Source organism: Watersipora subatra, unplaced genomic scaffold (assembly GCF_963576615.1).
Source record: "Watersipora subatra unplaced genomic scaffold, tzWatSuba1.1 SCAFFOLD_26, whole genome shotgun sequence".
Lineage (NCBI taxonomy): Eukaryota > Metazoa > Bryozoa > Gymnolaemata > Cheilostomatida > Watersiporidae > Watersipora > Watersipora subatra.
The window spans coordinates 327,320-399,408 of NW_027045215.1; positions in this window are offsets into that span (position 1 = coordinate 327,320).

The following is a 72,089-nucleotide window of genomic DNA, read 5'->3' on the forward strand; positions in this document are numbered from 1 at the left end:
ATTGGAAATTTACATTTTTCACTTTTGTCAAACAATTGCAATATTCTCACAATAAGCTAATTAGCTCAATTGGAGCATTTCTAGCATGTTTGGTTAAAATTCAAAATTTAAATTTTCAGTTTTGTCAGACGTTTGTAAAATTCTTACAGTAGGCTTATTTGCGCAATTGGAGCATTTCTAGCATGTTTGATTAAAATTGGAATTTTAAATTTTTCACTTTTGTCAGACGTTTGTAATATTCTCACAATAAGCTAATTAGCTCAATTGGAGCATTTCTAGCATGTTTGGTTGAAATTGGAAATTTACATTTTTCACTTTTGTCAGACAATTGCAAAATTCTCACAATAAGCTAATTAGCTCAATTGGAGCATTTCTAGCATGTTTGGTTGAAATTGGAAATTTACATTTTTCAGTTTTGTCAGACGTTTGTAATATTCTCACAATAAGCTAATTAGCTCAATTGGAGCATTTCTAGCATGTTTGGTTGAAATTGGAAATTTAAGTTTTTCAGTTTTGTCAGACGTTTGTAAAATTCTTACAAAAGGCTTATATGCGCAATTTGTGCATTTCTAGCATGTTTGGTTGAAATTGGAAATTTACATTTTTCAGTTTTGTCAGACGTTTGTAAAATCCTTACAGTAGGCTTATATGCGCAATTTGAGCATTTTTAGCATGTTTGGTTGAAATTGGAAATTTACATTTTTCACTTTTGTCAAACAATTGCAATATTCTCACAATAAGCTAATTAGCTCAATTGGAGCATTTCTAGCATGTTTGGTTAAAATTCAAAATTTAAATTTTCAGTTTTGTCAGACGTTTGTAAAATTCTTACAGTAGGCTTATTTGCGCAATTTGAGCATTTCTAGCATGTTTGATTGAAATTGGAATTTTAAATTCTTCACTTTTGTCAGTTGTTTGTAATATTCTCACAATAAGCTAATTAGCTCAATTGGAGCATTTCTAGCATGTTTGGTTGAAATTGGAAATTTACATTTTTCAGTTTTGTCAGACGTTTGTAATATTCTCACAAAAAGCTAATTAGCTCAAATGGAGCATTTCTAGCATGTTTGGTTGAAATTGGAAATTTACATTTTTCAGTTTTGTCAGACGTTTGTAATATTCTCACAATAAGCTAATTAGCTCAATTGGAACATTTCTAGCATGTTTGGTTGAAATTGGAAATTTACATTTTTCACTTTTGTCAGACAATTGCAATATTCTCACAATAAGCTAATTAGCTCAATTGGAGCATTTCTAGCATGTTTGGTTGAACTTGGAAATTTACATTTTTCAGTTTTGTCAGACGTTTGTAATATTCTCACAATAAGCTAATTAGCTCAATTGGAGCATTTCTAGCATGTTTGGTTGAAATTGGAAATTTACATTTTTCACTTTTGTCAGACAATTGCAATATTCTCACAATAAGCTAATTAGCTCAATTGGAGCATTTCTAGCATGTTTGGTTGAAATTGGAAATTTACATTTTTCACTTTTGTCAGACAATTGCAATATTCTCACAATAAGCTAATTAGCTCAATTGGAACATTTCTAGCATGTTTGGTTGAAATTGGAAATTTACATTTTTCACTTTTGTCAGTTGTTTGTAATATTCTCACAATAAGCTAATTAGCTCAATTGGAGCATTTCTAGCATGTTTGGTTGAAATTGGAAATTTACATTTTTCAGTTTTGTCAGACGTTTGTAATATTCTCAAAATAAGCTAATTAGCTCAATTGGAGCATTTCTAGCATGTTTGGTTGAAATTGGAAATTTACATTTTTCACTTTTGTCAGACAATTGCAAAATTCTCACAATAAGCTAATTAGCTCAATTGGAGCATTTCTAGCATGTTTGGTTGAAATTGGAAATTTACATTTTTCAGTTTTGTCAGACGTTTGTAATATTCTCACAATAAGCTAATTAGCTCAATTGGAGCATTTCTAGCATGTTTGGTTGAAATTGGAAATTTAAGTTATTCAGTTTTGTCAGACGTTTGTAAAATTCTTACAAAAGGCTTATATGCGCAATTTGTGCATTTCTAGCATGTTTGGTTGAAATTGGAAATTTACATTTTTCAGTTTTGTCAGACGTTTGTAAAATCCTTACAGTAGGCTTATATGCGCAATTTGAGCATTTTTAGCATGTTTGGTTGAAATTGGAAATTTACATTTTTCACTTTTGTCAAACAATTGCAATATTCTCACAATAAGCTAATTAGCTCAATTGGAGCATTTCTAGCATGTTTGGTTAAAATTCAAAATTTAAATTTTCAGTTTTGTCAGACGTTTGTAAAATTCTTACAGTAGGCTTATTTGCGCAATTGGAGCATTTCTAGCATGTTTGATTAAAATTGGAATTTTAAATTTTTCACTTTTGTCAGACGTTTGTAATATTCTCACAATAAGCTAATTAGCTCAATTGGAGCATTTCTAGCATGTTTGGTTGAAATTGGAAATTTACATTTTTCACTTTTGTCAAACAATTGCAATATTCTCACAATAAGCTAATTAGCTCAATTGGAGCATTTCTAGCATGTTTGGTTGAAATTGGAAATTTACATTTTTCACTTTTGTCAAACAATTGCAATATTCTCACAATAAGCTAATTAGCTCAATTGGAGCATTTCTAGCATGTTTGGTTGAAATTGAAAATTTAAATTTTCAGTTTTGTCAGACGTTTGTAAAATTCTTACAGTAGGCTTATTTGCGCAATTTGAGCATTTCTAGCATGTTTGATTGAAATTGGAATTTTAAATTCTTCACTTTTGTCAGTTGTTTGTAATATTCTCACAATAAGCTAATTAGCTCAATTGGAGCATTTCTAGCATGTTTGGTTGAAATTGGAAATTTACATTTTTCAGTTTTGTCAGACGTTTGTAATATTCTCACAATAAGCTAATTAGCTCAATTGGAGCATTTCTAGCATGTTTGGTTGAAATTGGAAATTTACATTTTTCACTTTTGTCAGACGTTTGTAATATTCTCACAAAAAGCTAATTAGCTCAAATGGAGCATTTCTAGCATGTTTGGTTGAAATTGGAAATTTACATTTTTCAGTTTTGTCAGACGTTTGTAATATTCTCACAATAAGCTAATTAGCTCAATTGGAACATTTCTAGCATGTTTGGTTGAAATTGGAAATTTACATTTTTCACTTTTGTCAGACAATTGCAATATTCTCACAATAAGCTAATTAGCTCAATTGGAGCATTTCTAGCATGTTTGGTTGAACTTGGAAATTTACATTTTTCACTTTTGTCAGACGTTTGTAATATTCTCACAATAAGCTAATTAGCTCAATTGGAGCATTTCTAGCATGTTTGGTTGAAATTGGAAATTTACATTTTTCACTTTTGTCAGACAATTGCAATATTCTCACAATAAGCTAATTAGCTCAATTGGAGCATTTCTAGCATGTTTGGTTGAAATTGGAAATTTACATTTTTCACTTTTGTCAGACAATTGCAATATTCTCACAATAAGCTAATTAGCTCAATTGGAACATTTCTAGCATGTTTGGTTGAAATTGGAAATTTACATTTTTCACTTTTGTCAGTTGTTTGTAATATTCTCACAATAAGCTAATTAGCTCAATTGGAGCATTTCTAGCATGTTTGGTTGAAATTGGAAATTTACATTTTTCAGTTTTGTCAGACGTTTGTAATATTCTCACAATAAGCTAATTAGCTCAATTGGAGCATTTCTAGCATGTTTGGTTGAAATTGGAAATTTACATTTTTCACTTTTGTCAGACAATTGCAAAATTCTCACAATAAGCTAATTAGCTCAATTGGAGCATTTCTAGCATGTTTGGTTGAAATTGGAAATTTACATTTTTCAGTTTTGTCAGACGTTTGTAATATTCTCACAATAAGCTAATTAGCTCAATTGGAGCATTTCTAGCATGTTTGGTTGAAATTGGAAATTTACATTTTTCACTTTTGTCAGACGTTTGTAATATTCTCACAAAAAGCTAATTAGCTCAAATGGAGCATTTCTAGCATGTTTGGTTGAAATTGGAAATTTACATTTTTCAGTTTTGTCAGACGTTTGTAATATTCTCACAATAAGCTAATTAGCTCAATTGGAACATTTCTAGCATGTTTGGTTGAAATTGGAAATTTACATTTTTCACTTTTGTCAGACAATTGCAATATTCTCACAATAAGCTAATTAGCTCAATTGGAGCATTTCTAGCATGTTTGGTTGAACTTGGAAATTTACATTTTTCACTTTTGTCAGACGTTTGTAATATTCTCACAATAAGCTAATTAGCTCAATTGGAGCATTTCTAGCATGTTTGGTTGAAATTGGAAATTTACATTTTTCACTTTTGTCAGACAATTGCAATATTCTCACAATAAGCTAATTAGCTCAATTGGAACATTTCTAGCATGTTTGGTTGAAATTGGAAATTTACATTTTTCACTTTTGTCAGTTGTTTGTAATATTCTCACAATAAGCTAATTAGCTCAATTGGAGCATTTCTAGCATGTTTGGTTGAAATTGGAAATTTACATTTTTCAGTTTTGTCAGACGTTTGTAATATTCTCACAATAAGCTAATTAGCTCAATTGGAGCATTTCTAGCATGTTTGGTTGAAATTGGAAATTTACATTTTTCACTTTTGTCAGACAATTGCAAAATTCTCACAATAAGCTAATTAGCTCAATTGGAGCATTTCTAGCATGTTTGGTTGAAATTGGAAATTTACATTTTTCAGTTTTGTCAGACGTTTGTAATATTCTCACAATAAGCTAATTAGCTCAATTGGAGCATTTCTAGCATGTTTGGTTGAAATTGGAAATTTAAGTTTTTCAGTTTTGTCAGACGTTTGTAAAATTCTTACAAAAGGCTTATATGCGCAATTTGTGCATTTCTAGCATGTTTGGTTGAAATTGGAAATTTACATTTTTCAGTTTTGTCAGACGTTTGTAAAATCCTTACAGTAGGCTTATATGCGCAATTTGAGCATTTTTAGCATGTTTGGTTGAAATTGGAAATTTACATTTTTCACTTTTGTCAAACAATTGCAATATTCTCACAATAAGCTAATTAGCTCAATTGGAGCATTTCTAGCATGTTTGGTTAAAATTCAAAATTTAAATTTTCAGTTTTGTCAGACGTTTGTAAAATTCTTACAGTAGGCTTATTTGCGCAATTTGAGCATTTCTAGCATGTTTGATTGAAATTGGAATTTTAAATTCTTCACTTTTGTCAGTTGTTTGTAATATTCTCACAATAAGCTAATTAGCTCAATTGGAGCATTTCTAGCATGTTTGGTTGAAATTGGAAATTTACATTTTTCAGTTTTGTCAGACGTTTGTAATATTCTCACAATAAGCTAATTAGCTCAATTGGAGCATTTCTAGCATGTTTGGTTGAAATTGGAGATTTACATTTTTCACTTTTGTCAGACGTTTGTAATATTCTCACAAAAAGCTAATTAGCTCAAATGGAGCATTTCTAGCATGTTTGGTTGAAATTGGAAATTTACATTTTTCAGTTTTGTCAGACGTTTGTAATATTCTCACAATAAGCTAATTAGCTCAATTGGAACATTTCTAGCATGTTTGGTTGAAATTGGAAATTTACATTTTTCACTTTTGTCAGACAATTGCAATATTCTCACAATAAGCTAATTAGCTCAATTGGAGCATTTCTAGCATGTTTGGTTGAACTTGGAAATTTACATTTTTCAGTTTTGTCAGACGTTTGTAATATTCTCACAATAAGCTAATTAGCTCAATTGGAGCATTTCTAGCATGTTTGGTTGAAATTGGAAATTTACATTTTTCACTTTTGTCAGACAATTGCAATATTCTCACAATAAGCTAATTAGCTCAATTGGAGCATTTCTAGCATGTTTGGTTGAAATTGGAAATTTACATTTTTCACTTTTGTCAGACAATTGCAATATTCTCACAATAAGCTAATTAGCTCAATTGGAACATTTCTAGCATGTTTGGTTGAAATTGGAAATTTACATTTTTCACTTTTGTCAGTTGTTTGTAATATTCTCACAATAAGCTAATTAGCTCAATTGGAGCATTTCTAGCATGTTTGGTTGAAATTGGAAATTTACATTTTTCAGTTTTGTCAGACGTTTGTAATATTCTCACAATAAGCTAATTAGCTCAATTGGAGCATTTCTAGCATGTTTGGTTGAAATTGGAAATTTACATTTTTCACTTTTGTCAGACAATTGCAAAATTCTCACAATAAGCTAATTAGCTCAATTGGAGCATTTCTAGCATGTTTGGTTGAAATTGGAAATTTACATTTTTCAGTTTTGTCAGACGTTTGTAATATTCTCACAATAAGCTAATTAGCTCAATTGGAGCATTTCTAGCATGTTTGGTTGAAATTGGAAAATTAAGTTATTCAGTTTTGTCAGACGTTTGTAAAATTCTTACAAAAGGCTTATATGCGCAATTTGTGCATTTCTAGCATGTTTGGTTGAAATTGGAAATTTACATTTTTCAGTTTTGTCAGACGTTTGTAAAATCCTTACAGTAGGCTTATATGCGCAATTTGAGCATTTTTAGCATGTTTGGTTGAAATTAGAAATTTACATTTTTCACTTTTGTCAAACAATTGCAATATTCTCACAATAAGCTAATTAGCTCAATTGGAGCATTTCTAGCATGTTTGGTTAAAATTCAAAATTTAAATTTTCAGTTTTGTCAGACGTTTGTAAAATTCTTACAGTAGGCTTATTTGCGCAATTGGAGCATTTCTAGCATGTTTGACTAAAATTGGAATTTTAAATTTTTCACTTTTGTCAGACGTTTGTAATATTCTCACAATAAGCTAATTAGCTCAATTGGAGCATTTCTAGCATGTTTGGTTGAAATTGGAAATTTACATTTTTCACTTTTGTCAGACAATTGCAAAATTCTCACAATAAGCTAATTAGCTCAATTGGAGCATTTCTAGCATGTTTGGTTGAAATTGGAAATTTACATTTTTCAGTTTTGTCAGACGTTTGTAATATTCTCACAATAAGCTAATTAGCTCAATTGGAGCATTTCTAGCATGTTTGGTTGAAATTGGAAATTTAAGTTTTTCAGTTTTGTCAGACGTTTGTAAAATTCTTACAAAAGGCTTATATGCGCAATTTGTGCATTTCTAGCATGTTTGGTTGAAATTGGAAATTTACATTTTTCAGTTTTGTCAGACGTTTGTAAAATCCTTACAGTAGGCTTATATGCGCAATTTGAGCATTTTTAGCATGTTTGGTTGAAATTGGAAATTTACATTTTTCACTTTTGTCAAACAATTGCAATATTCTCACAATAAGCTAATTAGCTCAATTGGAGCATTTCTAGCATGTTTGGTTAAAATTCAAAATTTGAATTTTCAGTTTTGTCAGACGTTTGTAAAATTCTTACAGTAGGCTTATTTGCGCAATTTGAGCATTTCTAGCATGTTTGATTGAAATTGGAATTTTAAATTCTTCACTTTTGTCAGTTGTTTGTAATATTCTCACAATAAGCTAATTAGCTCAATTGGAGCATTTCTAGCATGTTTGGTTGAAATTGGAAATTTACATTTTTCAGTTTTGTCAGACGTTTGTAATATTCTCACAAAAAGCTAATTAGCTCAAATGGAGCATTTCTAGCATGTTTGGTTGAAATTGGAAATTTACATTTTTCAGTTTTGTCAGACGTTTGTAATATTCTCACAATAAGCTAATTAGCTCAATTGGAACATTTCTAGCATGTTTGGTTGAAATTGGAAATTTACATTTTTCACTTTTGTCAGACAATTGCAATATTCTCACAATAAGCTAATTAGCTCAATTGGAGCATTTCTAGCATGTTTGGTTGAACTTGGAAATTTACATTTTTCAGTTTTGTCAGACGTTTGTAATATTCTCACAATAAGCTAATTAGCTCAATTGGAGCATTTCTAGCATGTTTGGTTGAAATTGGAAATTTACATTTTTCACTTTTGTCAGACAATTGCAATATTCTCACAATAAGCTAATTAGCTCAATTGGAGCATTTCTAGCATGTTTGGTTGAAATTGGAAATTTACATTTTTCACTTTTGTCAGACAATTGCAATATTCTCACAATAAGCTAATTAGCTCAATTGGAACATTTCTAGCATGTTTGGTTGAAATTGGAAATTTACATTTTTCACTTTTGTCAGTTGTTTGTAATATTCTCACAATAAGCTAATTAGCTCAATTGGAGCATTTCTAGCATGTTTGGTTGAAATTGGAAATTTACATTTTTCAGTTTTGTCAGACGTTTGTAATATTCTCAAAATAAGCTAATTAGCTCAATTGGAGCATTTCTAGCATGTTTGGTTGAAATTGGAAATTTACATTTTTCACTTTTGTCAGACAATTGCAAAATTCTCACAATAAGCTAATTAGCTCAATTGGAGCATTTCTAGCATGTTTGGTTGAAATTGGAAATTTACATTTTTCAGTTTTGTCAGACGTTTGTAATATTCTCACAATAAGCTAATTAGCTCAATTGGAGCATTTCTAGCATGTTTGGTTGAAATTGGAAATTTAAGTTATTCAGTTTTGTCAGACGTTTGTAAAATTCTTACAAAAGGCTTATATGCGCAATTTGTGCATTTCTAGCATGTTTGGTTGAAATTGGAAATTTACATTTTTCAGTTTTGTCAGACGTTTGTAAAATCCTTACAGTAGGCTTATATGCGCAATTTGAGCATTTTTAGCATGTTTGGTTGAAATTGGAAATTTACATTTTTCACTTTTGTCAAACAATTGCAATATTCTCACAATAAGCTAATTAGCTCAATTGGAGCATTTCTAGCATGTTTGGTTAAAATTCAAAATTTAAATTTTCAGTTTTGTCAGACGTTTGTAAAATTCTTACAGTAGGCTTATTTGCGCAATTGGAGCATTTCTAGCATGTTTGATTAAAATTGGAATTTTAAATTTTTCACTTTTGTCAGACGTTTGTAATATTCTCACAATAAGCTAATTAGCTCAATTGGAGCATTTCTAGCATGTTTGGTTGAAATTGGAAATTTACATTTTTCACTTTTGTCAGACAATTGCAATATTCTCACAATAAGCTAATTAGCTCAATTGGAACATTTCTAGCATGTTTGGTTGAAATTGGAAATTTACATTTTTCACTTTTGTCAAACAATTGCAATATTCTCACAATAAGCTAATTAGCTCAATTGGAGCATTTCTAGCATGTTTGGTTGAAATTGGAAATTTACATTTTTCACTTTTGTCAAACAATTGCAATATTCTCACAATAAGCTAATTAGCTCAATTGGAGCATTTCTAGCATGTTTGGTTGAAATTGGAAATTTACATTTTTCAGTTTTGTCAGACGTTTGTACACTTCTTACAGTAAGCTTATTCTCGCATTTGGAGCATTTCTAGCATGTTTGGTTGAAATTGGAAATTTACATTTTTCACTTTTGTCAAACAATTGCAATATTCTCACAATAAGCTAATTAGCTCAATTGGAGCATTTCTAGCATGTTTGATTGAAATTGGAATTTTAAATTTTTCACTTTTGTCAGTTGTTTGTAATATTCTCACAATAAGCTAATTAGCTCAATTGGAGCCTTTCTAGCATGTTTGGTTGAAATTGGAAATTTCCTTTTTTCAGTTTTGTCAGACGTTTGTAATATTCTCCCAATAAGCTAATTAGCTCAATTGGAGCATTTCTAGCATGTTTGGTTGAAATTGGAAATTTACATTTTTCACTTTTGTCAGACATTTGCAATATTCTCACAATAAGCTAATTAGCTCAATTGGAACATTTCTAGCATGTTTGGTTGAAATTGGAAATTTACATTTTTCACTTTTGTCAAACAATTGCAATATTCTCACAATAAGCTAATTAGCTCAATTGGAGCATTTCTAGCATGTTTGGTTGAAATTGGAAATTTACATTTTTCACTTTTGTCAAACAATTGCAATATTCTCACAATAAGCTAATTAGCTCAATTGGAGCATTTCTAGCATGTTTGGTTGAAATTGAAAATTTAAATTTTTAGTTTTGTCAGACGTTTGTAAAATTCTTACAGTAGGCTTATTTGCGCAATTGGAGCATTTCTAGCATGTTTGATTGAAATTGGAATTTTAAATTTTTCACTTTTGTCAGTTGTTTGTAATATTCTCACAATAAGCTAATTAGCTCAATTGGAGCATTTCTAGCATGTTTGGTTGAAATTGGAAATTTACATTTTCAGTTTTGTCAGACGTTTGTAATATTCTCACAATAAGCTAATTAGCTCAATTAGAGCATTTCTAGCATGTTTGGTTGAAATCAGAAATTTACAATTTTTACTTTTGTCAGACGTTTGTAATATTCTCACAATAAGCTAATTAGCTCAATTGGAGCATTTCTAGCATGTTTGGTTGAAATTGGAAATTTACATTTTTCACTTTTGTCAGACAATTGCAATATTCTCACAATAAGCTAATTAGCTCAATTGGAACATTTCTAGCATGTTTGGTTGAAATTGGAAATTTACATTTTTCACTTTTGTCAAACAATTGCAATATTCTCACAATAAGCTAATTAGCTCAATTGGAGCATTTCTAGCATGTTTGGTTGAAATTGGAAATTTACATTTTTCACTTTTGTCAAACAATTGCAATATTCTCACAATAAGCTAATTAGCTCAATTGGAGCATTTCTAGCATGTTTGGTTGAAATTGGAAATTTACATTTTTCAGTTTTGTCAGACGTTTGTACACTTCTTACAGTAAGCTTATTCTCGCATTTGGAGCATTTCTAGCATGTTTGGTTGAAATTGGAAATTTACATTTTTCACTTTTGTCAAACAATTGCAATATTCTCACAATAAGCTAATTAGCTCAATTGGAGCATTTCTAGCATGTTTGATTGAAATTGGAATTTTAAATTTTTCACTTTTGTCAGTTGTTTGCAATATTCTCACAATAAGCTAATTAGCTCAATTGGAGCCTTTCTAGCATGTTTGGTTGAAATTGGAAATTTCCTTTTTTCAGTTTTGTCAGACGTTTGTAATATTCTCCCAATAAGCTAATTAGCTCAATTGGAGCATTTCTAGCATGTTTGGTTGAAATTGGAAATTTACATTTTTCACTTTTGTCAGACATTTGCAATATTCTCACAATAAGCTAATTAGCTCAATTGGAACATTTCTAGCATGTTTGGTTGAAATTGGAAATTTACATTTTTCACTTTTGTCAAACAATTGCAATATTCTCACAATAAGCTAATTAGCTCAATTGGAGCATTTCTAGCATGTTTGGTTGAAATTGGAAATTTACATTTTTCACTTTTGTCAAACAATTGCAATATTCTCACAATAAGCTAATTAGCTCAATTGGAGCATTTCTAGCATGTTTGGTTGAAATTGAAAATTTAAATTTTTAGTTTTGTCAGACGTTTGTAAAATTCTTACGGTAGGCTTATTTGCGCAATTGGAGCATTTCTAGCATGTTTGATTGAAATTGGAATTTTAAATTTTTCACTTTTGTCAGTTGTTTGTAATATTCTCACAATAAGCTAATTAGCTCAATTGGAGCATTTCTAGCATGTTTGGTTGAAATTGGAAATTTACATTTTCAGTTTTGTCAGACGTTTGTAATATTCTCACAATAAGCTAATTAGCTCAATTAGAGCATTTCTAGCATGTTTGGTTGAAATCAGAAATTTACAATTTTTACTTTTGTCAGACGTTTGTAATATTCTCACAATAAGCAAATTAGCTCAATTGGAGCATTTCTAGCATGTTTGGTTGAAATTGGAAATTTACATTTTTCGCTTTTGTCAGACAATTGCAATATTCTCACAATAAGCTAATTAGCTCAATTGGAGCATTTCTAGCATGTTTGGTTTAAATTGGCAATTTACATTTTTCAGTTTTGTCAGACGTTTGTAATATTCTCACAATAAGCTAATTAGCTCAATTGGAGCATTTGTAGCATGTTTGGTTGAAATTGGAAATTTACATTTTTCACTTTTGTCAGACAATTGCAATATTCTCACAATAAGCTAATTAGCTCAATTGGAGCATTTCTAGCATGTTTGGTTGAACTTGGAAATTTACATTTTTCAGTTTTGTCAGACGTTTGTAATATTCTCACAATAAGCTAATTAGCTCAATTGGAGCATTTCTAGCATGTTTGGTTGAAATTGGAAATTTACATTTTTCACTTTTGTCAGACAATTGCAATATTCTCACAATAAGCTAATTAGCTCAATTGGAGCATTTCTAGCATGTTTGGTTGAAATTGGAAATTTACATTTTTCACTTTTGTCAGACAATTGCAATATTCTCACAATAAGCTAATTAGCTCAATTGGAACATTTCTAGCATGTTTGGTTGAAATTGGAAATTTACATTTTTCACTTTTGTCAGTTGTTTGTAATATTCTCACAATAAGCTAATTAGCTCAATTGGAGCATTTCTAGCATGTTTGGTTGAAATTGGAAATTTACATTTTTCAGTTTTGTCAGACGTTTGTAATATTCTCAAAATAAGCTAATTAGCTCAATTGGAGCATTTCTAGCATGTTTGGTTGAAATTGGAAATTTACATTTTTCACTTTTGTCAGACAATTGCAAAATTCTCACAATAAGCTAATTAGCTCAATTGGAGCATTTCTAGCATGTTTGGTTGAAATTGGAAATTTACATTTTTCAGTTTTGTCAGACGTTTGTAATATTCTCACAATAAGCTAATTAGCTCAATTGGAGCATTTCTAGCATGTTTGGTTGAAATTGGAAATTTAAGTTATTCAGTTTTGTCAGACGTTTGTAAAATTCTTACAAAAGGCTTATATGCGCAATTTGTGCATTTCTAGCATGTTTGGTTGAAATTGGAAATTTACATTTTCCAGTTTTGTCAGACGTTTGTAAAATCCTTACAGTAGGCTTATATGCGCAATTTGAGCATTTTTAGCATGTTTGGTTGAAATTGGAAATTTACATTTTTCACTTTTGTCAAACAATTGCAATATTCTCACAATAAGCTAATTAGCTCAATTGGAGCATTTCTAGCATGTTTGGTTAAAATTCAAAATTTAAATTTTCAGTTTTGTCAGACGTTTGTAAAATTCTTACAGTAGGCTTATTTGCGCAATTGGAGCATTTCTAGCATGTTTGATTAAAATTGGAATTTTAAATTTTTCACTTTTGTCAGACGTTTGTAATATTCTCTCAATAAGCTAATTAGCTCAATTGGAGCATTTCTAGCATGTTTGGTTGAAATTGGAAATTCACATTTTTCAGTTTTGTCAGACGTTTGTAATATTCTCTCAATAAGCTAATTAGCTCAATTGGAGCATTTCTAGCATGTTTGGTTGAAATTGGAAATTTACATTTTTCACTTTTGTCAGACAATTGCAATATTCTCACAATAAGCTAATTAGCTCAATTGGAGCATTTCTAGCATGTTTGGTTGAAATTGGAAATTTACATTTTTCACTTTTGTCAAACAATTGCAATATTCTCACAATAAGCTAATTAGCTCAATTGGAGCATTTCTAGCATGTTTGGTTGAAATTGAAAATTTAAATTTTTAGTTTTGTCAGACGTTTGTAAAATTCTTACAGTAGGCTTATTTGCGCAATTGGAGCATTTCTAGCATGTTTGATTGAAATTGGAATTTTAAATTTTTCACTTTTGTCAGTTGTTTGTAATATTCTCACAATAAGCTAATTAGCTCAATTGGAGCATTTCTAGCATGTTTGGTTGAAATTGGAAATTTACATTTTCAGTTTTGTCAGACGTTTGTAATATTCTCACAATAAGCTAATTAGCTCAATTAGAGCATTTCTAGCATGTTTGGTTGAAATCAGAAATTTACAATTTTTACTTTTGTCAGACGTTTGTAATATTCTCACAATAAGCTAATTAGCTCAATTGGAGCATTTCTAGCATGTTTGGTTGAAATTGGAAATTTACATTTTTCACTTTTGTCAGACAATTGCAATATTCTCACAATAAGCTAATTAGCTCAATTGGAACATTTCTAGCATGTTTGGTTGAAATTGGAAATTTACATTTTTCACTTTTGTCAAACAATTGCAATATTCTCACAATAAGCTAATTAGCTCAATTGGAGCATTTCTAGCATGTTTGGTTGAAATTGGAAATTTACATTTTTCACTTTTGTCAAACAATTGCAATATTCTCACAATAAGCTAATTAGCTCAATTGGAGCATTTCTAGCATGTTTGGTTGAAATTGGAAATTTACATTTTTCAGTTTTGTCAGACGTTTGTACACTTCTTACAGTAAGCTTATTCTCGCATTTGGAGCATTTCTAGCATATTTGGTTGAAATTGGAAATTTACATTTTTCACTTTTGTCAAACAATTGCAATATTCTCACAATAAGCTAATTAGCTCAATTGGAGCATTTCTAGCATGTTTGATTGAAATTGGAATTTTAAATTTTTCACTTTTGTCAGTTGTTTGCAATATTCTCACAATAAGCTAATTAGCTCAATTGGAGCCTTTCTAGCATGTTTGGTTGAAATTGGAAATTTCCTTTTTTCAGTTTTGTCAGACGTTTGTAATATTCTCCCAATAAGCTAATTAGCTCAATTGGAGCATTTCTAGCATGTTTGGTTGAAATTGGAAATTTACATTTTTCACTTTTGTCAGACATTTGCAATATTCTCACAATAAGCTAATTAGCTCAATTGGAACATTTCTAGCATGTTTGGTTGAAATTGGAAATTTACATTTTTCACTTTTGTCAAACAATTGCAATATTCTCACAATAAGCTAATTAGCTCAATTGGAGCATTTCTAGCATGTTTGGTTGAAATTGGAAATTTACATTTTTCACTTTTGTCAAACAATTGCAATATTCTCACAATAAGCTAATTAGCTCAATTGGAGCATTTCTAGCATGTTTGGTTGAAATTGAAAATTTAAATTTTTAGTTTTGTCAGACGTTTGTAAAATTCTTACAGTAGGCTTATTTGCGCAATTGGAGCATTTCTAGCATGTTTGATTGAAATTGGAATTTTAAATTTTTCACTTTTGTCAGTTGTTTGTAATATTCTCACAATAAGCTAATTAGCTCAATTGGAGCATTTCTAGCATGTTTGGTTGAAATTGGAAATTTACATTTTCAGTTTTGTCAGACGTTTGTAATATTCTCACAATAAGCTAATTAGCTCAATTAGAGCATTTCTAGCATGTTTGGTTGAAATCAGAAATTTACAATTTTTACTTTTGTCAGACGTTTGTAATATTCTCACAATAAGCAAATTAGCTCAATTGGAGCATTTCTAGCATGTTTGGTTGAAATTGGAAATTTACATTTTTCGCTTTTGTCAGACAATTGCAATATTCTCACAATAAGCTAATTAGCTCAATTGGAGCATTTCTAGCATGTTTGGTTTAAATTGGCAATTTACATTTTTCAGTTTTGTCAGACGTTTGTAATATTCTCACAATAAGCTAATTAGCTCAATTGGAGCATTTGTAGCATGTTTGGTTGAAATTGGAAATTTACATTTTTCACTTTTGTCAGACAATTGCAATATTCTCACAATAAGCTAATTAGCTCAATTGGAGCATTTCTAGCATGTTTGGTTGAACTTGGAAATTTACATTTTTCAGTTTTGTCAGACGTTTGTAATATTCTCACAATAAGCTAATTAGCTCAATTGGAGCATTTCTAGCATGTTTGGTTGAAATTGGAAATTTACATTTTTCACTTTTGTCAGACAATTGCAATATTCTCACAATAAGCTAATTAGCTCAATTGGAGCATTTCTAGCATGTTTGGTTGAAATTGGAAATTTACATTTTTCACTTTTGTCAGACAATTGCAATATTCTCACAATAAGCTAATTAGCTCAATTGGAACATTTCTAGCATGTTTGGTTGAAATTGGAAATTTACATTTTTCACTTTTGTCAGTTGTTTGTAATATTCTCACAATAAGCTAATTAGCTCAATTGGAGCATTTCTAGCATGTTTGGTTGAAATTGGAAATTTACATTTTTCAGTTTTGTCAGACGTTTGTAATATTCTCAAAATAAGCTAATTAGCTCAATTGGAGCATTTCTAGCATGTTTGGTTGAAATTGGAAATTTACATTTTTCACTTTTGTCAGACAATTGCAAAATTCTCACAATAAGCTAATTAGCTCAATTGGAGCATTTCTAGCATGTTTGGTTGAAATTGGAAATTTACATTTTTCAGTTTTGTCAGACGTTTGTAATATTCTCACAATAAGCTAATTAGCTCAATTGGAGCATTTCTAGCATGTTTGGTTGAAATTGGAAATTTAAGTTATTCAGTTTTGTCAGACGTTTGTAAAATTCTTACAAAAGGCTTATATGCGCAATTTGTGCATTTCTAGCATGTTTGGTTGAAATTGGAAATTTACATTTTCCAGTTTTGTCAGACGTTTGTAAAATCCTTACAGTAGGCTTATATGCGCAATTTGAGCATTTTTAGCATGTTTGGTTGAAATTGGAAATTTACATTTTTCACTTTTGTCAAACAATTGCAATATTCTCACAATAAGCTAATTAGCTCAATTGGAGCATTTCTAGCATGTTTGGTTAAAATTCAAAATTTAAATTTTCAGTTTTGTCAGACGTTTGTAAAATTCTTACAGTAGGCTTATTTGCGCAATTGGAGCATTTCTAGCATGTTTGATTAAAATTGGAATTTTAAATTTTTCACTTTTGTCAGACGTTTGTAATATTCTCACAATAAGCTAATTAGCTCAATTGGAGCATTTCTAGCATGTTTGGTTGAAATTGGAAATTTACATTTTTCACTTTTGTCAGACAATTGCAATATTCTCACAATAAGCTAATTAGCTCAATTGGAACATTTCTAGCATGTTTGGTTGAAATTGGAAATTTACATTTTTCACTTTTGTCAAACAATTGCAATATTCTCACAATAAGCTAATTAGCTCAATTGGAGCATTTCTAGCATGTTTGGTTGAAATTGGAAATTTACATTTTTCACTTTTGTCAAACAATTGCAATATTCTCACAATAAGCTAATTAGCTCAATTGGAGCATTTCTAGCATGTTTGGTTGAAATTGGAAATTTACATTTTTCAGTTTTGTCAGACGTTTGTACACTTCTTACAGTAAGCTTATTCTCGCATTTGGAGCATTTCTAGCATGTTTGGTTGAAATTGGAAATTTACATTTTTCACTTTTGTCAAACAATTGCAATATTCTCACAATAAGCTAATTAGCTCAATTGGAGCATTTCTAGCATGTTTGATTGAAATTGGAATTTTAAATTTTTCACTTTTGTCAGTTGTTTGTAATATTCTCACAATAAGCTAATTAGCTCAATTGGAGCCTTTCTAGCATGTTTGGTTGAAATTGGAAATTTCCTTTTTTCAGTTTTGTCAGACGTTTGTAATATTCTCCCAATAAGCTAATTAGCTCAATTGGAGCATTTCTAGCATGTTTGGTTGAAATTGGAAATTTACATTTTTCACTTTTGTCAGACATTTGCAATATTCTCACAATAAGCTAATTAGCTCAATTGGAACATTTCTAGCATGTTTGGTTGAAATTGGAAATTTACATTTTTCACTTTTGTCAAACAATTGCAATATTCTCACAATAAGCTAATTAGCTCAATTGGAGCATTTCTAGCATGTTTGGTTGAAATTGGAAATTTACATTTTTCACTTTTGTCAAACAATTGCAATATTCTCACAATAAGCTAATTAGCTCAATTGGAGCATTTCTAGCATGTTTGGTTGAAATTGAAAATTTAAATTTTTAGTTTTGTCAGACGTTTGTAAAATTCTTACAGTAGGCTTATTTGCGCAATTGGAGCATTTCTAGCATGTTTGATTGAAATTGGAATTTTAAATTTTTCACTTTTGTCAGTTGTTTGTAATATTCTCACAATAAGCTAATTAGCTCAATTGGAGCATTTCTAGCATGTTTGGTTGAAATTGGAAATTTACATTTTCAGTTTTGTCAGACGTTTGTAATATTCTCACAATAAGCTAATTAGCTCAATTAGAGCATTTCTAGCATGTTTGGTTGAAATCAGAAATTTACAATTTTTACTTTTGTCAGACGTTTGTAATATTCTCACAATAAGCAAATTAGCTCAATTGGAGCATTTCTAGCATGTTTGGTTGAAATTGGAAATTTACATTTTTCGCTTTTGTCAGACAATTGCAATATTCTCACAATAAGCTAATTAGCTCAATTGGAGCATTTCTAGCATGTTTGGTTTAAATTGGCAATTTACATTTTTCAGTTTTGTCAGACGTTTGTAATATTCTCACAATAAGCTAATTAGCTCAATTGGAGCATTTGTAGCATGTTTGGTTGAAATTGGAATTTTACATTTTTCACTTTTGTCAGACGTTTGCAATATTCTCAAAATAAGCTAATTAGCTCAATTGGAGCATTTCTAGCATGTTTAGTTGAAATTGAAATTTGCATTTTTCACTTTTGTCAGACAATTGCAATATTCTCACAATAAGCTAATTAGCTCAATTGGAGCATTTCTAGCATGTTTGGTTGAAATTGGAAATTTACATTTTTCAGTTTTGTCAGACGTTTGTAAAATTCTTACAGTAGGCTTATTTGCGCAATTTGAGCATTTCTAGCATGTTTGGTTGAAATTGGAAATTTACATTTTTCAGTTTTGTCAGACGTTTGTAATATTCTCACAATAAGCTAATTAGCTCAATTGGAGCATTTCTAGCATGTTTGGTTGAAATTGGAAATTTACATTTTTCACTTTTGTCAGACAATTGCAATATTCTCACAATAAGCTAATTAGCTCAATTGGAGCATTTCTAGCATGTTTGGTTGAAATTGGAAGTTTACATTTTTCAGCTTTGTCAGACGTTTGTAATATTCTAACAGTAAGCTAATTAGCTCAATTTGAGCATTTCTAGCATGTTTGGTTGAAATTGGAAATTTACATTTTTCAGTTTTGTCAGACGTTTGTAATATTCTCACAATAAGCTAATTAGCTCAATTGGAGCATTTCTAGCATGTTTGGTTGAAATTGGAACTTTACATTTTTCACTTTTGTCAGACAATTGCAATATTCTCACAATAAGCTAATTAGCTCAATTGGAGCATTTCTAGCATGTTTGGTTGAAATTGGAAATTTACATTTTTCACTTTTGTCAGACAATTGCAATATTCTCACAATAAGCTAATTAGCTCAATTGGAGCATTTCTAGCATGTTTAGTTGAAATTGGAAATTTACATTTTTCAGTTTTGTCAGACGTTTGTGATATTCTCACAATAAGCTAATTAGCTCAATTGGAGCATTTCTAGCATGTTTGGTTGAAATTGGAAATTTACATTTTTCAGTTTTGTCAGACGTTTGTAATATTCTCACAATAAGCTAATTAGCTCAATTGGAGCATTTCTAGCATGTTTGGTTGAACTTGGAAATTTACATTTTTCAGTTTTGTCAGACGTTTGTAATATTCTCACAATAAGCTAATTAGCTCAATTGGAGCATTTCTAGCATGTTTGGTTGAAATTGGAAATTTACATTTTTCACTTTTGTCAGACAATTGCAATATTCTCACACTAAGCTAATTAGCTCAATTGGAGCATTTCTAGCATGTTTGGTTGAAATTGGAAAATTACATTTTTCACTTTTGTCAGACAATTGCAATATTCTCACAATAAGCTAATTAGCTCAATTGGAACATTTCTAGCATGTTTGGTTGAAATTGGAAATTTACATTTTTCACTTTTGTCAGTTGTTTGTAATATTCTCACAATAAGCTAATTAGCTCAATTGGAGCATTTCTAGCATGTTTGGTTGAAATTGGAAATTTACATTTTTCAGTTTTGTCAGACGTTTGTAATATTCTCACAATAAGCTAATTAGCTCAATTGGAGCATTTCTAGCATGTTTGGTTGAAATTGGAAATTTACATTTTTCAGTTTTGTCAGACGTTTGTAAAATTCTTACAGTAGGCTTATTTGCGCAATTGGAGCATTTCTAGCATGTTTGATTAAAATTGGAAATTTACATTTTTCACTTTTGTCAGACGTTTGTAATATTCTCACAATAAGCTAATTAGCTCAATTGGAGCATTTCTAGCATGTTTGGTTGAAATTGGAAATTTACATTTTTCGCTTTTGTCAGACAATTGCAATATTCTCACAATAAGCTAATTAGCTCAATTGGAGCATTTCTAGCATGTTTGGTTGAAATTGGAAATTTACATTTTTCACTTTTGTCAGACGTTTGTAATATTCTCACAATAAGCTAATTAGCTCAATTGGAGCATTTCTAGCATGTTTGTTGAAATTGGAAATTTACATTTTTCAGTTTTGTCAGACGTTTGTAATATTCTCACAATAAGCTAATTAGCTCAATTGGAGCATTTCTAGCATGTTTGGTTGAAGTTGGAAATTTACATTTATCAGTTTTGTCAGACGTTTGTAAAATTCTCACAATAAGCTAATTAGCTCAATTGGAGCATTTCTAGCATGTTTGATTGAAATTGGAATTTTAAATTTTTCACTTTTGTCAGTTGTTTGTAATATTCTCACAATAAGCTAATTAGCTCAATTGGAGCCTTTCTAGCATGTTTGGTTGAAATTGGAAATTTCCTTTTTTCAGTTTTGTCAGACGTTTGTAATATTCTCCCAATAAGCTAATTAGCTCAATTGGAGCATTTCTAGCATGTTTGGTTGAAATTGGAAATTTACATTTTTCACTTTTGTCAGACATTTGCAATATTCTCACAATAAGCTAATTAGCTCAATTGGAACATTTCTAGCATGTTTGGTTGAAATTGGAAATTTACATTTTTCACTTTTGTCAAACAATTGCAATATTCTCACAATAAGCTAATTAGCTCAATTGGAGCATTTCTAGCATGTTTGGTTGAAATTGGAAATTTACATTTTTCACTTTTGTCAAACAATTGCAATATTCTCACAATAAGCTAATTAGCTCAATTGGAGCATTTCTAGCATGTTTGGTTGAAATTGAAAATTTAAATTTTTAGTTTTGTCAGACGTTTGTAAAATTCTTACAGTAGGCTTATTTGCGCAATTGGAGCATTTCTAGCATGTTTGATTGAAATTGGAATTTTAAATTTTTCACTTTTGTCAGTTGTTTGTAATATTCTCACAATAAGCTAATTAGCTCAATTGGAGCATTTCTAGCATGTTTGGTTGAAATTGGAAATTTACATTTTCAGTTTTGTCAGACGTTTGTAATATTCTCACAATAAGCTAATTAGCTCAATTAGAGCATTTCTAGCATGTTTGGTTGAAATCAGAAATTTACAATTTTTACTTTTGTCAGACGTTTGTAATATTCTCACAATAAGCAAATTAGCTCAATTGGAGCATTTCTAGCATGTTTGGTTGAAATTGGAAATTTACATTTTTCGCTTTTGTCAGACAATTGCAATATTCTCACAATAAGCTAATTAGCTCAATTGGAGCATTTCTAGCATGTTTGGTTTAAATTGGCAATTTACATTTTTCAGTTTTGTCAGACGTTTGTAATATTCTCACAATAAGCTAATTAGCTCAATTGGAGCATTTGTAGCATGTTTGGTTGAAATTGGAATTTTACATTTTTCACTTTTGTCAGACGTTTGCAATATTCTCAAAATAAGCTAATTAGCTCAATTGGAGCATTTCTAGCATGTTTAGTTGAAATTGAAATTTGCATTTTTCACTTTTGTCAGACAATTGCAATATTCTCACAATAAGCTAATTAGCTCAATTGGAGCATTTCTAGCATGTTTGGTTGAAATTGGAAATTTACATTTTTCAGTTTTGTCAGACGTTTGTAAAATTCTTACAGTAGGCTTATTTGCGCAATTTGAGCATTTCTAGCATGTTTGGTTGAAATTGGAAATTTACATTTTTCAGTTTTGTCAGACGTTTGTAATATTCTCACAATAAGCTAATTAGCTCAATTGGAGCATTTCTAGCATGTTTGGTTGAAATTGGAAATTTACATTTTTCACTTTTGTCAGACAATTGCAATATTCTCACAATAAGCTAATTAGCTCAATTGGAGCATTTCTAGCATGTTTGGTTGAAATTGGAAGTTTACATTTTTCAGCTTTGTCAGACGTTTGTAATATTCTAACAATAAGCTAATTAGCTCAATTTGAGCATTTCTAGCATGTTTGGTTGAAATTGGAAATTTACATTTTTCAGTTTTGTCAGACGTTTGTAATATTCTCACAATAAGCTAATTAGCTCAATTGGAGCATTTCTAGCATGTTTGGTTGAAATTGGAACTTTACATTTTTCACTTTTGTCAGACAATTGCAATATTCTCACAATAAGCTAATTAGCTCAATTGGAGCATTTCTAGCATGTTTGGTTGAAATTGGAAATTTACATTTTTCACTTTTGTCAGACAATTGCAATATTCTCACAATAAGCTAATTAGCTCAATTGGAGCATTTCTAGCATGTTTAGTTGAAATTGGAAATTTACATTTTTCAGTTTTGTCAGACGTTTGTAATATTCTCACAATAAGCTAATTAGCTCAATTGGAGCATTTCTAGCATGTTTGGTTGAAATTGGAAATTTACATTTTTCAGTTTTGTCAGACGTTTGTAATATTCTCACAATAAGCTAATTAGCTCAATTGGAGCATTTCTAGCATGTTTGGTTGAACTTGGAAATTTACATTTTTCAGTTTTGTCAGACGTTTGTAATATTCTCACAATAAGCTAATTAGCTCAATTGGAGCATTTCTAGCATGTTTGGTTGAAATTGGAAATTTACATTTTTCACTTTTGTCAGACAATTGCAATATTCTCACACTAAGCTAATTAGCTCAATTGGAGCATTTCTAGCATGTTTGGTTGAAATTGGAAAATTACATTTTTCACTTTTGTCAGACAATTGCAATATTCTCACAATAAGCTAATTAGCTCAATTGGAACATTTCTAGCATGTTTGGTTGAAATTGGAAATTTACATTTTTCACTTTTGTCAGTTGTTTGTAATATTCTCACAATAAGCTAATTAGCTCAATTGGAGCATTTCTAGCATGTTTGGTTGAAATTGGAAATTTACATTTTTCAGTTTTGTCAGACGTTTGTAATATTCTCACAATAAGCTAATTAGCTCAATTGGAGCATTTCTAGCATGTTTGGTTGAAATTGGAAATTTACATTTTTCACTTTTGTCAGACGTTTGTAATATTCTCACAATAAGCTAATTAGCTCAATTGGAGCATTTCTAGCATGTTTGGTTGAAATTGGAAATTTACATTTTTCACTTTTGTCAAACAATTGCAATATTCTCACAATAAGCTAATTAGCTCAATTGGAGCATTTCTAGCATGTTTGGTTGAAATTCAAAATTTAATTTTTCAGTTTTGTCAGACGTTTGTAAAATTCTTACAGTAGGCTTATTTGCGCAATTGGAGCATTTCTAGCATGTTTGATTAAAATTGGAAATTTACATTTTTCACTTTTGTCAGACGTTTGTAATATTCTTACAATAAGCTAATTAGCTCAATTGGAGCATTTCTAGCATGTTTGGTTGAAATTGGAAATTTACATTTTTCGCTTTTGTCAGACAATTGCAATATTCTCACAATAAGCTAATTAGCTCAATTGGAGCATTTCTAGCATGTTTGGTTGAAATTGGAAATTTACATTTTTCACTTTTGTCAGACGTTTGTAATATTCTCACAATAAGCTAATTAGCTCAATTGGAGCATTTCTAGCATGTTTGTTGAAATTGGAAATTTACATTTTTCAGTTTTGTCAGACGTTTGTAATATTCTCACAATAAGCTAATTAGCTCAATTGGAGCATTTCTAGCATGTTTGGTTGAAGTTGGAAATTTACATTTATCAGTTTTGTCAGACGTTTGTAAAATTCTCACAATAAGCTAATTAGCTCAATTGGAGCATTTCTAGCATGTTTGGTTGAAATTGGAAATTTACATTTTTCACTTTTGTCAGACAATTGCAATATTCTCACAATAAGCTAATTAGCTCAATTGGAGCATTTCTAGCATGTTTGGTTGAAATTGGAAATTTACATTTTTCAGTTTTGTCAGACGTTTGTAATATTCTCACAATAAGCTAATTAGCTCAATTGGAGCATTTCTAGCATGTTTGGTTGAAATTGGAAATTTACATTTTTCACTTTTGTCAGACAATTGCAATATTCTCACAATAAGCTAATTAGCTCAATTGGAGCATTTCTAGCATGTTTGGTTGAAATTGGAAATTTACATTTTTCACTTTTGTCAGACAATTGCAATATTCTCACAATAAGCTAATTAGCTCAATTGGAGCATTTCTAGCATGTTTGGTTGAAATTGGAAAATTACATTTTTCACTTTTGTCAGACGTTTGTAATATTCTCTCAATAAGCTAATTAGCTCAATTGGAACATTTCTAGCATGTTTGGTTGAAATTGGAAATTTACATTTTTCACTTTTGTCAGACGTTTGTAATATTCTCACAATAAGCTAATTAGCTCAAATGGAGCATTTCTAGCATGTTTGGTTGAAATTGGAAATTTACATTTTTCAGTTTTGTCAGACGTTTGTAATATTCTCACAATAAGCTAATTAGCTCAATTGGAGCATTTCTAGCATGTTTGGTTGAAATTGGAAATTTACATTTTTCACTTTTGTCAGACAATTGCAATATTCTCACAATAAGCTAATTAGCTCAATTGGAGCATTTCTAGCATGTTTGGTTGAAATTGGAAATTTACATTTTTCAGTTTTGTCAGACGTTTGTAATATTCTCACAATAAGCTAATTAGCTCAATTGGAGCATTTCTAGCATGTTTGGTTGAAATTGGAAATTTACATTTTTCACTTTTGTCAGACAATTGCAATATTCTCACAATAAGCTAATTAGCTCAATTGGAGCATTTCTAGCATGTTTGGTTGAAATTGGAAATTTACATTTTTCACTTTTGTCAGACAATTGCAATATTCTCACAATAAGCTAATTAGCTCAATTGGAGCATTTCTAGCATGTTTGGTTGAAATTGGAAAATTACATTTTTCACTTTTGTCAGACGTTTGTAATATTCTCTCAATAAGCTAATTAGCTCAATTGGAACATTTCTAGCATGTTTAGTTGAAATTGGAAATTTACATTTTTCACTTTTGTCAGACGTTTGTAATATTCTCACAATAAGCTAATTAGCTCAATTGGAGCATTTCTAGCATGTTTGGTTGAAATTGGAAATTTACATTTTTCACTTTTGTCAAACAATTGCAATATTCTCACAATAAGCTAATTAGCTCAATCGGAGCATTTCTAGCATGTTTGGTTGAAATTGGAAATTTACATTTTTCACTTTTGTCAGACGTTTGTAATTTTCTCACAATAAGCTAATTAGCTCAATTGGAACATTTCTAGCATGTTTAGTTGAAATTGGAAATTTACATTTTTCAGTTTTGTCAGACATTTGTAATATTCACACAATAAGCTAATTAGCTCAATTGGAGCATTTCTAGCATGTTTTGTTGAAATTGGAAATTTACATTTTTCAGTTTGGTCAGACGTTTGTAATATTCTCACAATAAGCTAATTAGCTCAATTGGAGCATTTCTAGCATGTTTGGTTAAAATTGGAAATTTACATTTTTCACTTTTGTCAGACAATTGCAAAATTCTCACAATAAGCTAATTAGCTCAATTGGAGCATTTCTAGCATGTTTGGTTGAAATTGGAAATTTACATTTTTCAGTTTTGTCAGACGTTTGTAATATTCTCACAATAAGCTAATTAGCTCAATTGGAGCATTTCTAGCATGTTTGGTTGAAATTGGAAATTTAAGTTTTTCAGTTTTGTCAGACGTTTGTAAAATTCTTACAAAAGGCTTATATGCGCAATTTGTGCATTTCTAGCATGTTTGGTTGAAATTGGAAATTTACATTTTTCAGTTTTGTCAGACGTTTGTAAAATTCTTACAGTAGGCTTATTTGCGCAATTTGAGCATTTCTAGCATGTTTGGTTGAAATTGGAAATTTACATTTTTCAGTTTTGTCAGACGTTTGTAATATTCTCACAATAAGCTAATTAGCTCAATTGGAGCATTTCTAGCATGTTTGGTTGAAATTGGAAATTTACATTTTTCACTTTTGTCAGACAATTGCAATATTCTCACAATAAGCTAATTAGCTCAATTGGAGCATTTCTAGCATGTTTGGTTGAAATTGGAAGTTTACATTTTTCAGCTTTGTCAGACGTTTGTAATATTCTAACAATAAGCTAATTAGCTCAATTTGAGCATTTCTAGCATGTTTGGTTGAAATTGGAAATTTACATTTTTCAGTTTTGTCAGACGTTTGTAATATTCTCACAATAAGCTAATTAGCTCAATTGGAGCATTTCTAGCATGTTTGGTTGAAATTGGAACTTTACATTTTTCACTTTTGTCAGACAATTGCAATATTCTCACAATAAGCTAATTAGCTCAATTGGAGCATTTCTAGCATGTTTGGTTGAAATTGGAAATTTACATTTTTCACTTTTGTCAGACAATTGCAATATTCTCACAATAAGCTAATTAGCTCAATTGGAGCATTTCTAGCATGTTTAGTTGAAATTGGAAATTTACATTTTTCAGTTTTGTCAGACGTTTGTAATATTCTCACAATAAGCTAATTAGCTCAATTGGAGCATTTCTAGCATGTTTGGTTGAAATTGGAAATTTACATTTTTCAGTTTTGTCAGACGTTTGTAATATTCTCACAATAAGCTAATTAGCTCAATTGGAGCATTTCTAGCATGTTTGGTTGAACTTGGAAATTTACATTTTTCAGTTTTGTCAGACGTTTGTAATATTCTCACAATAAGCTAATTAGCTCAATTGGAGCATTTCTAGCATGTTTGGTTGAAATTGGAAATTTACATTTTTCACTTTTGTCAGACAATTGCAATATTCTCACACTAAGCTAATTAGCTCAATTGGAGCATTTCTAGCATGTTTGGTTGAAATTGGAAAATTACATTTTTCACTTTTGTCAGACAATTGCAATATTCTCACAATAAGCTAATTAGCTCAATTGGAACATTTCTAGCATGTTTGGTTGAAATTGGAAATTTACATTTTTCACTTTTGTCAGTTGTTTGTAATATTCTCACAATAAGCTAATTAGCTCAATTGGAGCATTTCTAGCATGTTTGGTTGAAATTGGAAATTTACATTTTTCAGTTTTGTCAGACGTTTGTAATATTCTCACAATAAGCTAATTAGCTCAATTGGAGCATTTCTAGCATGTTTGGTTGAAATTGGAAATTTACATTTTTCACTTTTGTCAGACGTTTGTAATATTCTCACAATAAGCTAATTAGCTCAATTGGAGCATTTCTAGCATGTTTGGTTGAAATTGGAAATTTACATTTTTCACTTTTGTCAAACAATTGCAATATTCTCACAATAAGCTAATTAGCTCAATTGGAGCATTTCTAGCATGTTTGGTTGAAATTCAAAATTTAATTTTTCAGTTTTGTCAGACGTTTGTAAAATTCTTACAGTAGGCTTATTTGCGCAATTGGAGCATTTCTAGCATGTTTGATTAAAATTGGAAATTTACATTTTTCACTTTTGTCAGACGTTTGTAATATTCTTACAATAAGCTAATTAGCTCAATTGGAGCATTTCTAGCATGTTTGGTTGAAATTGGAAATTTACATTTTTCGCTTTTGTCAGACAATTGCAATATTCTCACAATAAGCTAATTAGCTCAATTGGAGCATTTCTAGCATGTTTGGTTGAAATTGGAAATTTACATTTTTCACTTTTGTCAGACGTTTGTAATATTCTCACAATAAGCTAATTAGCTCAATTGGAGCATTTCTAGCATGTTTGTTGAAATTGGAAATTTACATTTTTCAGTTTTGTCAGACGTTTGTAATATTCTCACAATAAGCTAATTAGCTCAATTGGAGCATTTCTAGCATGTTTGGTTGAAGTTGGAAATTTACATTTATCAGTTTTGTCAGACGTTTGTAAAATTCTCACAATAAGCTAATTAGCTCAATTGGAGCATTTCTAGCATGTTTGGTTGAAATTGGAAATTTACATTTTTCACTTTTGTCAGACAATTGCAATATTCTCACAATAAGCTAATTAGCTCAATTGGAGCATTTCTAGCATGTTTGGTTGAAATTGGAAATTTACATTTTTCAGTTTTGTCAGACGTTTGTAATATTCTCACAATAAGCTAATTAGCTCAATTGGAGCATTTCTAGCATGTTTGGTTGAAATTGGAAATTTACATTTTTCACTTTTGTCAGACAATTGCAATATTCTCACAATAAGCTAATTAGCTCAATTGGAGCATTTCTAGCATGTTTGGTTGAAATTGGAAATTTACATTTTTCACTTTTGTCAGACAATTGCAATATTCTCACAATAAGCTAATTAGCTCAATTGGAGCATTTCTAGCATGTTTGGTTGAAATTGGAAAATTACATTTTTCACTTTTGTCAGACGTTTGTAATATTCTCTCAATAAGCTAATTAGCTCAATTGGAACATTTCTAGCATGTTTGGTTGAAATTGGAAATTTACATTTTTCACTTTTGTCAGACGTTTGTAATATTCTCACAATAAGCTAATTAGCTCAAATGGAGCATTTCTAGCATGTTTGGTTGAAATTGGAAATTTACATTTTTCAGTTTTGTCAGACGTTTGTAATATTCTCACAATAAGCTAATTAGCTCAATTGGAGCATTTCTAGCATGTTTGGTTGAAATTGGAAATTTACATTTTTCACTTTTGTCAGACAATTGCAATATTCTCACAATAAGCTAATTAGCTCAATTGGAGCATTTCTAGCATGTTTGGTTGAAATTGGAAATTTACATTTTTCAGTTTTGTCAGACGTTTGTAATATTCTCACAATAAGCTAATTAGCTCAATTGGAGCATTTCTAGCATGTTTGGTTGAAATTGGAAATTTACATTTTTCACTTTTGTCAGACAATTGCAATATTCTCACAATAAGCTAATTAGCTCAATTGGAGCATTTCTAGCATGTTTGGTTGAAATTGGAAATTTACATTTTTCACTTTTGTCAGACAATTGCAATATTCTCACAATAAGCTAATTAGCTCAATTGGAGCATTTCTAGCATGTTTGGTTGAAATTGGAAAATTACATTTTTCACTTTTGTCAGACGTTTGTAATATTCTCTCAATAAGCTAATTAGCTCAATTGGAACATTTCTAGCATGTTTAGTTGAAATTGGAAATTTACATTTTTCACTTTTGTCAGACGTTTGTAATATTCTCACAATAAGCTAATTAGCTCAATTGGAGCATTTCTAGCATGTTTGGTTGAAATTGGAAATTTACATTTTTCACTTTTGTCAGACAATTGCAATATTCTCACAATAAGCTAATTAGCTCAATCGGAGCATTTCTAGCATGTTTGGTTGAAATTGGAAATTTACATTTTTCACTTTTGTCAGACGTTTGTAATTTTCTCACAATAAGCTAATTAGCTCAATTGGAACATTTCTAGCATGTTTAGTTGAAATTGGAAATTTACATTTTTCAGTTTTGTCAGACATTTGTAATATTCACACAATAAGCTAATTAGCTCAATTGGAGCATTTCTAGCATGTTTTGTTGAAATTGGAAATTTACATTTTTCAGTTTGGTCAGACGTTTGTAATATTCTCACAATAAGCTAATTAGCTCAATTGGAGCATTTCTAGCATGTTTGGTTAAAATTGGAAATTTACATTTTTCACTTTTGTCAGACAATTGCAAAATTCTCACAATAAGCTAATTAGCTCAATTGGAGCATTTCTAGCATGTTTGGTTGAAATTGGAAATTTACATTTTTCAGTTTTGTCAGACGTTTGTAATATTCTCACAATAAGCTAATTAGCTCAATTGGAGCATTTCTAGCATGTTTGGTTGAAATTGGAAATTTAAGTTTTTCAGTTTTGTCAGACGTTTGTAAAATTCTTACAAAAGGCTTATATGCGCAATTTGTGCATTTCTAGCATGTTTGGTTGAAATTGGAAATTTACATTTTTCAGTTTTGTCAGACGTTTGTAAAATTCTTACAGTAGGCTTATATGCGCAATTTGAGCATTTTTAGCATGTTTGGTTGAAATTGGAAATTTACATTTTTCACTTTTGTCAAACAATTGCAATATTCTCACAATAAGCTAATTAGCTCAATTGGAGCATTTCTAGCATGTTTGGTTAAAATTCAAAATTTAAATTTTCAGTTTTGTCAGACGTTTGTAAAATTCTTACAGTAGGCTTATTTGCGCAATTGGAGCATTTCTAGCATGTTTGATTAAAATTGGAATTTTAAATTTTTCACTTTTGTCAGACGTTTGTAATATTCTCACAATAAGCTAATTAGCTCAATTGGAGCATTTCTAGCATGTTTGGTTGAAATTGGAAATTTACATTTTTCACTTTTGTCAAACAATTGCAATATTCTCACAATAAGCTAATTAGCTCAATTGGAGCATTTCTAGCATGTTTGGTTGAAATTGGAAATTTACATTTTTCACTTTTGTCAAACAATTGCAATATTCTCACAATAAGCTAATTAGCTCAATTGGAGCATTTCTAGCATGTTTGGTTGAAATTGAAAATTTAAATTTTTAGTTTTGTCAGACGTTTGTAAAATTCTTACAGTAGGCTTATTTGCGCAATTGGAGCATTTCTAGCATGTTTGATTGAAATTGGAATTTTAAATTTTTCACTTTTGTCAGTTGTTTGTAATATTCTCACAATAAGCTAATTAGCTCAATTGGAGCATTTCTAGCATGTTTGGTTGAAATTGGAAATTTACATTTTCAGTTTTGTCAGACGTTTGTAATATTCTCACAATAAGCTAATTAGCTCAATTGGAGCATTTCTAGCATGTTTGGTTGAAATCAGAAATTTACAATTTTTACTTTTGTCAGACGTTTGTAATATTCTCACAATAAGCAAATTAGCTCAATTGGAGCATTTCTAGCATGTTTGGTTGAAATTGGAAATTTACATTTTTCGCTTTTGTCAGACAATTGCAATATTCTCACAATAAGCTAATTAGCTCAATTGGAGCATTTCTAGCATGTTTGGTTTAAATTGGCAATTTACATTTTTCAGTTTTGTCAGACGTTTGTAATATTCTCACAATAAGCTAATTAGCTCAATTGGAGCATTTCTAGCATGTTTGGTTGAAATTGGAATTTTACATTTTTCACTTTTGTCAGACGTTTGTAATATTCTCAAAATAAGCTAATTAGCTCAATTGGAGCATTTCTAGCATGTTTAGTTGAAATTGAAATTTGCATTTTTCACTTTTGTCAGACAATTGCAATATTCTCACAATAAGCTAATTAGCTCAATTGGAGCATTTCTAGCATGTTTGGTTGAAATTGGAAATTTACATTTTTCAGTTTTGTCAGGGGTTTGTAAAATTCTTACAGTAGGCTTATTTGCGCAATTTGAGCATTTCTAGCATGATTGGTTGAAATTGGAAATTTACATTTTTCAGTTTTGTCAGACGTTTGTAATATTCTCACAATAAGCTAATTAGCTCAATTGGAGCATTTCTAGCATGTTTGGTTGAAATTGGAAATTTACATTTTTCACTTTTGTCAGACAATTGCAATATTCTCACAATAAGCTAATTAGCTCAATTGGAGCATTTCTAGCATGTTTGGTTGAAATTGGAAGTTTACATTTTTCAGCTTTGTCAGACGTTTGTAATATTCTAACAATAAGCTAATTAGCTCAATTTGAGCATTTCTAGCATGTTTGGTTGAAATTGGAAATTTACATTTTTCAGTTTTGTCAGACGTTTGTAATATTCTCACAATAAGCTAATTAGCTCAATTGGAGCATTTCTAGCATGTTTGGTTGAAATTGGAACTTTACATTTTTCACTTTTGTCAGACAATTGCAATATTCTCACAATAAGCTAATTAGCTCAATTGGAGCATTTCTAGCATGTTTGGTTGAAATTGGAAATTTACATTTTTCACTTTTGTCAGACAATTGCAATATTCTCACAATAAGCTAATTAGCTCAGTTGGAGCATTTCTAGCATGTTTAGTTGAAATTGGAAATTTACATTTTTCAGTTTTGTCATACGTTTGTAATATTCTCACAATAAGCTAATTAGCTCAATTGGAGCATTTCTAGCATGTTTGGTTGAAATTGGAAATTTACATTTTTCAGTTTTGTCAGACGTTTGTAATATTCTCACAATAAGCTAATTAGCTCAATTGGAGCATTTCTAGCATGTTTGGTTGAAATCAGAAATTTACAATTTTTACTTTTGTCAGACGTTTGTAATATTCTCACAATAAGCAAATTAGCTCAATTGGAGCATTTCTAGCATGTTTGGTTGAAATTGGCAATTTACATTTTTCAGTTTTGTCAGACGTTTGTAATATTCTCACAATAAGCTAATTAGCTCAATTGGAGCATTTCTAGCATGTTTGGTTGAAATTGGAATTTTACATTTTTCACTTTTGTCAGACGTTTGTAATATTCTCACAATAAGCTAATTAGCTCAATTGGAGCATTTTTAGCATGTTTGGTTGAAATTGGAAATTTACATTTTTCGCTTTTGTCATACAATTGCAATATTCTCACAATAAGCTAATTAGCTCAATTGGAGCATTTCTAGCATGTTTGGTTGAAATTGAAATTTTAAATTTTCAGTTTTGTCAGACGTTTGTAATTAACATTTTTCAGTCTTGTCAGCCGTTTGATATATTCTCACAATAAGCTAATTAGCTCAATTGGAGCATTTCTAGCATGTTTGGTTGAAATTGGAAATTTACATTTTTCACTTTTGTCAGACAATTGCAATATTCTCACAATAAGCTAATTAGCTCAATTGGAGCATTTCTAGCATGTTTGGTTGAAATTGGAAATTTACATTTTTCACTTTTGTCAGACAATTGCAATATTCTCACAATAAGCTAATTAGCTCAATTGGAGCATTTCTAGCATGTTTGGTTGAAATTGGAAATTTAAGTTTTTCAGTTTTGTCAGACGTTTGTAAAATTCTTACAAAAGGCTTATATGCGCAATTTGTGCATTTCTAGCATGTTTGGTTGAAATTGGAAATTTACATTTTTCAGTTTTTTCAGACGTTTGTAAAATTCTTACAGTAGGCTTATATGCGCAATTTGAGCATTTTTAGCATGTTTGGTTGAAATTGGAAATTTACATTTTTCACTTTTGTCAAACAATTGCAATATTCTCACAATAAGCTAATTAGCTCAATTGGAGCATTTCTAGCATGTTTGGTTAAAATTCAAAATTTAAATTTTCAGTTTTGTCAGACGTTTGTAAAATTCTTACAGTAGGCTTATTTGCGCAATTGGAGCATTTCTAGCATGTTTGATTAAAATTGGAATTTTAAATTTTTCACTTTTGTCAGACGTTTGTAATATTCTCACAATAAGCTAATTAGCTCAATTGGAGCATTTCTAGCATGTTTGGTTGAAATTGGAAATTTACATTTTTCACTTTTGTCAAACAATTGCAATATTCTCACAATAAGCTAATTAGCTCAATTGGAGCATTTCTAGCATGTTTGGTTGAAATTGGAAATTTACATTTTTCACTTTTGTCAAACAATTGCAATATTCTCACAATAAGCTAATTAGCTCAATTGGAGCATTTCTAGCATGTTTGGTTGAAATTGAAAATTTAAATTTTTAGTTTTGTCAGACGTTTGTAAAATTCTTACAGTAGGCTTATTTGCGCAATTGGAGCATTTCTAGCATGTTTGATTGAAATTGGAATTTTAAATTTTTCAGTTTTGTCAGTTGTTTGTAATATTCTCACAATAAGCTAATTAGCTCAATTGGAGCATTTCTAGCATGTTTGGTTGAAATTGGAAATTTACATTTTCAGTTTTGTCAGACGTTTGTAATATTCTCACAATAAGCTAATTAGCTCAATTGGAGCATTTCTAGCATGTTTGGTTGAAATCAGAAATTTACAATTTTTACTTTTGTCAGACGTTTGTAATATTCTCACAATAAGCAAATTAGCTCAATTGGAGCATTTCTAGCATGTTTGGTTGAAATTGGAAATTTACATTTTTCGCTTTTGTCAGACAATTGCAATATTCTCACAATAAGCTAATTAGCTCAATTGGAGCATTTCTAGCATGTTTGGTTTAAATTGGCAATTTACATTTTTCAGTTTTGTCAGACGTTTGTAATATTCTCACAATAAGCTAATTAGCTCAATTGGAGCATTTCTAGCATGTTTGGTTGAAATTGGAATTTTACATTTTTCACTTTTGTCAGACGTTTGTAATATTCTCAAAATAAGCTAATTAGCTCAATTGGAGCATTTCTAGCATGTTTAGTTGAAATTGAAATTTGCATTTTTCACTTTTGTCAGACAATTGCAATATTCTCACAATAAGCTAATTAGCTCAATTGGAGCATTTCTAGCATGTTTGGTTGAAATTGGAAATTTACATTTTTCAGTTTTGTCAGGGGTTTGTAAAATTCTTACAGTAGGCTTATTTGCGCAATTTGAGCATTTCTAGCATGATTGGTTGAAATTGGAAATTTACATTTTTCAGTTTTGTCAGACGTTTGTAATATTCTCACAATAAGCTAATTAGCTCAATTGGAGCATTTCTAGCATGTTTGGTTGAAATTGGAAATTTACATTTTTCACTTTTGTCAGACAATTGCAATATTCTCACAATAAGCTAATTAGCTCAATTGGAGCATTTCTAGCATGTTTGGTTGAAATTGGAAGTTTACATTTTTCAGCTTTGTCAGACGTTTGTAATATTCTAACAATAAGCTAATTAGCTCAATTTGAGCATTTCTAGCATGTTTGGTTGAAATTGGAAATTTACATTTTTCAGTTTTGTCAGACGTTTGTAATATTCTCACAATAAGCTAATTAGCTCAATTGGAGCATTTCTAGCATGTTTGGTTGAAATTGGAACTTTACATTTTTCACTTTTGTCAGACAATTGCAATATTCTCACAATAAGCTAATTAGCTCAATTGGAGCATTTCTAGCATGTTTGGTTGAAATTGGAAATTTACATTTTTCACTTTTGTCAGACAATTGCAATATTCTCACAATAAGCTAATTAGCTCAGTTGGAGCATTTCTAGCATGTTTAGTTGAAATTGGAAATTTACATTTTTCAGTTTTGTCATACGTTTGTAATATTCTCACAATAAGCTAATTAGCTCAATTGGAGCATTTCTAGCATGTTTGGTTGAAATTGGAAATTTACATTTTTCAGTTTTGTCAGACGTTTGTAATATTCTCACAATAAGCTAATTAGCTCAATTGGAGCATTTCTAGCATGTTTGGTTGAAATTGGAAATTTACATTTTTCAGTTTTGTCAGACGTTTGTAATATTCTCACAATAAGCTAATTAGCTCAATTGGAGCATTTCTAGCATGTTTGGTTGAAATCAGAAATTTACAATTTTTACTTTTGTCAGACGTTTGTAATATTCTCACAATAAGCAAATTAGCTCAATTGGAGCATTTCTAGCATGTTTGGTTGAAATTGGCAATTTACATTTTTCAGTTTTGTCAGACGTTTGTAATATTCTCACAATAAGCTAATTAGCTCAATTGGAGCATTTCTAGCATGTTTGGTTGAAATTGGAATTTTACATTTTTCACTTTTGTCAGACGTTTGTAATATTCTCACAATAAGCTAATTAGCTCAATTGGAGCATTTTTAGCATGTTTGGTTGAAATTGGAAATTTACATTTTTCGCTTTTGTCATACAATTGCAATATTCTCACAATAAGCTAATTAGCTCAATTGGAGCATTTCTAGCATGTTTGGTTGAAATTGAAATTTTAAATTTTCAGTTTTGTCAGACGTTTGTAATTAACATTTTTCAGTCTTGTCAGCCGTTTGATATATTCTCACAATAAGCTAATTAGCTCAATTGGAGCATTTCTAGCATGTTTGGTTGAAATTGGAAATTTACATTTTTCACTTTTGTCAGACAATTGCAATATTCTCACAATAAGCTAATTAGCTCAATTGGAGCATTTCTAGCATGTTTGGTTGAAATTGGAAATTTACATTTTTCACTTTTGTCAGACAATTGCAATATTCTCACAATAAGCTAATTAGCTCAATTGGAGCATTTCTAGCATGTTTGGTTGAAATTGGAAATTTACATTTTTCACTTTTGTCAGACAATTGCAATATTCTCACAATAAGCTAATTAGCTCAATTGGAGCATTTCTAGCATGTTTGGTTGAAATTGGAAAATTACATTTTTCAGTTTTGTCAGACGTTTGTAATATTCTCACAATAAGCTAATTAGCTCAATTGGAGCATTTCTAGCATGTTTGGTTGAAATTGGAAATTTAAATTTTTCAGTTTTGTCAGACGTTTGTAAAATTCTTACAGTAGGCTTATATGCGCAATTTGAGCATTTCTAGCATGTTTGGTTGAAATTGGAAATTTACATTTTTCACTTTTGTCAGACGTTTGTAATATTCTCACAATAAGCTAATTAGCTCAATTGGAGCATTTCTAGCATGTTTGGTTGAAATTGGAAATTTACATTTTTCGCTTTTGTCAGACAATTGCAATATTCTCACAATAGGCTATTTTAGCTTAATTGGAGCATTTCTAGCATGTTTGGTTGAAATTGGAAATTTACATTTTTCACTTTTGTCAGACAATTGCAATACTCTCACAGTAAGCTAATTAGCTCAATTGGAGCATTTCTAGCATGTTTGGTTGAAATTGGAAATTTACATTTTTCACTTTTGTCAAACAATTGCAATATTCTCACAATAAGCTAATTAGCTCAATTGGAGCATTTCTAGCATGTTTGGTTGAAATTGAAAATTTAAATTTTCAGTTTTGTCAGACGTTTGTAATATTCTCACAATAAGCTAATTAGCTCAATTGGAGCATTTCTAGCATGTTTGGTTGAAATTGGAAATTTACATTTTTCACTTTTGTCAAACAATTGCAATATTCTCACAATAAGCTAATTAGCTCAATTGGAGCATTTCTAGCATGTTTGGTTGAAATTGAAAATTTAAATTTTCAGTTTTGTCAGACGTTTGTAAAATTCTTACAGTAGGCTTATTTGCGCAATTGGAGCATTTCTAGCATGTTTGATTGAAATTGGAATTTTAAATTTTTCACTTTTGTCAGACCTTTGTAATATTCTCACAATAAGCTAATTAGCTCAATTGGAGCATTTCTAGCATGTTTGGTTGAAATTGGAAATTTACATTTTTCACTTTTGTCAGACAATTGCAATATTCTCACAATAAGCTAATTAGCTCAATTGGAGCATTTCTAGCATGTTTGGTTGAAATTGGAAATTTACATTTTTCACTTTTGTCAGACAATTGCAATATTCTCACAATAAGCTAATTAGCTCAATTGGAGCATTTCTAGCATGTTTAGTTGAAATTAGAAATTTACATTTTTCAGTTTTGTCAGACGTTTGTAATATTCTCACAATAAGCTAATTAGCTCAATTGGAGCATTTCTAGCATGTTTGGTTGAAATTGGAAATTTACATTTTTCAGTTTTGTCAGACGTTTGTAATATTCTCACAATAAGCTAATTAGCTCAATTGGAACATTTCTAGCATGTTTGGTTGAAATTGGAAATTTACATTTTTTAGTTTTGTCAGACGTTTGTAATATTCTCACAATAAGCTAATTTGCTCAATTGGAGCATTTCTAGCATGTTTGGTTGAAATTGGAAATTTACATTTTTCAGTTTTGTCAGACGTTTGTAATATTCTCACAATAAGCTAATTAGCTCAATTGGAGCATTTCTAGCATGTTTGGTTGAAATTGGAAATTTACATTTTTCACTTTTGTCAGACGTTTGTAATATTCTCACAATAAGCTAATTAGCTCAATTGGAGCATTTCTAGCATGTTTGGTTGAAATTGGAAATTTACATTTTTCAGTTTTGTCAGACCTTTGTAATATTCTCACAATAAGCTAATTAGCTCAATTGGAGCATTTCTAGCATGTTTGGTTGAAATTGGAAATTTACATTTTTCACTTTTGTCAGTCAATTGCAATATTCTCACAATAAGCTAATTAGCTCAATTGGAGCATTTCTAGCATGTTTGGTTGAAATTGGAAATGTACATTTTTCACTTTTGTCAGACAATTGCAATATTCTCACAATAAGCTAATTAGCTCAATTGGAGCATTTCTAGCATGTTTAGTTGAAAATGGAAATTTACATTTTTCACTTTTGTCAGACAATTGCAATATTCTCACAATAAGCTAATTAGCTCAATTGGAGCATTTCTAGCATGTTTGGTTGAAATTGGAAAATTACATTTTTCACTTTTGTCAGACGTTTGTAATATTCTCACAATAAGCTAATTAGCTCAATTGGAACATTTCTAGCATGTTTGGTTGAAATTGGAAATTTACATTTTTCACTTTTGTCAGACAATTGCAATACTCTCACAGTAAGCTAATTAGCTCAATTGGAGCATTTCTAGCATGTTTGGTTGAAATTGGAAATTTACATTTTTCACTTTTGTCAAACAATTGCAATATTCTCACAATAAGCTAATTAGCTCAATTGGAGCATTTCTAGCATGTTTGGTTGAAATTGAAAATTTAAATTTTCAGTTTTGTCAGACGTTTGTAATATTCTCACAATAAGCTAATTAGCTCAATTGGAGCATTTCTAGCATGTTTGGTTGAAATTGGAAATTTACATTTTTCACTTTTGTCAAACAATTGCAATATTCTCACAATAAGCTAATTAGCTCAATTGGAGCATTTCTAGCATGTTTGGTTGAAATTGAAAATTTAAATTTTCAGTTTTGTCAGACGTTTGTAAAATTCTTACAGTAGGCTTATTTGCGCAATTGGAGCATTTCTAGCATGTTTGATTGAAATTGGAATTTTAAATTTTTCACTTTTGTCAGACCTTTGTAATATTCTCACAATAAGCTAATTAGCTCAATTGGAGCATTTCTAGCATGTTTGGTTGAAATTGGAAATTTACATTTTTCACTTTTGTCAGACAATTGCAATATTCTCACAATAAGCTAATTAGCTCAATTGGAGCATTTCTAGCATGTTTGGTTGAAATTGGAAATTTACATTTTTCACTTTTGTCAGACAATTGCAATATTCTCACAATAAGCTAATTAGCTCAATTGGAGCATTTCTAGCATGTTTAGTTGAAATTAGAAATTTACATTTTTCAGTTTTGTCAGACGTTTGTAATATTCTCACAATAAGCTAATTAGCTCAATTGGAGCATTTCTAGCATGTTTGGTTGAAATTGGAAATTTACATTTTTCAGTTTTGTCAGACGTTTGTAATATTCTCACAATAAGCTAATTAGCTCAATTGGAACATTTCTAGCATGTTTGGTTGAAATTGGAAATTTACATTTTTTAGTTTTGTCAGACGTTTGTAATATTCTCACAATAAGCTAATTAGCTCAATTGGAGCATTTCTAGCATGTTTGGTTGAAATTGGAAATTTACATTTTTCAGTTTTGTCAGACCTTTGTAATATTCTCACAATAAGCTAATTAGCTCAATTGGAGCATTTCTAGCATGTTTGGTTGAAATTGGAAATTTACATTTTTCACTTTTGTCAGTCAATTGCAATATTCTCACAATAAGCTAATTAGCTCAATTGGAGCATTTCTAGCATGTTTGGTTGAAATTGGAAATGTACATTTTTCACTTTTGTCAGACAATTGCAATATTCTCACAATAAGCTAATTAGCTCAATTGGAGCATTTCTAGCATGTTTAGTTGAAAATGGAAATTTACATTTTTCACTTTTGTCAGACAATTGCAATATTCTCACAATAAGCTAATTAGCTCAATTGGAGCATTTCTAGCATGTTTGGTTGAAATTGGAAAATTACATTTTTCACTTTTGTCAGACGTTTGTAATATTCTCACAATAAGCTAATTAGCTCAATTGGAACATTTCTAGCATGTTTGGTTGAAAATGGAAATTTACATTTTTCAGTTTTGTCAGACGTTTGTAATATTCTCACAATAAGCTAATTAGCTCAATTGGAGCATTTCTAGCATGTTTGGTTGAAATTGGAAATTTACATTTTTCAGTTTGGTCAGACGTTTGTAATATTCTCACAATAAGCTAATTAGCTCAATTGGAGCATTTCTAGCATGTTTGGTTGAAATTGGAAATTTACATTTTTCCCTTTTGTCAGACAATTGCAATATTCTCACAATAAGCTAATTAGCTCAATTGGAGCATTTCTAGCATGTTTGATTGAAATTGGAAATTTAAATTTTTCAGTTTTATCAGACGTTTGTAATATTCTCACAATAAGCTAATTAGCTCAATTGGAGCATTTCTAGCATGTTTGGTTGAAATTGGAAATTTACATTTTTCACTTTTGTCAGACAATTGCAATATTCTCACAATAAGCTAATTAGCTCAATTGGAGCATTTCTAGCATGTTTGGTTGAAATTGAAAATTTACATTTTTCAGTTTGGTCAGACGTTTGTAATATTCTCACAATAAGCTAATTAGCTCAATTGGAGCATTTCTAGCATGTTTGGTTGAAATTGGAAATTTACATTTTTCAGTTTTGTCAGACGTTTGTAATATTCTCACAATAAGCTAATTAGCTCAATTGGAGCATTTCTAGCATGTTTGGTTGAAATTGGAATTTTACATTTTTCACTTTTGTCAAACAATTGCAATATTCTCACAATAAGCTAATTAGCTCAATTGGAGCATTTCTAGCATGTTTGGTTGAAATTGGAAATTTACATTTTTCAGTTTTGTCAGACGTTTGTAATATTCTCACAATAAGCTAATTAGCTCAATTGGAGCATTTCTAGCATGTTTGGTTGAAATTGGAAATTTACATTTTTCAGTTTTGTCAGACGTTTGTAATATTCTCTCAATATGCTAATTAGCTCAATTGGAGCATTTCTAGCATGTTTAGTTGAAATTGGAAATTTACATTTTTCACTTTTGTCAGACAATTGCAATATTCTCACAATAAGCTAATTAGCTCAATTGGAGCATTTCTAGCATGTTTGGTTGAAATTGGAAATTTACATTTTTCAGTTTTGTCAGACCTTTGTAATATTCTCACAATAAGCTAATTAGCTCAATTGGAGCATTTCTAGCATGTTTGGTTGAAATTGGAAATTTACATTTTTCACTTTTGTCAGACAATTGCAATATTCTCACAATAAGCTAATTAGCTCAATTGGAGCATTTCTAGCATGTTTGGTTGAACTTGGAAATTTACATTTTTCACTTTTGTCAGACAATTGCAATATTCTCACAATAAGCTAATTAGCTCCATTGGAGCATTTCTAGCATGTTTGGTTGAAATTGGAAATTTACATTTTTCACTTTTATCAGACAATTGCAATATTCTCTCAATAAGCTAATTAGCTCAATTGGAGCATTTCTAGCATGTTTGGTTGAAATTGGAAATTTACATTTTTCAGTTTTGTCAGACGTTTGTAAAATTCTTACAGTAGGCTTATATGCGCAATTTGAGCATTTCTAGCATGTTTGGTTGAAATTGGAAATTTACATTTTTCACTTTTGTCAGACGTTTGTAATATTCTCACAATAAGCTAATTAGCTCAATTGGAGCATTTCTAGCATGTTTGGTTGAAATTGGAAATTTACATTTTTCGCTTTTGTCAGACAATTGCAATATTCTCACAATAAGCTAATTAGCTCAATTGGAGCATTTCTAGCATGTTTGGTTGAAATTGGAATTTCACATTTTTCAGTTTTGTCAGACGTTTGTAATATTCTCACAAAAACCTAATTTGCTCAATTGGAGCATTTCTAGCATGTTTGGTTGAAATTGGAAATTTACATTTTTCACTTTTGTCAGACAATTGCAATATTCTCTCAATAAGCTAATTAGCTCAATTGGAGCATTTCTAGCATGTTTGGTTGAAATTGGAAATTTACATTTTTCAGTTTTGTCAGACGTTTGTAAAATTCTTACAGTAGGCTTATATGCGCAATTTGAGCATTTCTAGCATGTTTGGTTGAAATTGGAAATTTACATTTTTCACTTTTGTCAGAGGTTTGTAATAATCTCACAATAAGCTAATTAGCTCAATTGGAACATTTCGAGCATGTTTGGTTGAAATTGGAAATTTACATTTTTCAGTTTTGTCAGACGTTTGTAATATTCTCACAATAAGCTAATTAGCTCAATTGGAGCATTTCTAGCATGTTTTGTTGAAATTGGAAATTTACATTTTTCAGTTTGGTCAGACGTTTATAATATTCTCACAATAAGCTAATTAGCTCAATTGGAGCATTTCTAGCATGTTTGGTTGAAATTGGAGTTTTACATTTTTCACTTTTGTCAAACAATTGTAATATTCTCACAATAAGCTAATTAGCTCAATTGGAGCATTTCTAGCATGTTTGGTTGAAATTGGAAATTTACATTTTTCAGTTTTGTCAGACGTTTGTAATATTCTCACAATAAGCTAATTAGCTCAATTGGAGCATTTCTAGCATGTTTGGTTGAAATTGGAAATTTACATTTTTCAGTTTTGTCAGACGTTTGTAATATTCTCTCAATAAGCTAATTAGCTCAATTGGAGCATTTCTAGCATGTTTGGTCGAAATTGGAAAATTACATTTTTCACTTTTGTCAGACAATTGCAATATTCTCACAATAAGCTAATTAGCTCAATTGGAGCATTTCTAGCATGTTTGGTTGAAATTGGAAATTTACATTTTTCAGTTTTGTCAGACGTTTGTAATATTCTCACAATAAGCTAATTAGCTCAATTGGAGCATTTCTAGCATGTTTGGTTGAAATATTAAATTTACATTTTTCACTTTTGTCAGACAATTGCAATATTCTCACAATAAGCTAATTAGCTCAATTGGAGCATTTCTAGCATGTTTGGTTGAAATTGGAAATTTACATTTTTCACTTTTGTCAGACAATTGCAATATTCTCACAATAAGCTAATTAGCTCAATTGGAGCATTTCTAGCATGTTTGGTTGAAATTGAAAATTTAAATTTTTCAGTTTTGTCAATCGTTTGTAAAATTCTTACAGTAGGCTTATTTCACAATTCGAGCATTTCTAGCATGTTTGGTTGAAATTGGAAATTCACATTTTTCAGTTTTGTCAGATGTTTGTAATATTCTCACAATAACCTAATTAGCTCAATTGGAGCATTTCTAGCATGTTTGGTTGAAATTGGAAATTTACATTTTTCACTTTTGTCAGACAATTGCAATATTCTCTCAATAAGCTAATTAGCTCAATTGTAGCATTTCTAGCATGTTTAGTTGAAATTGGAAATTTACATTTTTCAGTTTTGTCAGACGTTTGTAAAATTCTTACAGTAGGCTTATATGCGCAACTTGAGCATTTCTAGCATGTTTGGTTGAAATTGGAAATTTACATTTTTCACTTTTGTCAGACGTTTGTAATATTCTCACAATAAGCTAATTAGCTCAATTGGAGCATTTCTAGCATGTTTGGTTGAAATTGGAAATTTACATTTTTCGCTTTTGTCAGACAATTGCAATATTCTCACAATAAGCTAATTAGCTCAATTGGAGCATTTCTAGCATGTTTGGTTGAAATTGGAAATTTACATTTTTCAGTTTTGTCAGACGTTTGTAATATTCTCACAATAAGCTAATTAGCTCAATTGGAGCATTTCTAGCATGTTTGGTTGAAATTGGAAATTTACATTTTTCACTTTTGTCAAACAATTGCAATATTCTCACAATAAGCTAATTAGCTCAATTGGAGCATTTCTAGCATGTTTGGTTGAAATTGAAAATTTAAATTTTCAGTTTTGTCAGACGTTTGTAAAATTCTTACAGTAGGCTTATTTGCGCAATTGGAGCATTTCTAGCATGTTTGATTGAAATTGGAATTTTAAATTTTTAACTTTAGTCAGACGTTTGTAATATTCTCACAATAAGCTAATTAGCTCAATTGGAGCATTTCTAGCATGTTTGGTTGAAATTGGAAGTTTACATTTATCACTTTTGTCAGACGTTTGTAATATTCTCACAATAAGCTAATTAGCTCAATTGGAACATTTCTAGCATGTTTGGTTGAAATTGGAAATTTACATTTTTCAGTTTTGTCAGACGTTTGTAATATTCTCACAATAAGCTAATTAGCTCAATTGGAGCATTTCTAGCATGTTTTGTTGAAATTGGAAATTTACATTTTTCAGTTTGGTCAGACGTTTGTAATATTCTCACAATAAGCTAATTAGCTCAATTGGAGCATTTCTAGCATGTTTGGTTGAAATTGGAGTTTTACATTTTTCACTTTTGTCAAACAATTGTAATATTCTCACAATAAGCTAATTAGCTCAATTGGAGCATTTCTAGCATGTTTGGTTTAAATTGGAAATTTACATTTTTCAGTTTTGTCAGACGTTTGTAATATTCTCACAATAAGCTAATTAGCTCAATGGGAGCATTTCTAGCATGTTTGGTTGAAATTGGAAATTTACATTTTTCAGTTTTGTCAGACGTTTGTAATATTCTCTCAATAAGCTAATTAGCTCAATTGGAGCATTTCTAGCATGTTTGGTTGAAATTGGAAATTTACATTTTTCACTTTTGTCAGACAATTGCAATATTCTCACAATAAGCTAATTAGCTCAATTGGAGCATTTCTAGCATGTTTGTTTGAAATTGGAAATTTACATTTTTCAGTTTTGTCAGACGTTTGTAATATTCTCACAATAAGCTAATTAGCTCAATTGGAGCATTTCTAGCATGTTTGGTTGAAATTGGAAATTTACATTTTTCACTTTTGTCAGACAATTGCAATATTCTCACAATAAGCTAATTAGCTCAATTGGAGCATTTCTAGCATGTTTGGTTGAAATTGGAAATTTACATTTTTCACTTTTGTCAGACAATTGCAATATTCTCACAATAAGCTAATTAGCTCAATTGGAGCAATTCTAGCATGTTTGGTTGAAATTGGAAATTTACATTTTTCAGTTTTGTCAGACGTTTTTAATATTCTCACAATAACCTAATTAGCTCAATTGGAGCATTTCTAGCATGTTTGGTTAAAATTGAAAATTTAAATTTTTCAGTTTTTTCAATCGTTTGTAAAATTCTTACAGTAGGCTTATTTCGCAATTCGAGCATTTCTAGCATGTTTGGTTGAAATTGGAAATTCACATTTTTCAGTTTTTTCAGACGTTTGTAATATTCTCACAATAACCTAATTAGCTCAATTGGAGCATTTCTAGCATGTTTGGTTGAAATTGGAAATTTACATTTTTCACTTTTGTCAGAAAATTGCAATATTCTCTCAATAAGCTAATTAGCTCAATTGGAGCATTTCTAGCATGTTTGGTTGAAATTGGAAATTTACATTTTTCAGTTTTGTCAGACGTTCGTAAAATTCTTACAGTAGGCTTATATGCGCATTTTGAGCATTTCTAGCATGTTTGGTTGAAATTGGAAATTTACATTTTTCACTTTTGTCAGACGTTTGTAATATTCTCACAATAAGCTAATTAGCTCAATTGGAGCATTTCTAGCATGTTTGGTTGAAATTGGAAATTTACATTTTTCGCTTTTGTCAGACAATTGCAATATTCTCACAATAAGCTAATTAGCTCAATTGGAGCTTTTCTAGCATGTTTGGTTGAAATTGGCAATTTACATTTTTCAGTTTTGTCAGACGTTTGTAATATTCTCACAATAAGCTAATTAGCTCAATTGGAGCATTTCTAGCATGTTTGGTTGAAATTGAAAATTTAAATTTTCAGTTTTGTCAGACGTTTGTAAAATTCTTACAGTAGGCTTATTTGGGCAAGTGGAGCATTTCTAGCATGTTTGATTGAAATTGGAATTTTAAATTTTTCACTTTTGTCAGACCTTTGTAATATTCTCACAATAAGCTAATTAGCTCAATTGGAGCATTTCTAGCATGTTTGGTTGAAATTGGAAATTTACATTTTTCAGTTTTGTCAGACGTTTGTAATATTCTCACAATAAGCTAATTAGCTCAATTGGAGCATTTCTAGCATGTTTGGTTGAAATTGGAAATTTACATTTTTCACTTTTGTCAAACAATTGCAATATTCTCACAATAAGCTAATTAGCTCAATTGGAGCATTTCTAGCATGTTTGGTTGAAATTGAAAATTTAAATTTTCAGTTTTGTCAGACGTTTGTAAAATTCTTACAGTAGGCTTATTTGCGCAATTGGAGCATTTCTAGCATGTTTGATTGAAATTGGAATTTTAAAATTTTAACTTTAGTCAGACGTTTGTAATATTCTCACAATAAGCTAATTAGCTCAATTGGAGCATTTCTAGCATGTTTGGTTGAAATTGGAAATTTACATTTATCACTTTTGTCAGACAATTGCAATATTCTCACAATAAGCTAATTAGCTCAATTGGAACATTTCTAGCATGTTTGGTTGAAATTGGAAATTTACATTTTTCACTTTTGTCAGACAATTGCAATATTCTCACAATAAGCTAATTAGCTCAATTGGAGCCTTTCGAGCGTGTTTGGTTGAAATTGGAAATTTACATTTTTCAGTTTTGTCAGACGTTTGTAATATTCTCACAATAAGCTAATTAGCTCAATTGGAACATTTCTAGCATGTTTGGTTGAAATTGGAAATTTACATTTTTCAGTTTTGTCAGACGTTTGTAATATTCTCACAATAAGCTAATTAGCTCAATTGGAGCATTTCTAGCATGTTTTGTTGAAATTGGAAATTTACATTTTTCAGTTTGGTCAGACGTTTGTAATATTCTCACAATAAGCTAATTAGCTCAATTGGAGCATTTCTAGCATGTTTGGTTGAAATTGGAGTTTTACATTTTTGACTTTTGTCAAACAATTGTAATATTCTCACAATAAGCTAATTAGCTCAATTGGAGCATTTCTAGCATGTTTGGTTGAAATTGGAAATTTACATTTTTCAGTTTTGTCAGACGTTTGTAATATTCTCACAATAAGCTAATTAGCTCAATTGGAGCATTTCTAGCATGTTTGGTTGAAATATGAAATTTACATTTTTCAGTTTTGTCAGACGTTTGTAATATTCTCTCAATAAGCTAATTAGCTCAATTGGAGCATTTCTAGCATGTTTGGTTGAAATTGGAAATTTACATTTTTCACTTTTGTCAGACAATTGCAATATTCTCACAATAAGCTAATTAGCTCAATTGGAGCATTTCTAGCATGTTTGGTTGAAATTGGAAATTTACATTTTTCAGTTTTGTCAGACGTTTGTAATATTCTCACAATAAGCTAATTAGCTCAATTGGAGCATTTCTAGCATGTTTGGTTGAAATTGGAAATTTACATTTTTCACTTTTGTCAGACAACTGCAATATTCTCACAATAAGCTAATTAGCTCAATTGGAGCATTTCTAGCATGTTTGGTTGAAATTGGAAATTTACATTTTTCACTTTTGTCAGACAATTGCAATATTCTCACAATAAGCTAATTAGCTCAATTGGAGCAATTCTAGCATGTTTGGTTGAAATTGGAAATTTACATTTTTCAGTTTTGTCAGACGTTATTAATATTCTCACAATAAGCTAATTAGCTCAATTGGAGCATTTCTAGCATGTTTGGTTGAAATTGGAAATTTACATTTATCAGTTTTGTCAGACGTTTGTAATATTCTCACAATAACCTAATTAGCTCAATTGGAGCATTTCTAGCATGTTTGGTTAAAATTGAAAATTTAAATTTTTCAGTTTTTTCAATCGTTTGTAAAATTCTTACAGTAGGCTTATTTCGCAATTCGAGCATTTCTAGCATGTTTGGTTGAAATTGGAAATTCACATTTTTCAGTTTTGTCAGACGTTTGTAATATTCTCACAATAACCTAATTAGCTCAATTGGAGCATTTCTAGCATGTTTGGTTGAAATTGGAAATTTACATTTTTCACTTTTGTCAGAAAATTGCAATATTCTCTCAATAAGCTAATTAGCTCAATTGGAGCATTTCTAGCATGTTTGGTTGAAATTGGAAATTTACATTTTTCAGTTTTGTCAGACGTTCGTAAAATTCTTACAGTAGGCTTATATGCGCAATTTGAGCATTTCTAGCATGTTTGGTTGAAATTGGAAATTTACATTTTTCACTTTTGTCAGACGTTTGTAATATTCTCACAATAAGCTAATTAGCTCAATTGGAGCATTTCTAGCATGTTTGGTTGAAATTGGAAATTTACATTTTTCGCTTTTGTCAGACAATTGCAATATTCTCACAATAAGCTAATTAGCTCAATTGGAGCATTTCTAGCATGTTTGGTTGAAATTGGAAATTTACATTTTTCACTTTTGTCAGACAATTGCAATATTCTCACAATAAGCTAATTAGCTCAATTGGAGCAATTCTAGCATGTTTGGTTGAAATTGGAAATTTACATTTTTCAGTTTTGTCAGACGTTTTTAATATTCTCACAATAAGCTAATTAGCTCAATTGGAGCATTTCTAGCATGTTTGGTTGAAATTGGAAATTTACATTTATCAGTTTTGTCAGACGTTTGTAATATTCTCACAATAACCTAATTAGCTCAATTGGAGCATTTCTAGCATGTTTGGTTAAAATTGAAAATTTAAATTTTTCAGTTTTTTCAATCGTTTGTAAAATTCTTACAGTAGGCTTATTTCGCAATTCGAGCATTTCTAGCATGTTTGGTTGAAATTGGAAATTCACATTTTTCAGTTTTGTCAGACGTTTGTAATATTCTCACAATAACCTAATTAGCTCAATTGGAGCATTTCTAGCATGTTTGGTTGAAATTGGAAATTTACATTTTTCACTTTTGTCAGAAAATTGCAATATTCTCTCAATAAGCTAATTAGCTCAATTGGAGCATTTCTAGCATGTTTGGTTGAAATTGGAAATTTACATTTTTCAGTTTTGTCAGACGTTCGTAAAATTCTTACAGTAGGCTTATATGCGCAATTTGAGCATTTCTAGCATGTTTGGTTAAAATTGGAAATTTACATTTTTCACTTTTGTCAGACGTTTGTAATATTCTCACAATAAGCTAATTAGCTCAATTGGAGCATTTCTAGCATGTTTGGTTGAAATTGGAAATTTACATTTTTCGCTTTTGTCAGACAATTGCAATATTCTCACAATAAGCTAATTAGCTCAATTGGAGCATTTCTAGCATGTTTGGTTGAAATTGGCAATTTACATTTTTCAGTTTTGTCAGACGTTTGTAATATTCTCACAATAAGCTAATTAGCTCAATTGGAGCATTTCTAGCATGTTTGGTTGAAATTGAAAATTTAAATTTTCAGTTTTGTCAGACGTTTGTAAAATTCTTACAGTAGGCTTATTTGGGCAAGTGGAGCATTTCTAGCATGTTTGATTGAAATTGGAATTTTAAATTTTTCACTTTTGTCAGACCTTTGTAATATTCTCACAATAAGCTAATTAGCTCAATTGGAGCATTTCTAGCATGTTTGGTTGAAATTGGAAATTTACATTTTTCACTTTTGTCAGACAATTGCAATATTCTCACAATAAGCTAATTAGCTCAATTGGAACATTTCTAGCATGTTTGGTTGAAATTGGAAATTTACATTTTTCACTTTTGTCAGACAATTGCAATATTCTCACAATAAGCTAATTAGCTCAATTGGAGCATTTCTAGCATGTTTGGTTGAAATTGGAAATTTACATTTTTCACTTTTGTCAGATCTTTGTAATATTCTCACAATAAGCTAATTAGCTCAATTGGAGCATTTCTAGCATGTTTGGTTGAAATTGGAAATTTACATTTTTCACTTTTGTCAGACAATTGCAATATTCTCACAATAAGCTAATTAGCTCAATTGGAGCATTTCTAGCATGTTTGGTTGAAATTGGAAATTTACATTTTTCACTTTTGTCAGACAATTGCAATATTCTCACAATAAGCTAATTAGCTCAATTGGAGCATTTCTAGCATGTTTAGTTGAAATTAGAAATTTACATTTTTCAGTTTTGTCAGACGTTTGTAATATTCTCACAATAAGCTAATTAGCTCAATTGGAGCATTTCTAGCATGTTTGGTTGAAATTGGAAATTTACATTTTTCAGTTTTGTCAGACGTTTGTAATATTCTCACAATAAGCTAATTAGCTCAATTGGAGCATTTCTAGCATGTTTGGTTGAAATTGGAAATTTACATTTTTTAGTTTTGTCAGACGTTTGTAATATTCTCACAATAAGCTAATTAGCTCAATTGGAGCATTTCTAGCATGTTTGGTTGAAATTGGAAATTTACATTTTTCACTTTTGTCAGACGTTTGTAATATTCTCACAATAAGCTAATTAGCTCAATTGGAGCATTTCTAGCATGTTTGGTTGAAATTGGAAATTTACATTTTTCAGTTTTGTCAGACGTTTGTAATATTCTCACAATAAGCTAATTAGCTCAATTGGAGCATTTCTAGCATGTTTGGTTGAAATTGGAAATTTACATTTTTCAGTTTTGTCAGACGTTTGTAATATTCTCACAATAAGCTAATTAGCTCAATTGGAGCATTTCTAGCATGTTTGGTTGAAATTGGAAATTTACATTTTTCACTTTTGTCAGACAATTGCAATATTCTCACAGTAAGCTAATTAGCTCAATTGGAGCATTTCTAGCATGTTTGGTTGAAATTGGAAATTTACATTTTTCACTTTTGTCAGACAATTGCAATATTCTCACAATAAGCTAATTAGCTCAATTGGAGCATTTCTAGCATGTTTAGTTGAAAATGGAAATTTACATTTTTCACTTTTGTCAGACAATTGCAAAATTCTCACAATAAGCTAATTAGCTCAATTGGAGCATTTCTAGCATGTTTGGTTGAAATTGGAAAATTACTCTTTTCACTTTTGTCAGACGTTTGTAATATTCTCACAATAAGCTAATTCGCTCAATTGGAGCATTTCTAGCATGTTTGGTTGAAATTGGAAATTTACATTTTTCAGTCTTGTCAGACGTTTGTAATATTCTCACAATAAGCTAATTAGCTCAATTGGAGCATTTCTAGCATGTTTGGTTGAAATTGGAAATTTACATTTTTCAGTCTTGTCAGACGTTTGTAATATTCTCACAATAAGCTAATTAGCTCAATTGGAGCATTTCTAGCATGTTTGGTTGAAATTGGAAATTTACATTTTTCAGTTTTGTCAGACGTTCGTAAAATTCTTACAGTAGGCTTATATGCGCAATTTGAGCATTTCTAGCATGTTTGGTTGAAATTGGAAATTTACATTTTTCACTTTTGTCAGACGTTTGTAATATTCTCACAATAAGCTAATTAGCTCAATTGGAGCATTTCTAGCATGTTTGGTTGAAATTGGAAATTTACATTTTTCGCTTTTGTCAGACAATTGCAATATTCTCACAATAAGCTAATTAGCTCAATTGGAGCATTTCTAGCATGTTTGGTTGAAATTGGAAATTTACATTTTTCACTTTTGTCAGACAATTGCAATATTCTCACAATAAGCTAATTAGCTCAATTGGAGCAATTCTAGCATGTTTGGTTGAAATTGGAAATTTACATTTTTCAGTTTTGTCAGACGTTTTTAATATTCTCACAATAAGCTAATTAGCTCAATTGGAGCATTTCTAGCATGTTTGGTTGAAATTGGAAATTTACATTTATCAGTTTTGTCAGACGTTTGTAATATTCTCACAATAACCTAATTAGCTCAATTGGAGCATTTCTAGCATGTTTGGTTAAAATTGAAAATTTAAATTTTTCAGTTTTTTCAATCGTTTGTAAAATTCTTACAGTAGGCTTATTTCGCAATTCGAGCATTTCTAGCATGTTTGGTTGAAATTGGAAATTCACATTTTTCAGTTTTGTCAGACGTTTGTAATATTCTCACAATAACCTAATTAGCTCAATTGGAGCATTTCTAGCATGTTTGGTTGAAATTGGAAATTTACATTTTTCACTTTTGTCAGAAAATTGCAATATTCTCTCAATAAGCTAATTAGCTCAATTGGAGCATTTCTAGCATGTTTGGTTGAAATTGGAAATTTACATTTTTCAGTTTTGTCAGACGTTCGTAAAATTCTTACAGTAGGCTTATATGCGCAATTTGAGCATTTCTAGCATGTTTGGTTAAAATTGGAAATTTACATTTTTCACTTTTGTCAGACGTTTGTAATATTCTCACAATAAGCTAATTAGCTCAATTGGAGCATTTCTAGCATGTTTGGTTGAAATTGGAAATTTACATTTTTCGCTTTTGTCAGACAATTGCAATATTCTCACAATAAGCTAATTAGCTCAATTGGAGCATTTCTAGCATGTTTGGTTGAAATTGGCAATTTACATTTTTCAGTTTTGTCAGACGTTTGTAATATTCTCACAATAAGCTAATTAGCTCAATTGGAGCATTTCTAGCATGTTTGGTTGAAATTGAAAATTTAAATTTTCAGTTTTGTCAGACGTTTGTAAAATTCTTACAGTAGGCTTATTTGGGCAAGTGGAGCATTTCTAGCATGTTTGATTGAAATTGGAATTTTAAATTTTTCACTTTTGTCAGACCTTTGTAATATTCTCACAATAAGCTAATTAGCTCAATTGGAGCATTTCTAGCATGTTTGGTTGAAATTGGAAATTTACATTTTTCACTTTTGTCAGACAATTGCAATATTCTCACAATAAGCTAATTAGCTCAATTGGAACATTTCTAGCATGTTTGGTTGAAATTGGAAATTTACATTTTTCACTTTTGTCAGACAATTGCAATATTCTCACAATAAGCTAATTAGCTCAATTGGAGCATTTCTAGCATGTTTGGTTGAAATTGGAAATTTACATTTTTCACTTTTGTCAGATCTTTGTAATATTCTCACAATAAGCTAATTAGCTCAATTGGAGCATTTCTAGCATGTTTGGTTGAAATTGGAAATTTACATTTTTCACTTTTGTCAGACAATTGCAATATTCTCACAATAAGCTAATTAGCTCAATTGGAGCATTTCTAGCATGTTTGGTTGAAATTGGAAATTTACATTTTTCACTTTTGTCAGACAATTGCAATATTCTCACAATAAGCTAATTAGCTCAATTGGAGCATTTCTAGCATGTTTAGTTGAAATTAGAAATTTACATTTTTCAGTTTTGTCAGACGTTTGTAATATTCTCACAATAAGCTAATTAGCTCAATTGGAGCATTTCTAGCATGTTTGGTTGAAATTGGAAATTTACATTTTTCAGTTTTGTCAGACGTTTGTAATATTCTCACAATAAGCTAATTAGCTCAATTGGAGCATTTCTAGCATGTTTGGTTGAAATTGGAAATTTACATTTTTTAGTTTTGTCAGACGTTTGTAATATTCTCACAATAAGCTAATTAGCTCAATTGGAGCATTTCTAGCATGTTTGGTTGAAATTGGAAATTTACATTTTTCACTTTTGTCAGACGTTTGTAATATTCTCACAATAAGCTAATTAGCTCAATTGGAGCATTTCTAGCATGTTTGGTTGAAATTGGAAATTTACATTTTTCAGTTTTGTCAGACGTTTGTAATATTCTCACAATAAGCTAATTAGCTCAATTGGAGCATTTCTAGCATGTTTGGTTGAAATTGGAAATTTACATTTTTCAGTTTTGTCAGACGTTTGTAATATTCTCACAATAAGCTAATTAGCTCAATTGGAGCATTTCTAGCATGTTTGGTTGAAATTGGAAATTTACATTTTTCAGTTTTGTCAGACGTTTGTAATATTCTCACAATAAGCTAATTAGCTCAATTGGAGCATTTCTAGCATGTTTGGTTGAAATTGGAAATTTACATTTATCAGTTTTGTCAGACGTTCGTAAAATTCTTACAGTAGGCTTATATGCGCAATTTGAGCATTTCTAGCATGTTTGGTTAAAATTGGAAATTTACATTTTTCACTTTTGTCAGACGTTTGTAATATTCTCACAATAAGCTAATTAGCTCAATTGGAGCATTTCTAGCATGTTTGGTTGAAATTGGAAATTTACATTTTTCGCTTTTGTCAGACAATTGCAATATTCTCACAATAAGCTAATTAGCTCAATTGGAGCATTTCTAGCATGTTTGGTTGAAATTGGCAATTTACATTTTTCAGTTTTGTCAGACGTTTGTAATATTCTCACAATAAGCTAATTAGCTCAATTGGAGCATTTCTAGCATGTTTGGTTGAAATTGAAAATTTAAATTTTCAGTTTTGTCAGACGTTTGTAAAATTCTTACAGTAGGCTTATTTGGGCAAGTGGAGCATTTCTAGCATGTTTGATTGAAATTGGAATTTTAAATTTTTCACTTTTGTCAGACCTTTGTAATATTCTCACAATAAGCTAATTAGCTCAATTGGAGCATTTCTAGCATGTTTGGTTGAAATTGGAAATTTACATTTTTCACTTTTGTCAGACAATTGCAATATTCTCACAATAAGCTAATTAGCTCAATTGGAACATTTCTAGCATGTTTGGTTGAAATTGGAAATTTACATTTTTCACTTTTGTCAGACAATTGCAATATTCTCACAATAAGCTAATTAGCTCAATTGGAGCATTTCTAGCATGTTTGGTTGAAATTGGAAATTTACATTTTTCACTTTTGTCAGATCTTTGTAATATTCTCACAATAAGCTAATTAGCTCAATTGGAGCATTTCTAGCATGTTTGGTTGAAATTGGAAATTTACATTTTTCACTTTTGTCAGACAATTGCAATATTCTCACAATAAGCTAATTAGCTCAATTGGAGCATTTCTAGCATGTTTGGTTGAAATTGGAAATTTACATTTTTCACTTTTGTCAGACAATTGCAATATTCTCACAATAAGCTAATTAGCTCAATTGGAGCATTTCTAGCATGTTTAGTTGAAATTAGAAATTTACATTTTTCAGTTTTGTCAGACGTTTGTAATATTCTCACAATAAGCTAATTAGCTCAATTGGAGCATTTCTAGCATGTTTGGTTGAAATTGGAAATTTACATTTTTCAGTTTTGTCAGACGTTTGTAATATTCTCACAATAAGCTAATTAGCTCAATTGGAGCATTTCTAGCATGTTTGGTTGAAATTGGAAATTTACATTTTTTAGTTTTGTCAGACGTTTGTAATATTCTCACAATAAGCTAATTAGCTCAATTGGAGCATTTCTAGCATGTTTGGTTGAAATTGGAAATTTACATTTTTCACTTTTGTCAGACGTTTGTAATATTCTCACAATAAGCTAATTAGCTCAATTGGAGCATTTCTAGCATGTTTGGTTGAAATTGGAAATTTACATTTTTCAGTTTTGTCAGACGTTTGTAATATTCTCACAATAAGCTAATTAGCTCAATTGGAGCATTTCTAGCATGTTTGGTTGAAATTGGAAATTTACATTTTTCAGTTTTGTCAGACGTTTGTAATATTCTCACAATAAGCTAATTAGCTCAATTGGAGCATTTCTAGCATGTTTGGTTGAAATTGGAAATTTACATTTTTCACTTTTGTCAGACAATTGCAATATTCTCACAGTAAGCTAATTAGCTCAATTGGAGCATTTCTAGCATGTTTGGTTGAAATTGGAAATTTACATTTTTCACTTTTGTCAGACAATTGCAATATTCTCACAATAAGCTAATTAGCTCAATTGGAGCATTTCTAGCATGTTTAGTTGAAAATGGAAATTTACATTTTTCACTTTTGTCAGACAATTGCAAAATTCTCACAATAAGCTAATTAGCTCAATTGGAGCATTTCTAGCATGTTTGGTTGAAATTGGAAAATTACTCTTTTCACTTTTGTCAGACGTTTGTAATATTCTCACAATAAGCTAATTAGCTCAATTGGAGCATTTCTAGCATGTTTGGTTGAAATTGGAAATTTACATTTTTCAGTCTTGTCAGACGTTTGTAATATTCTCACAATAAGCTAATTAGCTCAATTGGAGCATTTCTAGCATGTTTGGTTGAAATTGGAAATTTACATTTTTCAGTTTGGTCAGACGTTTGTAATATTCTCACAATAAGCTAATTAGCTCAATTGGAGCATTTCTAGCATGTTTGGTTGAAATTGGAAATTTACATTTTTCCCTTCTGTCAGACAATTGCAATATTCTCACAATAAGCTAATTAGCTCAATTGGAGCATTTCTAGCATGTTTGGTTGAAATTGGAAATTTACATTTTTCACTTTTATATGACTATTGCAATATTCTCACAATAAGCTAATTAGCTCAATTGGAGCATTTCTAGCATGTTTGGTTGAAATTGGAAATTTACATTTTTCACTTTTGTCAGACAATTGCAATATTCTCACAATAAGCTAATTAGCTCAATTGGAGCATTTCTAGCATGTTTAGTTGAAATTGGAAATTTACATTTTTCACTTTTGTCAGAGGTTTGTAATATTCTCACAATAAGCTAATTAGCTCAATTGGAACATTTCTAGCATGTTTGGTTGAAATTGGAAATTTACATTTTTCAGTTTTGTCAGACGTTTGTAATATTCTCACAATAAGCTAATTAGCTCAATTGGAGCATTTCTAGCATGTTTTGTTGAAATTGGAAATTTACATTTTTCAGTTTGGTCAGACGTTTGTAATGTTCTCACAATAAGCTAATTAGCTCAATTGGAGCATTTCTAGCATGTTTGGTTGAAATTGGAATTTTACATTTTTCACTTTTGTCAAACAATTGCAATATTCTCACAATAAGCTAATTAGCTCAATTGGAGCATTTCTAGCATGTTTGGTTGAAATTGGAAATTTACATTTTTCAGTTTTGTCAGACGTTTGTAATATTCTCACAATAAGCTAATTAGCTCAATTGGAGCATTTCTAGCATGTTTGGTTGAAATTGGAAATTTACATTTTTCAGTTTTGTCAGACGTTTGTAATATTCTCTCAATAAGCTAATTAGCTCAATTGGAGCATTTCTAGCATGTTTGGTTGAAATTGGAAATTTACATTTTTCACTTTTGTCAGACAATTGCAATATTCTCACAATAAGCTAATTAGCTCAATTGGAGCATTTCTAGCATGTTTGGTTGAAATTGGAATTTTACATTTTTCAGTTTTGTCAGACCTTTGTAATATTCTCACAATAAGCTAATTAGCTCAATTGGAGCATTTCTAGCATGTTTGGTTGAAATTGGAAATTTACATTTTTCACTTTTGTCAGACAATTGCAATATTCTCACAATAAGCTAATTAGCTCAATTGGAGCATTTCTAGCATGTTTAGTTGAAATTAGAAATTTACATTTTTCAGTTTTGTCAGACGTTTGTAATATTCTCACAATAAGCTAATTAGCTCAATTGGAGCATTTCTAGCATGTTTGGTTGAAATTGGAAATTTACATTTTTCAGTTTTGTCAGACGTTTGTAATATTCTCACAATAAGCTAATTAGCTCAATTGGAGCATTTCTAGCATGTTTGGTTGAAATTGGAAATTTACATTTTTTAGTTTTGTCAGACGTTTGTAATATTCTCACAATAAGCTAATTAGCTCAATTGGAGCATTTCTAGCATGTTTGGTTGAAATTGGAAATTTACATTTTTCACTTTTGTCAGACGTTTGTAATATTCTCACAATAAGCTAATTAGCTCAATTGGAGCATTTCTAGCATGTTTGGTTGAAATTGGAAATTTACATTTTTCAGTTTGGTCAGACGTTTGTAATATTCTCACAATAAGCTAATTAGCTCAATTGGAGCATTTCTAGCATGTTTGGTTGAAATTGGAAATTTACATTTTTCACTTTTGTCAGACAATTGCAATATTCTCACAGTAAGCTAATTAGCTCAATTGGAGCATTTCTAGCATGTTTGGTTGAAATTGGAAATTTACATTTTTCACTTTTGTCAGACAATTGCAATATTCTCACAATAAGCTAATTAGCTCAATTGGAGCATTTCTAGCATGTTTAGTTGAAAATGGAAATTTACATTTTTCACTTTTGTCAGACAATTGCAATATTCTCACAATAAGCTAATTAACTCAATTGAAGCATTTCTAGCATGTTTGGTTGAAATTCGAAAATTACATTTTTCACTTTTGTCAGACGTTTGTAATATTCTCACAATAAGCTAATTAGCTCAATTGGAGCATTTCTAGCATGTTTGGTTGAAATTGGAAATTCACATTTTTCAGTTTTGTCAGACGTTTGTAATATTCTCTCAATAAGCTAATTAGCTCAATTGGAGCATTTCTAGCATGTTTGGTTGAAATTGGAAATTTACATTTTTCACTTTTGTCAGACAATTGCAATATTCTCACAATAAGCTAATTAGCTCAATTGGAGCATTTCTAGCATGTTTGGTTGAAATTGGAAATTTACATTTTTCAGTTTTGTCAGACCTTTGTAATATTCTCACAATAAGCTAATTAGCTCAATTGGAGCATTTCTAGCATGTTTGGTTGAAATTGGAAATTTACATTTTTCACTTTTGTCAGACACTTGCAATATTCTCACAATAAGCTAATTAGCTCAATTGGAGCATTTCTAGCATGTTTAGTTGAAATTAGAAATTTACATTTTTCAGTTTTGTCAGACGTTTGTAATATTCTCACAATAAGCTAATTAGCTCAATTGGAGCATTTCTAGCATGTTTGGTTGAAATTGGAAATTTACATTTTTCAGTTTTGTCAGACGTTTGTAATATTCTCTCAATAAGCTAATTAGCTCAATTGGAGCATTTCTAGCATGTTTGGTTGAAATTGGAAATTTACATTTGTCACTTTTGTCAGACAATTGCAATATTCTCACAATAAGCTAATTAGCTCAATTGGAGCATTTCTAGCATGTTTAGTTGAAATTAGAAATTTACATTTTTCAGTTTTGTCAGACGTTTGTAATATTCTCACAATAAGCTAATTAGCTCAATTGGAGCATTTCTAGCATGTTTGGTTGAAATTGGAAATTTACATTTTTCAGTTTTGTCAGACGTTTTTAATATTCTCACAATAAGCTAATTAGCTCAATTGGAGCATTTCTAGCATGTTTGGTTGAAATTGGAAATTTACATTTTTTAGTTTTGTCAGACGTTTGTAATATTGTCACAATAAGCTAATTAGCTCAATTGGAGCATTTCTAGCATGTTTGGTTGAAATTGGAAATTTACATTTTTCACTTTTGTCAGACGTTTGTAATATTCTCACAATAAGCTAATTAGCTCAATTGGAGCATTTCTAGCATGTTTGGTTGAAATTGGAAATTTACATTTTTCAGTTTTGTCAGACGTTTGTAATATTCTCACAATAAGCTAATTAGCTCAATTGGAGCATTTCTAGCATGTTTGGTTGAAATTGGAAATTTACATTTTTCACTTTTGTCAGACAATTGCAATATTCTCACAGTAAGCTAATTAGCTCAATTGGAGCATTTCTAGCATGTTTGGTTGAAATTGGAAATTTACATTTTTCACTTTTGTCAGACAATTGCAATATTCTCACAATAAGCTAATTAGCTCAATTGGAGCATTTCTAGCATGTTTAGTTGAAAATGGAAATTTACATTTTTCACTTTTGTCAGACAATAGCAATATTCTCACAATAAGCTAATTAGCTCAATTGGAGCATTTCTAGCATGTTTGGTTGAAATTGGAAAATTACTCTTTTCACTTTTGTCAGACGTTTGTAATATTCTCACAATAAGCTAATTAGCTCAATTGGAGCATTTCTAGCATGTTTGGTTGAAATTGGAAATTTACATTTTTCAGTTTTGTCAGACGTTTGTAATATTCTCACAATAAGCTAATTAGCTCAATTGGAGCATTTCTAGCTTGTTTGGTTGAAATTGGAAATTTACATTTTTCAGTTTGGTCAGACGTTTGTAATATTCTCACAATAAGCTAATTAGCTCAATTGGAGCATTTCTAGCATGTTTGGTTGAAATTGGAAATTTACATTTTTCCCTTTTGTCAGACAATTGCAATATTCTCACAATAAGCTAATTAGCTCAATTGGAGCATTTCTAGCATGTTTGATTGAAATTGGAAATTTAAATTTTTCAGTTTTATCAGACGTTTGTAATATTCTCACAATAAGCTAATTAGCTCAATTGGAGCATTTCTAGCATGTTTGGTTGAAATTGGAAATTTACATTTTTCACTTTTGTCAGACAATTGCAATATTCTCACAATAAGCTAATTAGCTCAATTGGAGCATTTCTAGCATGTTTGGTTGAAATTGGAAATTTACATTTTTCACTTTTGTCAGAGGTTTGTAATATTCTCACAATAAGCTAATTAGCTCAATTGGAACATTTCTAGCATGTTTGGTTGAAATTGGAAATTTACATTTTTCATTTTTGTCAAACAATTGCAATATTCTCACAATAAGCTAATTAGCTCAATTGGAGCATTTCTAGCATGTTTGGTTGAAATTGGAAATTTACATTTTTCAGTTTTGTCAGACGTTTGTAATATTCTCACAATAAGCTAATTAGCTCAATTGGAGCATTTCTAGCATGTTTGGTTGAAATTGGAAATTTACATTTTTCAGTTTTGTCAGACGTTTGTAATATTCTCTCAATAAGCTAATTAGCTCAATTGGAGCATTTCTAGCATGTTTGGTTGAAATTGGAAATTTACATTTTTCACTTTTGTCAGACAATTGCAATATTCTCACAATAAGCTAATTAGCTCAATTGGAGCATTTCTAGCATGTTTGGTTGAAATTGGAAATTTACATTTTTCAGTTTTGTCAGACCTTTGTAATATTCTCACAATAAGCTAATTAGCTCAATTGGAGCATTTCTAGCATGTTTGGTTGAAATTGGAAATTTACATTTTTCACTTTTGTCAGACAATTGCAATATTCTCACAATAAGCTAATTAGCTCAATTGGAGCATTTCTAGCATGTTTAGTTGAAATTAGAAATTTACATTTTTCAGTTTTGTCAGACGTTTGTAATATTCTCACAATAAGCTAATTAGCTCAATTGGAGCATTTCTAGCATGTTTGGTTGAAATTGGAAATTTACATTTTTCAGTTTTGTCAGACGTTTGTAATATTCTCACAATAAGCTAATTAGCTCAATTGGAGCATTTCTAGCATGTTTGGTTGAAATTGGAAATTTACATTTTTTAGTTTTGTCAGACGTTTGTAATATTCTCACAATAAGCTAATTAGCTCAATTGGAGCATTTCTAGCATGTTTGGTTGAAATTGGAAATTTACATTTTTCACTTTTGTCAGACGTTTGTAATATTCTCACAATAAGCTAATTAGCTCAATTGGAGCATTTCTAGCATGTTTGGTTGAAATTGGAAGTTTACATTTTTCAGTTTTGTCAGACGTTTGTAATATTCTCACAATAAGCTAATTAGCTCAATTGGAGCATTTCTAGCATGTTTGGTTGAAATTGGAAATTTACATTTTTCACTTTTGTCAGACAATTGCAATATTCTCACAGTAAGCTAATTAGCTCAATTGGAGCATTTCTAGCATGTTTGGTTGAAATTGGAAATTTACATTTTTCACTTTTGTCAGACAATTGCAATATTCTCACAATAAGCTAATTAGCTCAATTGGAGCATTTCTAGCATGTTTAATTGAAAATGGAAATTTACATTTTTCACTTTTGTCAGACAATTGCAATATTCTCACAATAAGCTAATTAGCTCAATTGAAGCATTTCTAGCATGTTTGGTTGAAATTGGAAAATTACATTTTTCACTTTTGTCAGACGTTTGTAATATTCTCACAATAAGCTAATTAGCTCAATTGGAGCATTTCTAGCATGTTTGGTTGAAATTGGAAATTCACATTTTTCAGTTTTGTCAGACGTTTGTAATATTCTCTCAATAAGCTAATTAGCTCAATTGGAGCATTTCTAGCATGTTTGGTTGAAATTGGAAATTTACATTTTTCACTTTTGTCAGACAATTGCAATATTCTCACAATAAGCTAATTAGCTCAATTGGAGCATTTCTAGCATGTTTGGTTGAAATTGGAAATTTACATTTTTCACTTTTGTCAGACGTTTGTAATATTCTCACAATAAGCTAATTAGCTCAATTGGAGCATTTCTAGCATGTTTGGTTGAAATTGGAAATTTACATTTTTCACTTTTGTCAGACAATTGCAATATTCTCACAGTAAGCTAATTAGCTCAATTGGAGCATTTCTAGCATGTTTGGTTGAAATTGGAAATTTACATTTTTCACTTTTGTCAGACAATTGCAATATTCTCACAATAAGCTAATTAGCTCAATTGGAGCATTTCTAGCATGTTTAGTTGAAAATGGAAATTTACATTTTTCACTTTTGTCAGACAATTGCAATATTCTCACAATAAGCTAATTAACTCAATTGAAGCATTTCTAGCATGTTTGGTTGAAATTGGAAAATTACATTTTTCACTTTTGTCAGACGTTTGTAATATTCTCACAATAAGCTAATTAGCTCAATTGGAGCATTTCTAGCATGTTTGGTTGAAATTGGAAATTCACATTTTTCAGTTTTGTCAGACGTTTGTAATATTCTCTCAATAAGCTAATTAGCTCAATTGGAGCATTTCTAGCATGTTTGGTTGAAATTGGAAATTTACATTTTTCACTTTTGTCAGACAATTGCAATATTCTCACAATAAGCTAATTAGCTCAATTGGAGCATTTCTAGCATGTTTGGTTGAAATTGGAAATTTACATTTTTCAGTTTTGTCAGACCTTTGTAATATTCTCACAATAAGCTAATTAGCTCAATTGGAGCATTTCTAGCATGTTTGGTTGAAATTGGAAATTTACATTTTTCACTTTTGTCAGACACTTGCAATATTCTCACAATAAGCTAATTAGCTCAATTGGAGCATTTCTAGCATGTTTAGTTGAAATTAGAAATTTACATTTTTCAGTTTTGTCAGACGTTTGTAATATTCTCACAATAAGCTAATTAGCTCAATTGGAGCATTTCTAGCATGTTTGGTTGAAATTGGAAATTTACATTTTTCAGTTTTGTCAGACGTTTGTAATATTCTCTCAATAAGCTAATTAGCTCAATTGGAGCATTTCTAGCATGTTTGGTTGAAATTGGAAATTTACATTTGTCACTTTTGTCAGACAATTGCAATATTCTCACAATAAGCTAATTAGCTCAATTGGAGCATTTCTAGCATGTTTAGTTGAAATTAGAAATTTACATTTTTCAGTTTTGTCAGACGTTTGTAATATTCTCACAATAAGCTAATTAGCTCAATTGGAGCATTTCTAGCATGTTTGGTTGAAATTGGAAATTTACATTTTTCACTTTTGTCAGACGTTTTTAATATTCTCACAATGAGCTAATTAGCTCAATTGGAGCATTTCTAGCATGTTTGGTTGAAATTGGAAATTTACATTTTTTAGTTTTGTCAGACGTTTGTAATATTCTCACAATAAGCTAATTAGCTCAATTGGAGCATTTCTAGCATGTTTGGTTGAAATTGGAAATTTACATTTTTCACTTTTGTCAGACGTTTGTAATATTCTCACAATAAGCTAATTAGCTCAATTGGAGCATTTCTAGCATGTTTGGTTGAAATTGGAAATTTACATTTTTCAGTTTTGTCAGACGTTTGTAATATTCTCACAATAAGCTAATTAGCTCAATTGGAGCATTTCTAGCATGTTTGGTTGAAATTGGAAATTTACATTTTTCACTTTTGTCAGACAATTGCAATATTCTCACAGTAAGCTAATTAGCTCAATTGGAGCATTTCTAGCATGTTTGGTTGAAATTGGAAATTTACATTTTTCACTTTTGTCAGACAATTGCAATATTCTCACAATAAGCTAATTAGCTCAATTGGAGCATTTCTAGCATGTTTAGTTGAAAATGGAAATTTACATTTTTCACTTTTGTCAGACAATAGCAATATTCTCACAATAAGCTAATTAGCTCAATTGGAGCATTTCTAGCATGTTTGGTTGAAATTGGAAAATTACTCTTTTCACTTTTGTCAGACGTTTGTAATATTCTCACAATAAGCTAATTAGCTCAATTGGAGCATTTCTAGCATGTTTGGTTGAAATTGGAAATTTACATTTTTCCCTTTTGTCAGACAATTGCAATATTCTCACAATAAGCTAATTAGCTCAATTGGAGCATTTCTAGCATGTTTGATTGAAATTGGAAATTTAAATTTTTCAGTTTTATCAGACGTTTGTAATATTCTCACAATAAGCTAATTAGCTCAATTGGAGCATTTCTAGCATGTTTGGTTGAAATTGGAAATTTACATTTTTCACTTTTGTCAGACAATTGCAATATTCTCACAATAAGCTAATTAGCTCAATTGGAGCATTTCTAGCATGTTTGGTTGAAATTGGAAATTTACATTTTTCACTTTTGTCAGAGGTTTGTAATATTCTCACAATAAGCTAATTAGCTCAATTGGAACATTTCTAGCATGTTTGGTTGAAATTGGAAATTTACATTTTTCAGTTTTGTCAGACGTTTGTAATATTCTCACAATAAGCTAATTAGCTCAATTGGAGCATTTCTAGCATGTTTTGTTGAAATTGGAAATTTACATTTTTCAGTTTGGTCAGACGTTTGTAATGTTCTCACAATAAGCTAATTAGCTCAATTGGAGCATTTCTAGCATGTTTGGTTAAAATTGGAATTTTACATTTTTCATTTTTGTCAAACAATTGCAATATTCTCACAATAAGCTAATTAGCTCAATTGGAGCATTTCTAGCATGTTTGGTTGAAATTGGAAATTTACATTTTTCAGTTTTGTCAGACGTTTGTAATATTCTCACAATAAGCTAATTAGCTCAATTGGAGCATTTCTAGCATGTTTGGTTGAAATTGGAAATTTACATTTTTCAGTTTTGTCAGACGTTTGTAATATTCTCTCAATAAGCTAATTAGCTCAATTGGAGCATTTCTAGCATGTTTGGTTGAAATTGGAAATTTACATTTTTCACTTTTGTCAGACAATTGCAATATTCTCACAATAAGCTAATTAGCTCAATTGGAGCATTTCTAGCATGTTTGGTTGAAATTGGAAATTTACATTTTTCAGTTTTGTCAGACCTTTGTAATATTCTCACAATAAGCTAATTAGCTCAATTGGAGCATTTCTAGCATGTTTGGTTGAAATTGGAAATTTACATTTTTCACTTTTGTCAGACAATTGCAATATTCTCACAATAAGCTAATTAGCTCAATTGGAGCATTTCTAGCATGTTTAGTTGAAATTAGAAATTTACATTTTTCAGTTTTGTCAGACGTTTGTAATATTCTCACAATAAGCTAATTAGCTCAATTGGAGCATTTCTAGCATGTTTGGTTGAAATTGGAAATTTACATTTTTCAGTTTTGTCAGACGTTTGTAATATTCTCACAATAAGCTAATTAGCTCAATTGGAGCATTTCTAGCATGTTTGGTTGAAATTGGAAATTTACATTTTTTAGTTTTGTCAGACGTTTGTAATATTCTCACAATAAGCTAATTAGCTCAATTGGAGCATTTCTAGCATGTTTGGTTGAAATTGGAAATTTACATTTTTCACTTTTGTCAGACGTTTGTAATATTCTCACAATAAGCTAATTAGCTCAATTGGAGCATTTCTAGCATGTTTGGTTGAAATTGGAAGTTTACATTTTTCAGTTTTGTCAGACGTTTGTAATATTCTCACAATAAGCTAATTAGCTCAATTGGAGCATTTCTAGCATGTTTGGTTGAAATTGGAAATTTACATTTTTCACTTTTGTCAGACAATTGCAATATTCTCACAGTAAGCTAATTAGCTCAATTGGAGCATTTCTAGCATGTTTGGTTGAAATTGGAAATTTACATTTTTCACTTTTGTCAGACAATTGCAATATTCTCACAATAAGCTAATTAGCTCAATTGGAGCATTTCTAGCATGTTTAATTGAAAATGGAAATTTACATTTTTCACTTTTGTCAGACAATTGCAATATTCTCACAATAAGCTAATTAGCTCAATTGAAGCATTTCTAGCATGTTTGGTTGAAATTGGAAAATTACATTTTTCACTTTTGTCAGACGTTTGTAATATTCTCACAATAAGCTAATTAGCTCAATTGGAGCATTTCTAGCATGTTTGGTTGAAATTGGAAATTCACATTTTTCAGTTTTGTCAGACGTTTGTAATATTCTCTCAATAAGCTAATTAGCTCAATTGGAGCATTTCTAGCATGTTTGGTTGAAATTGGAAATTTACATTTTTCACTTTTGTCAGACAATTGCAATATTCTCACAATAAGCTAATTAGCTCAATTGGAGCATTTCTAGCATGTTTGGTTGAAATTGGAAATTTACATTTTTCAGTTTTGTCAGACCTTTGTAATATTCTCACAATAAGCTAATTAGCTCAATTGGAGCATTTCTAGCATGTTTGGTTGAAATTGGAAATTTACATTTTTCACTTTTGTCAGACACTTGCAATATTCTCACAATAAGCTAATTAGCTCAATTGGAGCATTTCTAGCATGTTTAGTTGAAATTAGACATTTACATTTTTCAGTTTTGTCAGACGTTTGTAATATTCTCACAATAAGCTAATTAGCTCAATTGGAGCATTTCTAGCATGTTTGGTTGAAATTGGAAATTTACATTTTTCAGTTTGGTCAGACGTTTGTAATATTCTCACAATAAGCTAATTAGCTCAATTGGAGCATTTCTAGCATGTTTGGTTGAAATTGGAAATTTACATTTTTCAGTTTTGTCAGACAATTGCAATATTCTCACAATAAGCTAATTAGCTCAATTGGAGCATTTCTAGCATGTTTGATTGAAATTGGAAATTTAAATTTTTCAGTTTTATCAGACGTTTGTAATATTCTCACAATAAGCTAATTAGCTCAATTGGAGCATTTCTAGCATGTTTGGTTGAAATTGGAAATTTACATTTTTCACTTTTGTCAGACAATTGCAATATTCTCACAATAAGCTAATTAGCTCAATTGGAGCATTTCTAGCATGTTTGGTTGAAATTGGAAATTTACATTTTTCACTTTTGTCAGAGGTTTGTAATATTCTCACAATAAGCTAATTAGCTCAATTGGAACATTTCTAGCATGTTTGGTTGAAATTGGAAATTTACATTTTTCAGTTTTGTCAGTAGTTTGTAATATTCTCACAATAAGCTAATTAGCTCAATTGGAGCATTTCTAGCATGTTTTGTTGAAATTGGAAATTTACATTTTTCAGTTTGGTCAGACGTTTGTAATGTTCTCACAATAAGCTAATTAGCTCAATTGGAGCATTTCTAGCATGTTTGGTTGAAATTGGACTTTTACATTTTTCACTTTTGTCAAACAATTGCAATATTCTCACAATAAGCTAATTAGCTCAATTGGAGCATTTCTAGCATGTTTGGTTGAAATTGGAAATTTACATTTTTCAGTTTTGTCAGACGTTTGTAATATTCTCACAATAAGCTAATTGGCTCAATTGGAGCATTTCTAGCATGTTTGGTTGAAATTGGAAATTTACATTTTTCAGTTTTCTCAGACGTTTGTAATATTCTCTCAATAAGCTAATTAGCTCAATTGGAGCATTTCTAGCATGTTTGGTTGAAATTGGAAATTTACATTTTTCACTTTTGTCAGACAATTGCAATATTCTCACAATAAGCTAATTAGCTCAATTGGAGCATTTCTAGCATGTTTGGTTGAAATTGGAAATTTACATTTTTCAGTTTTGTCAGACCTTTGTAATATTCTCACAATAAGCTAATTAGCTCAATTGGAGCATTTCTAGCATGTTTGGTTGAAATTGGAAATTTACATTTTTCACTTTTGTCAGACAATTGCAATATTCTCACAATAAGCTAATTAGCTCAATTGGAGCATTTCTAGCATGTTTAGTTGAAATTGGAAATTTACATTTTTCAGTTTTGTCAGACGTTTGTAATATTCTCACAATAAGCTAATTAGCTCAATTGGAGCATTTCTAGCATGTTTGGTTGAAATTGGAAATTTACATTTTTTAGTTTTGTCAGACGTTTGTAATATTCTCACAATAAGCTAATTAGCTCAATTGGAGCATTTCTAGCATGTTTGGTTGAAATTGGAAATTTACATTTTTCACTTTTGTCAGACGTTTGTAATATTCTCACAATAAGCTAATTAGCTCAATTGGAGCATTTCTAGCATGTATGGTTGAAATTGGAAATTTACATTTTTCAGTTTTGTCAGACGTTTGTAATATTCTCACAATAAGCTAATTAGCTCAATTGGAGCATTTCTAGCATGTTTGGTTGAAATTGGAAATTTACATTTTTTAGTTTTGTCAGACGTTTGTAATATTCTCACAATAAGCTAATTAGCTCAATTGGACCATTTCTAGCATGTTTGGTTGAAATTGGAAATTTACATTTTTTAGTTTTGTCAGACGTTTGTAATATTCTCACAATAAGCTAATTAGCTCAATTGGAGCATTTCTAGCATGTTTGGTTGAAATTGGAAATTTACATTTTTCACTTTTGTCAGACGTTTGTAATATTCTCACAATAAGCTAATTAGCTCAATTGGAGCATTTCTAGCATGTTTGGTTGAAATTGGAAATTTACATTTTTCAGTTCTGTCAGACGTTTGTAATATTCTCACAATAAACTAATTAGCTCAATTGGAGCATTTCTAGCATGTTTGGTTGAAATTGGAAATTTACATTTTTCAGTTTTGTCAGACGTTTGTAATATTCTCACAATAAGCTAATTAGCTCAATTGGAGCATTTCTAGCATGTTTGGTTGAAATTGGAAATTTACATTTTTCAATTTTGTCAGACAATTGCAATATTCTCACAGTAAGCTAATTAGCTCAATTGGAGCATTTCTAGCATGTTTGGTTGAAATTGGAAATTTACATTTTTCACTTTTGTCAGACAATTGCAATATTCTCACAATAAGCTAATTAGCTCAATTGGAGCATTTCTAGCATGTTTAGTTGAAAATGGAAATTTACATTTTTCACTTTTGTCAGACAATTGCAATATTCTCACAATAAGCTAATTAGCTCAATTGAAGCATTTCTAGCATGTTTGGTTGAAATTGGAAAATTACATTTTTCACTTTTGTCAGACGTTTGTAATATTCTCACAATAAGCTAATTAGCTCAATTGGAGCATTTCTAGCATGTTTGGTTGAAATTTGAAATTCACATTTTTCAGTTTTGTCAGACGTTTGTAATATTCTCTCAATAAGCTAATTAGCTCAATTGGAGCATTTCTAGCATGTTTGGTTGAAATTGGAAATTTACATTTTTCACTTTTGTCAGACAATTGCAATATTCTCACAATAAGCTAATTAGCTCAATTGGAGCATTTCTAGCATGTTTGGTTGAAATTGGAAATTTACATTTTTCAGTTTTGTCAGACCTTTGTAATATTCTCACAATAAGCTAATTAGCTCAATTGGAGCATTTCTAGCATGTTTGGTTGAAATTGGAAATTTACATTTTTCACTTTTGTCAGACACTTGCAATATTCTCACAATAAGCTAATTAGCTCAATTGGAGCATTTCTAGCATGTTTAGTTGAAATTAGAAATTTACATTTTTCAGTTTTGTCAGACGTTTGTAATATTCTCACAATAAGCTAATTAGCTCATTTGGAGCATTTCTAGCATGTTTGGTTGAAATTGGAAATTTACATTTTTCAGTTTTGTCAGACGTTTGTAATATTCTCTCAATAAGCTAATTAGCTCAATTGGAGCATTTCTAGCATGTTTGGTTGAAATTGGAAATTTACATTTTTCACTTTTGTCAGACAATTGCAATATTCTCACAATAAGCTAATTAGCTCAATTGGAGCATTTCTAGCATGTTTAGTTGAAATTAGAAAATTACATTTTTCAGTTTTGTCAGACGTTTGTAATATTCTCACAATAAGCTAATTAGCTCAATTGGAGCATTTCTAGCATGTTTGGTTGAAATTGGAAATTTACATTTTTCAGTTTTGTCAGACGTTTGTAATATTCTCACAATAAGCTGATTAGCTCAATTGGAGCATTTCTAGCATGTTTGGTTGAAATTGGAAATTTACATTTTTCAGTTTTGTCAGACGTTTGTAATATTCTCACAATAAGCTAATTAGCTCAATTGGAGCATTTCTAGCATGTTTGGTTGAAATTGGAAATTTACATTTTTCAGTTTTGTCAGACGTTTGTAATATTCTCACAATGAGCTGATTAGCTCAATTGGAGCATTTCTAGCATGTTTGGTTGAAATTGGAAATTTACATTTTTCAGTTTTGTCAGACGTTTGTAATATTCTCACAATAAGCTAATTAGCTCAATTGGAGCATTTCTAGCATGTTTGGTTGAAATTGGAAATTTACATTTTTCACTTTTGTCAGACAATTGCAATATTCTCACAGTAAGCTAATTAGCTCAATTGGAGCATTTCTAGCATGTTTGGTTGAAATTGGAAATTTAAATTTTTCACTTTTGTCAGACAATTGCAATATTCTCACAATAAGCTAATTAGCTCAATTGGAGCATTTCTAGCATGTTTGGTTGAAATTGGAAAATTACTCTTTTCACTTTTGTCAGACGTTTGTAATATTCTCACAATAAGCTAATTAGCTCAATTGGAGCATTTCTAGCATGTTTGGTTGAAATTGGAAATTTACATTTTTCAGTTTTGTCAGACGTTTGTAATATTCTCACAATAAGCTAATTAGCTCAATTGGAGCATTTCTAGCATGTTTGGTTGAAATTGGAAATTTACATTTTTCACTTTTGTCAGACAATTGCAATATTCTCACAATAAGCTAATTAGCTCAATTGGAGCATTTCTAGCATGTTTGGTTGAAATTGGAAATTTACATTTTTCACTTTTGTCAGACAATTGCAATATTCTCACAATAAGCTAATTAGCTCAATTGGAGCATTTCTAGCATGTTTAATTGAAAATGGAAATTTACATTTTTCACTTTTGTCAGACAATTGCAATATTCTCACAATAAGCTAATTAGCTCAATTGGAGCATTTCTAGCATGTTTAATTGAAAATGGAAATTTACATTTTTCACTTTTGTCAGACAATTGCAATATTCTCACAATAAGCTAATTAGCTCAATTGAAGCATTTCTAGCATGTTTGGTTGAAATTGGAAAATTACATTTTTCACTTTTGTCAGACGTTTGTAATATTCTCACAATAAGCTAATTAGCTCAATTGGAGCATTTCTAGCATGTTTGGTTGAAATTGGAAATTCACATTTTTCAGTTTTGTCAGACGTTTGTAATATTCTCTCAATAAGCTAATTAGCTCAATTGGAGCATTTCTAGCATGTTTGGTTGAAATTGGAAATTTACATTTTTCACTTTTGTCAGACAATTGCAATATTCTCACAATAAGCTAATTAGCTCAATTGGAGCATTTCTAGCATGTTTGGTTGAAATTGGAAATTTACATTTTTCAGTTTTGTCAGACCTTTGTAATATTCTCACAATAAGCTAATTAGCTCAATTGGAGCATTTCTAGCATGTTTGGTTGAAATTGGAAATTTACATTTTTCACTTTTGTCAGACACTTGCAATATTCTCACAATAAGCTAATTAGCTCAATTGGAGCATTTCTAGCATGTTTAGTTGAAATTAGACATTTACATTTTTCAGTTTTGTCAGACGTTTGTAATATTCTCACAATAAGCTAATTAGCTCAATTGGAGCATTTCTAGCATGTTTGGTTGAAATTGGAAATTTACATTTTTCAGTTTGGTCAGACGTTTGTAATATTCTCACAATAAGCTAATTAGCTCAATTGGAGCATTTCTAGCATGTTTGGTTGAAATTGGAAATTTACATTTTTCAGTTTTGTCAGACAATTGCAATATTCTCACAATAAGCTAATTAGCTCAATTGGAGCATTTCTAGCATGTTTGATTGAAATTGGAAATTTAAATTTTTCAGTTTTATCAGACGTTTGTAATATTCTCACAATAAGCTAATTAGCTCAATTGGAGCATTTCTAGCATGTTTGGTTGAAATTGGAAATTTACATTTTTCACTTTTGTCAGACAATTGCAATATTCTCACAATAAGCTAATTAGCTCAATTGGAGCATTTCTAGCATGTTTGGTTGAAATTGGAAATTTACATTTTTCACTTTTGTCAGAGGTTTGTAATATTCTCACAATAAGCTAATTAGCTCAATTGGAACATTTCTAGCATGTTTGGTTGAAATTGGAAATTTACATTTTTCAGTTTTGTCAGTAGTTTGTAATATTC